General features: G+C 39.8%; 1 protein-coding gene across 1 annotated transcript; it reads right to left on the bottom strand.

The window, feature by feature from the left end:
* Positions 1 to 13,825: 13,825 nt before the first annotated feature.
* On the bottom strand, positions 13,826 to 46,221 carry PPARA (peroxisome proliferator activated receptor alpha). Its single transcript, XM_034784212.1, is given in 8 exon segments — positions 13,826 to 15,887; positions 21,669 to 22,116; positions 30,650 to 30,852; positions 32,483 to 32,621; positions 39,358 to 39,518; positions 46,027 to 46,118; positions 46,120 to 46,200; positions 46,202 to 46,221. Coding segments are annotated over 8 exon segments (1,392 nt in total). The 3' UTR covers positions 13,826 to 15,639.
* Positions 46,222 to 54,345: the final 8,124 nt, after the last annotated feature.

Raw genomic sequence — 54,345 nt, 5'->3', positions numbered from 1 at the left:
CACTTCTTCGGATGCATATAGAATGGAACATATATTGAGGAGATATATATACACACATACAGAGAGCATAAACAGGTGGGAGTTGTCTTACCAACTCTGAGAGGCCAATTAATTAAGAGGTTTCAAAAGTTTTTTTTCTCTTAATTAATTGGCCTCTCAGAGTTGGTAAGACAACTCCCACCTGTTTATGCTCTCTGTATGTGTGTATATATATCTCCTCAATATATGTTCCATTCTATATGCATCCGAAGAAGTGGGCTGTAGTCCACGAAAGCTTATGCTCTAATAAATTTGTTAGTCTCTAAGGTGCCACAAGTACTCCTGTTCTTTTTGCGGATACAGACTAACACGGCTGCTACTCTGAAATCTTAAATTAGGCTGTGCGGGTTTAAACAATTATTATTGAAATGATGGCCTTTATTGATTTTGCTTTACTTGCATGGGCTATTTTATAGAAAAATTAAAGTCAATGTGAATTTTAACCTGATTTATTTTTTTTAACAAGTAAATGGTTTATTTGCCAAAATAATCCATTACTGACTGGAGTTAGCTGTACCAAGCGATTTCTTTGAGATCAGTGTTGAATGAAGAGTTAGAGAGAGGGACACTGACTGCAATATTTTAGTCTACTAGGGCTGCAGATTAATACTACATTGACTAACGTGGTCAGATACTAGTATGTTGACAGCAGTCTGAGTGCTGAAGTACCCACTGATTCACACAGTGTCAATTAAACAGATGATAACTTTCACTCAGGGCTGACTCAGTCCTGATTTGAGCTAGTGGCCTCGATCAGGGGTTCTCAATCTTTTTCTTACAGAGACCCCCTCCACAAAATGCTATAAAAATTCCACGGACCACCTGTGCCACAACAACTGTTTTACTGCATATCCAGTAGATTAAAAGCCAGGGCCGGCATTCGGGGTAGCAAGCAGGGCAATTGCATGCCACAGGGGGCCCCGCAGAGCTAAGTTGCTCAGGCTTCGTCTTCAGCCCGGGGTGGCGGGCCTCAGGCTTCGGCTTTCTGCCCTGGGCCCCAGTGAGTCTAACACCGGCCCTGCTCTCGGGTTTATTTTGGCAGACCCCCTGAAACTTGCTTGCAGCCCCCCAGAGGGCCCCAAACTCCTGGTTGAGAACCACTGGCCTAGAGGTCAAACTCCAGAGCTCATTACTATTCCTCTGAGTCATCTAGTCCTACAGAAACCAGAGCTTTGCTATCTTAACTAAAAGTGTACTAGTCAATTCCACATTGCTTGTGGGAACAGTAGTGTCCAGTCATTCTAAAGAAATGCAATTTAAACAGCAGGGCCTCTTTGATCAGTACAGTACCTGTTTATTATAACAATATGAGGGTGGCTTCTGCTGTGATATCATCACTGGTGAATAAATTGCAAGTTTGAAGTCAGGTGGTTACAACAAACACACACAGAGTCCAAGGGCTACTCAGTGCAAATACTCACAAGAATAAGGCTTGTAGGATTGGACTCTTAGGCCTCCCACAGTCCTGGAACTGGTTCTGTGTGGACACCTTTGGAGCTACATGGAGTTCCATGGAATGCAGCAGGGCTCCAGTTAGACAAAGATGTTTGCTGACCAGTTGCAGGAGCAGGACCTTTATTTACAACTTAGCTTCAAACTTCTGAGTTATCAGCTGTTTATGGGAAAAAAATTGCTTTTGCATAGCATCCCACATTTCTACAGCATCACCCAAACAAGATCAAAGAATGTACATGCTTTTGCATTATCTACACTTGTGTGTAAGCCAGAACTTAACCTTTTGGATTTCCTTCTTAGTCAAATTTTCATGGGAAAAATTGCATTAACAGAAGGTTTTCCCATCCAGAAAAAATAGATCTGGAATGTTAAACTTACCAGAGTGTAAAACAGACCATTTTACATTTCAAATTTATGTTAAATGTCTACAGCCAGAAAAAAAGCTTTGAAAATTGTAGCCAATCTTGGGCGGGTAACTAAGGCTCACCTAACACTAAAACTAAGGTTGAAAAAAGCAGAGAGAGATACATGATGGGAAGGTAATAATGTACTTTTCTTGTTTAAAAAAAATGTAGTAATTATGTATTGGTGTCTGTCAGCTTATGTGAAAGTGGGTGGTAATTTTGTACCAGGAGGGGTCCTTCTAAAAGACCCTGAAACAAAGGGATTTTAACACAAATTAGACAGCATTTAAAACAGAAGGGGTGGATGGGGGAAAAGAAAGGCTGCTGTCTTGAATGTAGGTTTCAAAAGGACACATCACTATGTTGAAAGAACAGTTTTAAACCATCATGTTTACAGTCAACCCAACCTTTTTTTAAGCAATTGTCAATAGTATCTGGGATAAAAGAGTAATATGAAAATCCTAAAGTTTTTAAACAAACTAGTTCATCTTCTGGTACAGCACATCAATAACATTTCATCATTGGCCCTGCACACACAGCTGCAGTGTTTTGCACACAGAGCATAGGATTGTAGAGTCATTCATGTTTGACCCATCTGCCCCGCCTCAAATGGAGGCCTGGCTAGAACAACCCTAAGTGATCTGTGATCCTGTGCTCCAGGTTGCAATGGTTGGAGCTGGGCCCAGTCCCACAGGACAGAGGCCACCACTGCAGGGTGAGTGTGAAGTGGACTCGCTCTCCAAACTCTCCCCCATCCTGCACTTTTAGGGACTTGCTTTCCCCCCACATCTTTGCTGTGAAATTTACTAAAAATTTCCAAGCCAAAATCATAGACAATTACACCTGGAGCGTACCTGTCCTTACTGCCATATACAGGCTCTAACAGTGGCAGTCTTGTTCTCCCTACTGAATTAGTTTTAAAGTCCCTGTGTCATTTTGCATATGGTTTCATAAAACCGCCGACACCATGTCTGTGATTTCTCAGCCACATGACCAGATTTTCAGAAGCTGCTGCGCAACTACAGCTCTCGTTGGTTTCAGTGAGGTCACTGGATGTTCAGCACTGCTGAAAGTCAGGCCACCAACCACCACTCATCACTACGTGGTTGGAGCAGCAGCATGCTTCTCCAGCCTCTGCGACGATTTCTCTTCAACATTCTTCTTTCCTAGCTAATAAATGCTCCAACTTTGCCAGGAGTGACCTGATGATCAGGGATCCTAGTTTTCAGTGATAAAAACAAAAATTCTTCAATAAATCCCCCCCATAAAAATCCATGTTTTCCACAATTAAAGTGAAACACTAAACTTTAGTTTCCCTAGTCACTATATATAGAGATATCAGTTTAACACAATGTTTTACTGATATATTTACTGTTGTAAAACACTGGAATGAGCCCATCACATTGTTTCTTTACTGTTGTCAATGGTCCTACTGTTTCAGCCTCTTGTTTTTGTTTCTTTTTATGTTTAGTGCTTTCCATGTGTTCAACAATTGTCTGCCTTCGAACGTAATCTACAGCCTACAGTACGGAACAGCACATTACCAGCAATGTGAAATTTGTCCTTTGCAAGCTCAGTGACAGTCTTTAGGGGTGATTTTTAAAGTTTTTGGCATCTTTTCATAACTTTAATCAGTCATAGCTGGAGGCTGCAGTGAAATCTGAGATGCATTAAAACATGCGCCTATACACCATTGAGTAAGCTTTGCATGCTGGAAGCGGTTTATTGGAGTATGTTTAGCTATGTAAATTTAAAGCACATTCAACAATCTACCACAAGAGGGGGGAGGTTGCACACATTGAACAAGACGTAACACTGGTACTTTCAGTAAAACTTAGTTAATAGTTAATGTTTTTGTTTTTTTCACAAAATATTAAATGCCCCATTTTTCCAGGGCAAACTGGTTTCTAGCATCTGTGCTGATGATGTAACAGGATATTTAGCACTGAACAAGTGAGCTAGAGCAAAGGTCCAGGCAGATGCGATAATACAGTAACTTATAGATTCTAGGACTGGAAGGGACCTCGGGAGGTCATCGAGTCCAGTCCCCTGCCCGCATGGCAGGACCAAATACTGTCTAGACCATCCCTGATAGACATTTATCTAACCTACTCTTACATCTCTCCAGAGATGGGGATTCCACAACCTCCCTAGGCAATTTATTCCGGTGTTTAACCACCCTGACAGTTACTTGTGATGATATAAACTAGATCTGGGAGAATAATGACTTGATTAAAGTTTTTTCTAGTTACAAAATGCAAATGAATTCAAGCAACTGTTCTGGCTATTGGTAATTCCTCTCTGGGATATTTCAGGGGCTCTCTTCACTGTTATTCCAAAATCGGGGCCTGACCCTGCGAACACTACCCAGCATAAGGCTGGATTCAAACAGTCATCCCTATTCAACAAAAGGCTTAAGAACATACTTCACTTTAAGGATGTGCTTAAAGGGTAGCTGAACAGGGATGACTAGTATGTCATTAAATGCTTTGCTGAATTGGGGCCATGCTGCTTACTAAACATAAGTAGTCTCATTCATTGCGGAAGCAGCCTATCACACAAGCGCCAAGGTTTTAGATAGGATGCATTTTTCTAAATACACTCTTGATATTGTTCTTTTAAAAACTGCTCTCACGGTGCATAAGTCGTATTATGTAATAAGCATACTCAGCATGTTTCTTTACTAGTACATCATGTTACCATGAAAGATTTGGGCTCCAATCCTGAAAACACTTGTTTATATGCTCAGCTCCACATGAGTGGCATCACTGAAATCAGTGGGATTACTCACTAAGCATTTAAGTGATTTCTGCACTGGGGCTTGCATATCAAAAGCTTGAAGGAAAAACCACTAAGATAAAGCTCTATTACAAATTAAACCAGTTCTATTGTAGTGGTACGGGATGTTGCAAAGGAACACGTTTTTTCCAGTGATACCTATCAATCTTTATCTGACAAAGCTTCATGAGATACTGACCTAAGCAAGCCCTGACTCCTGCAAACACTGATTCACGTGAACAGCTAAGTGAGTAGTTCCACTGAGTTTAAAACAGAGCTAGTCACATGTGTAAAAGTTATTCATGTGTATATAAACATGTATTTCCAATTTGGACTTTCAGCTCTTTCTGATTAAGTGCTGGATGCAGTCAGCAGAGGGTGGCAAAGCTGTTTGCTTTAAAAATACAGGACACTTTGTGATCACTGTGGATGTGTGTCTTATCACCAAGAAAATCAAACACCATTCACGATGCACCACTCATTAAAACTTGTGATCCAATTTTAAAAAATATTTTATTTTTAAACCATTAAGGCAAAACCATAGCTTTAAATTAACCATCTTTACATTCATCAGTCTTACAGTATGACTGTTTAAGCGCATATGGTTCTTACAAGTCATGACACAATCACTAATCAGCTCAATCCCTTATTCTTAAGGAGAGAAAAATCAGAATGTAAAATAAAAATTAGAAAAAAATAACTCAATTTACAGGCCTGTTTCCAGTCTGTTGATTCTAGAACAAACATTCAGAATCCATTATATTTAGTAATTAAAAAACTTGTTTTTGTTGCTTGTAGAAGTGCAAAAGACCTCTTAACTTTGTCTTTCCTACAAGTCCCTATGCTACCAGGGCTTTCCATTCCCTCTTAAAACAGCACCTGCACCGTTGTGACTAAAAAGTACTAGGGGATTTAACCTGAGTTACTGGTACTTTACAGGAAGACAATCACTCCATGATAATTATTTTTGACTCCTCACCACTAAGCAATATCTGCTTCTGATGAGTTTGATACATTTTTCACTACACTTTTGTACATTTAATACAAGTAAAAGGCACCCAAGAAAAGTTCCAGACAACTGGAAACCCTGACATAAAATGTTTTTTTACATCTATATTTGGGCTGAGTTAACCACTTATGACCCCCCACAGGTTAGGATTTTAATTAACGGCAGCATTGACAAAAAATGATATTTTTTTTGTGCCGCGTTGGATACTATAAGGTCATTCTAAAAAAATTAAAATGACCACCACTATGCAAGTACATTGGTGTGTTACATTAATAAAAAAATAATTCAACAGCTGTTTCTACTCCAGTTTCACTACTTTTAATCTGCAATGTAGATCCTTTGAGAAGTCAATAAAATTGATCTTTAGTGTTTGACGACATTTCTTTTGTGAAATCAGTAATATTACAACTTTGACTATTTCTCTGTAATTACCAGGGCTGCCCGGGGGGGGGGTGGGGGCAAGTGGGGCAATTTGCCCTGGGCCCTGCAGGGGCTCCGCGAGCCCTGGCCCGGCAGTGGTCCGGGTCTTCGGCGGCATTTCGGCAGCGGGGGGCCCTTCAGTGCTGCCGAAGACGCGGAGCGACTGAAGGGCCCCCCGCCGCCAAAGACCCGGACCACCACCCGGTGAGTACAAGCGCCGCAGCTCCCCCGCTTTGCCCAAGGCCCCCTGAATCCTCTGGGTGGCCCTGGTAATTACCAAGGAAATAAATCAAGGCTTAAATGTTCTCTTCCACTTCTGCAAGCTAAGGGGAATACTTAGTAGCTGTCTGTGGATCAAGGACATAGAGATGGAATCCTGGCTCATCAGCAATGCTTCCCTCACACACTCACCCTGTGGGAATCAACTCCAGGAGTGGGAATGCATGAAAGCCTCTTTCCATGGCATCATTCCCCCCTTAACCCATTAATGCTGGCTGGTTGAGCATTAGCCACCCTGATTAGTAAAAGCTTCCCGAGTAGAAATGCTGGGGAATTTTGGCAGTGTGTGTGTGTGTGTGTGGTGGGGGGTGGACATGGCAGCAAGACTAGTTAATAACCATTCTGCTTTACTGTGGAAAGCAGGAGGCAGTACAAAGAGGTGGGGCCTCCATAAAGGCTTCAATGTGGCAAAATATACCTATGCTAGGTAAATATATCAGCAGTAAAAGTACAGCTATGATGTATTTGAAGTTGACTTGTATACAAATCCAGCAATTTTGTTTCAGAAATCTTACAAAGTCAAGTTAGGGGGAAAAGAATAAACAACAGAGAGTGGATACTTTTACTGAACTCATATGCAGTCAATTAGGATGCCCCATTTGCTTACTGTCAGTGTTTCAGCTGGTTAACATTGTTCCAAACCCAAGTACTGTAGCCTCCGGGAGGTAAACGATAACATTCCGAGTCACCACATAATCTTTTACAGTAATCATAAATCAGGATTTGTCAAATGTGTGTAACAATTTGAGCCAACATGCATATCAAGAGCAGCATATACTCCAAAATGCTTAAATGACATTAAATAAATTGGGCCAAATCTTGCAATCCTTACTTAGGGCAAGTCCTGCAACTAATATTCCTGTGAGTAGTCATTACTTAGGCAAGTAGTCCTAATGGGTACAAGCTTCTCACATTGTTGAGGATTGGGACCTTGGTGTTTACCTTGGCAAATCAGCAAGACTGAAGGATCTGGCCCTGTGTCTTCAGCATTAGCTATTCTGTTGCTCCATTACATCTTTCCCTGCAATTGTGATCTCACAGGCAGACAAACTTAAGAAAGGTAAAAGAGGCCAGGATTGAAATAGATTAAGAAACTGAAAGAAGCCTTAATAAAACTATTAAACACATTGATATTGCTTAGAAAAGCACCTTGCCCCTGGGATGGTTTTAGTTAACAGGAAAACACATCTATTATACAGTTGCAGTGTAACATGACATAGCTAATGTAGGTTTTACTTTACTGCTGCCACAGACTGTTAATCCAGTGCAGAAAAAATAGATTACCAAAAGAAAACATAGTATATCTTTTACAAATAAGTTCTTAATAGAAATTTGACACATCGATGAACACAGAGAACTTGGATGATAATATATCATCTACAATTTTAAAGTTGCATCAACATTATAAGATGTGATATTATGTACTGCAAACAAAACAGCAACAAATATAAATCATGGCGAGAACAATTAGAACATACTGTGCTTATCCTGGGTGTCATTTTTGAATTCTTCAGAATAAAATTTAACCATTACAAATAATTAACTTAGTGTCTATGGCCTGATCCTGCATCAGGATTTGCTAGAAGAGATCCATGCAAACATGGAATTGTACCTTAGTCACAGGATGCAGAATCAGGGCCTATATATAGATTGTCTTAGTCTATATCAAAAGCAGTGGTTTTCAGCCTCCCTGGGGTCTGCAGACTATGTCTAAGGGGTCAGTGAAAGGTTGTCTTTACCACAGAACATGGTTTTCAACTTGTGGTCAGTGGACCACTGGGGGTTCGTAGACTATGGCTAAGATTTCCAAAGAGGTCCATACCTCCATTTGAAATTTTTTAGGGGTCCGCAAATTAAAAAAAGGTTGAAAACCACCGATCAAAAGTCATAGGAAAAAAGGAATGTTCCTACAGAAAAATTAACAAACAAGTTATTGCATATTTTAATTAATTACTTAGTTTTCATTGTATAGTCAAACAGTTACATATTTTGAAATGTCTAAGAAATCATAGTTCAACCTCAGTGTGGGTGGCACCAAAGTTATTTTTATATAAACAAATAATAGGAGAGCTTTATTCCTGTAAAGCCAAAAATCAACTTCTCACAAAATTTAAGTATAAATTATGAGAGAAACGTAGGTCTACAGGAATTGTATAGAAACGACCTCTCTTTAGTTTTCCTACTAGGCTTGTAATTAAACAAAGTACTGCAGGCAATGGAAAGATGAAAGTGGTTCTGAAATCCACCCTACACCTTGGCGAGTTTGACCCCCAAACCTTAATTATGTTAATGAAATATTTTACAGCTACAGTTTATCCTGTGCCAGACTTACTTGTATCAAAAGAGAAATAAAAGGAAGTCTACATTCTACATACAAATATTTTCAAACCTTGTTTACAACTGCAAATGCTCATGCACTGATGTATCCCAAAGTTTTGCACAACACTTGCCCTCCACCATCCTGTGAACTACACTTTGGAGCAATGAGGTGCTCCAAGTGATGCCTCATCAGCCAAATTAGTAACGGAGCAGCTGAACTCTATAAGGAGACTGTCTGAATAGTATAAGAAGGAAGCTACCCATGAGTGTTCTCTCTTTAGGGAAGGCTTGAGATCTCCACAGATTAGAAAAGATCCTACATGAGGAAGAGCAGGGGGGAACACTGATCTGGGGCTTGGAAGTAGTAGGGAGAAGCCTGAGTGAAACTATCAGGGAAGAGGGACCATAGGAGAAATCCTATTAGCTCTGCAAAAAGAGCTGGTGGGTGCCTCTGGACAGGAAAGGCCTGCAGCTTCTGGGGTGGGAGTAGGAAGGCAGAAAGTCCTTTGAAAAGGAGTTAGTTTGTGGGGAGGGAACAGCTGACGCAGGCAATTTGGAACAAGAAACCGATAACCCCAGTGTGGATGGGGAACAGCAGGCAATGCTGAGGTGGCAGGGTGGCTCATGACTGTTTCTCGGTGAGAGAAGAACAAGAGTCCAGAGAGACAAACTATTGGCTGAGACTGTGTTAGTTTCTGTTTAATTATTGGAACCCTCTGGATGAGGGCTCTAAAATGGTAAAAGTCTGGCTCAGGACTGATTTATACAGATGGAGTGGAAACTGAGGCAGAGTCCAGGGCAAGGGAGCATGACACAGTCCTTTATATAGTTTGTGGCAATTAAGTCCACAAACAAATTAATAGCATCTTTAACTTGAGACCATGCGGCCTTTACTCATACAAGTTTTCACTTTGTGACTAAGGGTTTGCAAATCAGGTCCATAGTGGTTCACTTAAATAATTGACATTTTCTTTAAAGCTTTTGTGGTATAATTTACTAAAAGTTTGTCTTGCAATTATATTTGTATATTTTACATATGGAAGTTTAAAGAAACACTCTCACATTCAGTTTAAAAACAAAAGACAAAACTGAACAATACCAGTAATCTTAGTTCAAACTCCATATTGTAAATTTAACCATTCAGTACCTGATGGTTAACAAACCTGATTAAGCACAGATACTCAAATTTGAATGTGGTTATTAAAATAGCACTGAGGTAAGTTACAGGCAAGTCTCAGACTGTGCCTTTCAATTCAACAAGCCTTAATAAAGGATTATGGCTTTGAATGAAGTACCAATTTTATGACATATTCAACAATTCATTAATTTTATTATAAAAATAGTACAATGGCTATAAATGCATTTAAATAACTGATTTTTTTCGTTTTTAAAAACTTTGAGATAGAAGCTTTGTGACTGAAAATTAAGGGACAAACTGAGCTGAAACGGAAGAGGACCAGAAATAATGTAGGTAGCTGCAATGCAATCTTCTCCAACTGCTTTGTCTAAGACTTCTTACCGTAAAGCTGACCACTAGAAATGAAAGACAACACAGAAATGCTAGTTCAGTGTGCGACCTAATTCTAGCAATGAGTAAACCTTCACAGATTTAGTATTTAAGATAAACACACATTTAGATGCTTATCTTAACCCCTTGAGTTTACAAACTTGTGTTAGAAATCTCATGAGAATGGACTCTGGTACAATTGCTGGTATTTCCTAAATCTGTCTGGGCCAGAAATAGTGCAAACACAAGCTCTTTGGCAGGATTTCAACATTTTAGCAGCTGGTTGGCACCAGAAACCCAAAGGCACAGGAAAATGAAAATTAAGGCATTTTTAAATGCCAAAAAAGTTCAGTTTGAGTAAATGGAAAACATTCTGATTGGTCGTCATTTTAATTTTAGTGCATTTAAAATAGAGATGGGCTCCTGAAATTAAGGGATATGTTGATATCCACAAGTAACTTCATTTGTATTAATGAGGGTTGCATGCACTCACTTTGAAATTAGAATAAAGCTTTAAACAGAATAACAAAATGAATTAAAATTAAGGTTATACAATTTCCCCTAGAACCTGCTGCTAGTCAGAGTAATGATGTATCAAACAGGCCAGCAAGTCTGTAATAGTGTTCTCTTTTAAATAAGACCACTCTTTCTTGTATAGAATTGATTTTTTAAAAAAACCCTAAAGCTTGGATGTTTTGACTCCTTTGTGCATGATGAGAGTTGCTCAGGAATCTGTTAGCACTTAGTCCAAACTGTAAACTTTCACAAAAGCCATCTTGAAAATCTAATTTGTTAGTGTCTACTGTGATAATCTGTTGAGGTAGCTGAGCTAAATCTGTGAAAAATGTAATGCTAAAATAAAGTTCTGTATATCAATACTAAATTTACAGTTGAGATTATTGTTCTGTGCCTTGTATTCTTTGAAGGCAGTATAGGTATCTCTGTAGTGCACTTAGTGGAATCTCCCAGAATTTTAGGATCTGTTAACATCTTGTTCAAGTTTCTGTAACCCCCTAGACAAATACTTTTTGTACATATATTTTAAATGTTAATTTTAATTGTAGCTCTTTAAAACACTCATCAAAATTCAAATGGTTATGGAAACTATCCAAAACATTAGCCGGTCTTGAAATGCAACTGCTGTCTTTTCCTACTTAAAAACTTTTAGATGTTTGATGAATGAATTTCTAGATCAGGAACTTTGCTGACAAACAAAGATCCTAGCTGAAATGCAAAGAGGCTCTGGATATGTGCCATTGCTACTCTTGTCATCAGGTTCACACCAAGTGTGCTGTTCACTGTTACACACATGAGGGTGCTGCATACATCAAGAATACTGAAAGAGATGCCGACCACAGCTGTAGAAACCACCTATAGGGGTAGCACTATTGGTGTTAAGTGGGAAAGTTCATAGGCATGGGCGCTGACGTACTCAGATGCTCGTAGTCATAGCATATACAAGTGGAGGTGGGACAGTGTACTGCCTCACCTGGGGAGATGTGGGGTGTGTACAGCTGCTATTTAACTAAACAAGAGCATTAGGGAGGTTAATAGGTTTTGCTCCACCTTTGTATTTAGTATCAGACAGAGAGGCACCAGGAAGACCAGGGTTTATGAAAGGAAGGAAGGAAAATGAGATGGTTTCACTCAGCAGATGAGGTGAGAGTGGACAAAACAAAAAAGTCTCAACTATCAGGCAGCAAGGAATTAACTGTTAGGGCTCCCAACAGAGCAGGTATTGGCTGATGGTCAAAGACTTAATTATGGTGACTACTATTAGTCAAACACAAGGCATACACCTAAAACTGAGTTAGCTGCATCACACCCCCTTACAGGATAAGTATTCTGAGGGTTTGAGTTTTGAGGAACAAATACTTTCATCTAAGCTTTATAAACAATAGTAACTCCATATGCACATCATCTACCTGCTGAGGCAATTCTAGCATTGCATTGAAGTCTCTCTCTCTCTAGAAAGTGCTGTCCTTGCTCAACCATCCAGGCAACAAAACATCACATTTTATCCCAAATGGAAAAACCAAAAATTCATCATTCACGGGAATAGTTATTCATTCTGGGCCAAACCCTACCTCCCTTTCAATGGAAGCACAGCAACTTAAAGTCAGTGGAATCACTGTGATCCTTCTGCACTGCACGCATTCTGGACAGCACTGAACTTTACTCCACACTGGCTTCCTCCAAAGCAGTGCAGAATAGTGGCTGGTGGTAGGAATGGTGGGGGATGGGCAAGGGTATAGCCAGTGTGACAATGGTTATGTTGCTCCTCCAGTCTAATCACCTGCATGGAGAAAAGTGGGTGTAATAGGTGCTGCTCAATAGAGTAAGAATGCTGCCTTTCCTGACTCCCATGGACATTTACCTGAGCAAGGTTTGTTTATTTTAGGCCTGTGCGAAGGTCCAGAATTTGGACCTATATGAAAGCTGGAAACAAACAGAGACAGTGTACTGGAAATGCAATGAACCCCAAACAAGTCAAATTTCCAGAAGGGCAAATAACAATAGGAAGTTGAAGGATTTTAAAAGATCCAGAGCATTTAGGTCCATATTTAACTTGAGAAGTCAAATGTTGGCAACTCTTATGATTTCATTACGAGTCTTGCAATATTTGATATTTTATTTAAAGCCCCATCTTCTGGAAAGAAGGGATTATGTGAGAATCTCTGCCTTCATTTAAGTTTCTAGCCCTCAATCTTGGGAGTAAAGTTTGAAAATGTGACCTAAAAGCCCCTAAAACACACACCCCCCCAAATCCAAGATATTAGTGATATATCTTATAGTTTTTAAGCCAACCTCATCATTTTTTGGCATCTGATTCATGATTTTTAAACATTTGCAGTTGGCAATAAGAAACATTTTTAGTAGCAGAAAGTACCATTGCTGAAATCCTCTCATTTTTCTGAAGTCACAGTGTACTGCAATAATACAAAAAGCAGATCATTTCTCAATCCACTATTTTCTGATAAAACTTGAAAATCTATTCTCTAATTCAATAGATAAGGTAGGTGTCCTATATCCATACTTTTCACTGCTGCTGGTTGTGAAAAAAGAAAAAATGGCGGATGGGAAAGGTAGCATGTATGTCATCATTTTGCATATATGCATTCTTTACTTTTTCCCTCCCCCAAACACATACACCACTTTGAGCTGTGTGTGCCTGAGAAGTTACATAAGCAAAGAAACTGGAATAGATTCTAAACACACTGATGGAAGTATAGATATTTTGTTTTTAACACTTGCAATGTCTAAGTTGAAAAAAATCACTCTAATCATCTTACAATATGCAAGGCTCAAATGACCAAAAGCCTAACTGTACCAACAAGGCTCTAGCAGAAACAAGTTCTATGATGAAAACAGAGATCACTGTTCTGTGTTCTGGGATTTATCAAGCCTTACTCCCAAGTTGATTCTGTTAGTGAAGGTTTATGATTCTGAAGCCTTGAAACCATGCTGCAATAAAGCAGGCATGAAAACTGACCCTTTTTCAGCCACAGAAAGTATTACTATGAAAGTATTGTCAAAATTGGCTGTCAAGATCATTGTTTTAACACCCCATAAAAAAAGATCAATAAACTCTCAGGGTAAAAAGGAAAAGATAGATAAGAGAGCAGGAGACTGTCTTTAATATATTAAACGTTACTCCCAAAAGAAACTCATGGCTAGCAGTTGTTTTCATTCTTTATACAGTAGTCTCTGAAAAGTGGCATGATGGAGTTCCATGTCTATTATGTTTCAATGATTTTCAGATTAGATGGGCTCAGTTTACTGTAACATGATTGTTCTAACTGCCAGTCAAGCTGTGTTAGTTTGGCTTTAATTTCACCAGTAAGAAGTACACTGTGGCTCAGATTCTGCCCTCAATTACATGAAACGATTTTCTCCAAGCTGTGCCCTCTTCCTTTACAACTGTGCAATCAGTGTCTACAAATTCTGCTTTCTGTACCTGTTGCCTCCAGTGTAGTAGAGTAAAAGGAGGGCACAATATAGTGCATTTGGAATTTAGTTAATAGTTCTGTTGACAATGTATGAAGAGGAACAGAAGGCAGTTCACCCAGCTGGATCGGCTCCGAGGGGGTAATATAAGCAGAGAATGTAAAATAATATTTTTTATCAGGACAGTAAATACAGTATGTATGACTTTGAATACATATTGGGTGCAGACCTGTTAAGAATAAAGGTGTCATGTTTATACAATCACTTTTCAGAGTAGACCACCACCTGAAGCTATTGTATTCTGACAATCTGGAATTCAGCTTCCTTGGGGCAAGAATCAGACTTCTGGGTGACTCCCCAAGTCCTGCTAATTCAAAATGGCATTTTAAAATAAAAATTTCATCTTCAGCAATTAAGACTTCTCCAAGATGCACACAATATACTACATCTCCACCCAAAAGGGACTTTTGCCTAGTTTCATTAGAACACTTTTGAAAAAGCATTCCCCGGTTATAAAGTACAATTCACTAACAAGCATCTTGCTAAAATATCTTTGACATATTTTATAGAGTCTTACACTTTATGGCCAGAAAGGACCACTAGATCAACTAGTCTGACCTCCTGTATATCAGAACACCAGCACCACCCAGGACCCACACACTGATACTTTGGTTGGTCTAATTTTGGTCATTGGGTATTATATCCCATGGGAGACTACACTATTATGTGCCATAGGCAGAGAATAGAAGGGACCAAGGGGCACCAGTGCCCAAGGCTCCCACAGTGGCAGGGAAGTGATTATGTGAGTTACACCATGGTAATCCTTTAATTAATTTTTTTAAAGACTCTTTTTAAAAGGTTAATCCTAAAGTTACTTAAGTAGTACTATTCCTCTCATAATTCAGACAGCAACAAAGTAAATATCTTTCAAATAAATATACCTGTGCACGTATAGTTATACCCAGCCACTTGATACATCTAGCCTGACTCTTGTTTGAGAAAAAAAATTGAAAGTGCTAGTTGGTTCTCAATAATGAACATGAGAGTATTTAAACCAAGAGTACATAATCTATAGAAGATAGTGCATGTATCTTGAACAAATTTTGCCCTATTTGGTAAATTAATGCTCAATGACTAGCCCAATACAGAATATAATTTTGATCAATCAAAGTCTATTTGTTAGTCAACAGATTCAGATTTGTTAAACATCTACTTGTTCAGTACATATACATTCTCGCTAACCCTCAAATTTCAAATTAACCAAAGCTTCTTATGAGCAAATTAATGAGCACTACGTAATTTCTCTAAAGTACTTAAAGAACCCACGACAAAAGAAGTGTGACATTCCAGTTATCTACAATTTAGATTTTTCATGTTCTGGAATTCAGCACAGCAGATAACTGTACAAAGTAATTTTTCTCCCATCTATTATTAATATTGCTCTTGGCTTTAAATACTGTGGAAAAAATTACAAAAAACTCTTAATACATATCGCTGTAGATTTCTTGTAATAAAGGATGCAAGAGTGCATCAGATTCAGTCTTTTTGATTATCTGAACAAGTTGAGCATGCTCTGTGACAAGCTGTCGGAGGTCAGCCATTTTCTGGAGGAGTTTTGGGAAGAGGAAGATGTCATCGGGATGGTTGTTTTGCAAGTGAAGTTTTAGTACATGCACAATGCCCTCCTGCATCTTTTCAATGTATTCTACATTTACAAGACCAGGACGATCTGTTCTCAAAACAAACAAAAGAATACACGTCATATAATCTTACCATTGTTCACATTTTATCTGCATGTAAGGCCTGCTCCAGGCATCCACTGAAGACAATGAGATTATTTCAATCAACACCAATGATTTTGGATCAGGGACAAAGTAAAATCTTGTCATTAGTAAATTTTTGAAACAACTGAATAGCTATGGAATACTCTCTCAGGAGTACTGGTACAGACTAACTTTATTACATAAATAAATAGATCCTCATGACTTTTGCCAATGTTATTTCAAGATGGGCTGAAGAGAGAATTCTCCATGTGACTCAAAAACCTTCTGCTATAGTACAGTGGACATGTCTAGCCTGGATATCTGATTTTATGTTCTCTATATGAAGGTTGTGGCGTCTCCAACCCAAGTCAGAAAGATGAATAAGATTAAGCATTTGTGTGTTTTTAACAAGCTCTTTGGAACAGGGAAGATATTTTACTGTGTTACTACAGTGCCAAACACATTGAGTCACCAATCTGGATTGGTACTTGATAGGTATTACCATAGTGCAATCAGTCATACAGGAGGCTGGCAACACCACTTATTATTAAGATTATGAGAGACTTCCCATTATCTGAACATGTTTTCAGTTGCTCATAACTTTGACAAATATGTGGGCTGAAATTTTCCATGCCAGATGCGTGCCTCAGGCTGGAACTTCAGCTGTTTCCAAGTATGAGGCTGGGAAAAACATATATGTTGTCCATGTTAAAAAAAAAAAATCTTTTCTTTGGAAAGATATAGCACACCTGTTCTTTGGAACAGGGATTTCAAATTTGGCAAACGAAAGGGAGGCCTTTGTGTTAGGATGTTGGAGAAGGGGAGATGGATCTGATGAGGAGCCTTGGTACACGGGGACAACTGGGACTGTCTGGGCAAACAGACTTGGACAAGGCACCTCGGAGAGGGAAGGTGACAATGAAATTGGACACGGAGCCTGGATGGGGAAATTTGAACTAGGAGCATCAACTGGAGGCTGTGGTGGGGGAAAGAGACTGATTAGATGAAGAGCTGGTAGAAGTGAGGCGGGGGGGGGAGGAGGAACGGGGACTGGGTATGGATGCTGAAGGTGACTGGGACGGTGAGTCCAGAAGGGCAAGACTATCATTTGCTGGGCAAGGATACGCCTCAGGAGTGAAGATAGACTGGCTAGGAGAGGACAGGAATGGGACAAGGAGCCAGGGATGGGTGTAAGCATTATGATTAGGCTTGGAAAGATCAGACTTTTATCAGGAAATTTGGATTTCACCATACACACATGAAACAAAAATGTTTCCATTGATAATAATCCAAATTTTCAGGCAGGCAGAGCAAGAAAAATGCTGTCCAAGAGCTTAAGAGTTTGATTTAAGGATATTTATTTTGTATATTTTGACATGAGATGTTGACAATTTGTATTTTAACTAAGGCTGTCGATTAATAGCAGTTAACTCACGCGATTAACTAAAAAAATTAACTGCGATTTAAAAAATTCATCGCAATTAATTGCACTGTTAAACAATAGAATACCAATTGAAATTTATTACATATTTTTGGATGGTTTTCTACATTTTCAAATATATTGATTTCTATTACAACACAGAATACAAAGTGTACAGTGCTCACTTTATATTATTTTTGATCATATTTACAGTGCAAATATTTGTAAACAAAATAAATAGTATTTTTCAATTCACTTCATACAAATACTGTAGTGCAATCTCTTCATTGTGAAAGTGTAACTTACAAATGTAGATTTTTTTTGTTACATAACTGCACTCAAAAATAAAACAATGTAAAATTGTAGAGCCTACAAGGCCACTCAGTTCTACTTCTTGTTCAGTCAATTACTAAGACAAACAATTTTGTTTACATTCACGGGAGATACTGCTGACTGCTTCTTATTTACAATGTCACCAGAAAGTGAGACTACACGTTCACCTGGCACTTTTGTAGCCGGCGTTGCAAGATATTTACATGCCGGATATGCTAAACATTCATATGTTCCTTCATGCTTAGGCCACCATTCCAGAGGACGTTTCCATGCTGATGATGCTCGTTAAAAAATAATGCATTAATTAAATTTGAGACTGAACTCCTTGGGGGAGAATTGTATGTCTCCTGTTCTGTTTTACCCTCATTCTGCCATATATTTCATGTTATAGAAGTCTCGGATGATGACCCAGCACATGTTCGTTTTAAGAACACTTTCACAGCAGATTTGACAAAACGCAAAGAAGGTACCAATGTGAAATTTCTAAAGATAGATAGAGCACTCGACCCAAGATTTAAGAATCTGAAGTGCCTTCTAAAAATCTGAGAGGGATGAGGTGTAGAGAATGCTTTCAGATGTCTTAAAAGAGCAACACTGATGCAGAAACTACAGAACCCGAACCACCAAAAAAGAAGATCAACCTTCTGCTGGTGGAATCCGACTCAGATGATAAAAATGAACACGACGGTCCGCTCTGCTTTGGATTTTATTGAGCAGAACCGCTCATCAGCATGGACGCAGGTCCCCTGGAATGCTGGTTGAAGCATGAAGGGACATATGAATCTTTAACGCATCTGGCACGTAAATATCTTGCAATACCGGCTACAATAGTGCCATGCAAATGCCTGTTCTCACTTTCAAATGACATTGTAAACAAGATGCGGGCAGCATTATCTCCTGCAAATTGTAACCAAATTTGTTTGTCTGAGCGATTGGCTGAAGTAGGACTGAATGGACTTGTCGGTTCTAAAGTTTTACGTTGTTTTATTTTTTGAATGCAGTTATTTTTTGTACATAATTCTACATTTGTAAGTTCAACTTTCATTATAAAGAGATTACACTACAGTACTTGTATTAGGTGAATTGAAATATACTATTCCTTTTGTTTTTTTACAATGCAAACATTTGTAATAAAAAATAAAGATAAAGTGAGCACTGTACACTTTGTATTCTGTGTTGTAATTGAAATTAATATATTTGAAAATGTAGAAAACATCCAAAATATTTAAATGCTATTTATTATTGTTTAACAGTGCGATTAATTGTGATTAAATTGTTTAATCGCACGATTAATCGCAAATAATATTTTTAATCGCTTGACAGCCCTAGTTTTAATGGTTATAAAGCTTTAACTTTGACTCTAAGTCTACTGTCATTAAATAATTATTGCCTGCCCCTGCAGTCTCCCACAACTATGAAAATTGAAAGTGATAAAATAAAAATACTTATACATCAATATTATCCACTGAAATTATATATAAAAATAAGCATCTGCCAAGCCTAATTATGATACCGTCTTTACTTACATGATCACATCTCCCTCCCCTCACTCTCCTCCCCCCAGGACTCCCTCATTCAGTGCATTGGGTGGCTGGTGCTCACTTAATGAACAGCTATTTAATATTTTGTTTTCTCCTTGTTGTTGGGTGTGTGGCCCCGGCCCTTATTTGCTGCCCACTATGCATACCCTGCCCTGAAGACAGAATTATTAATTTCTTCATTAACTTTTCTGTAGTACTGATAGTATCTGAGTATCTCACAATTATTAGTGAATTTATTTTAACAACACCCCTGTGAGATATGGGGATATTATTATCCACATTTTACAGCTGAGGACTGAGGCACACAGAGATTACAGTCAAAATATCCACTAATTTTGGGTGCCCAAATTTGAGACCCCAGGCCTTGATTGTTCAGTGTAGCTAGAATTATAGAGCATTTATTATGTTCAAAGCATAGCTTCCTTTTACTTCAATTGTAGCTGTAAGTGCTCAGTTCTTCTGCAGATCAGACCCAAAGGTCTCAAGTCAGGCACCCAGAACATGAGGCGCGCACACACAACTAGTGACTACCTGGGAAAAGACTGGTTTGAGTGACTTGCCAAGCATCACATCAGAACTCTTTGGCAAAGGCAGGAATAGAATCCAGTTCTTGAGGTTAACAATCAACTGCCCTAACCATGATACCATCCTCTCTCTTCCTTGACCGTCTGTCTCATTCACTACACACTTTCAAACTTCTGTAACAAATAAAGCAGGGCTCCTGCTCTCCTTCGCTACACAGCCCTGCTGCATCTCCAAAGCACTACCTTGTGCACTGAATGAGGCAGGGGTCCTGTGAAAAAAAAAATGCCCATGTGATCATGTATTAAAAACTGGATCATATTAATATGCACAAGAAGGTTGAATTAGAGTTGCACAGGCATGGACAATTCCAGCATTTTCTAACTTTTGAGTGCTTGAGTTTACAACCTTAATGTTTTTTAACAGTTTGTGTACAGTAAAAAAATAATGTTCACAGGGTATATTGGGACTTTTGTCTTATAGTAAATAATGATGGGGGGACGTTTGTGGATTGTACTTAGAGGGTATCAGGTCATAAGCTGTGGTACATTGATGACAGTAAGAAGTTGGAATGTTGGGGCAGAGGTTTTTGGTCTGCACATTAAATAAAAGATGGAAGATGCAGGTTGGGCATGTGGCTTATATGTAGTGAAGGAATTGGTGCAGTATGTTAAGTATGGGTCAGTACAGTGCGATATATGGCTCATTTTGTGAATATTGGGAGAACAGGTGAAAGGCTGTCCTGTTAATATGGGTGGATGAGGATCCAGAGATGGGAGGGTAAAGTTCGTTGTTTGGAGCACCTTGACTGTGCATTTTCAAATGTTTGTGAGGAGTTTTAAAGTGAAACCTTAACTCTGATTTTTTCCATTCTGTTTATTTTAAATTACATTCTTTTATGCTCCCCAAGTTATTAAATTTAGCGTGTAAACAATGTTGGGCAGTGGTTTGTTTGAGGTCGTCTGTGAATCATCTAGAACAGTGGTTCTCAACCTTTCTAGACTACTGTACCCCTTTCAGGAGTCTGATGTGTCTTACATACCCCAAGTTTCTCCTCACTTAAAAACTACTTACAAAATCAGTCATAAAAATACAAAAAAGTGTCGCAGCACACTATTACTTTAAATATTGTTCTTACATTTCAGTGTACTGAAGGTAGAGCAGCATCAACAAGTAATTGTTTCTGTATAAAATTTTAGTTTGTATTGACTTCACTAGTGCTTTTTATGTAGCCTGTTGTAAAACTAAGCAAATATCTAGATGAGTCGATGTACCCCCTGGAAGACCTCTGCGTACCCCTGGTTGAGAACCACTGATCTAGCACAACTTTAATAGAAAGTATTTATAATCTTAACTCAAATTTAAGAACGCTATTTTCTGGAAATAAAACATTAAAATTAAGGTCACAATCCTGCAATATGAAATGCCTGGGCAGAATGCTATGGCTGCGCAGAACCCTTTGATTTCAATGGGGGGTCCACTCACATGTACCAGACAGCAACGTCAAAGCCATAATTTTATTGGCCTCTAAGGATGAGATTAGAAGAAACAGGAATATCTAACTCCACTATCAGTCCCGTATTGTTGTATTTCTCTGCCTGTTTCAGAGTTTAGAAATATTTCTTCATGCCCAACCCTATTCTTCAAGGAATGGATACTCTTCACATCCCACTTTTAAAAGCCCCAAGGCACCAATCCAACGAAATGTTGTAAATGGGCAGACTCCTGTGCAATACATTGCAGGATTAAGGCCTTAATGAGTATGTGTCTTGTACCAAACATAATTTAACATGAGACAAACATTTAGTGGCAGAACTGAATTGTCAAAATTCCATAAACTGCAACAAAATATACTTTTCCATTTTTAAATTACTAAATGATGGGAGTGAAATCATAAATATTACTTCAAAGAACAGATATTTATCTCTTACCTCCACAGCAAATGATAGCAGCTACAAAAAGCGATATGTCACTATCATCCAGCTCCAGTGCATTGAATTTCATTGCAAAATCAAACTTCGGCTCCATAATATCACAAAATGGCTTTCTTAGGCTTTTCAGGAACTCTCGAGTTATAAAGCCGTTTCCATAGGCTACCAGCATCCCATCTTTGTTCATTACAGAAGCTAGCATGGCAAAAATGGCTTCATAAACTCCATATTTTAACAGAGTCACCTGATCATTCAAATCAAGATTTGAGAAGCCAGGGATAGATTTGGCAAATTCAGTAAGTTCTGTTACAGTCTCTACAGATGTACACTGGCAACAATGGAAGATTCGAACTTCTGCTTCCTTGTTCTGGATTCCATTGGCTACCAGTTTTGCCACCAGAGTCTTCTCTGCCATACACAGTGTTTCCATGTCATGTATAACAAATGGCTACAGAGAAAGGTACCAATTAATCCATTTACAAAATAAATATTTGAGGACTATTTCATTCCCCACACTGATCAGTCTTTAGCCATTAATAAACCCTGAATTAAAAGGATAAGGACCAAATTGGTAGTACTAATTTGGCATTTATGCAGATGACATCCTGTGATGATTTGAGAAATCTGTCTCTACAGCTTATGAATTCTGGTTGCAATGGTCAAGTTGTTCTTATGAAAAACACTATCATGGAATGTCTCTATGTCAATGTGTATCCGCCATTGCTGATGAACCTATCACAACTCTCCCAGGCCTGGTCTAAATTTAAAACTTAGGTTAACATAGCTATGGCATGCAGGGGTGTGTAAACTCCACACTGTTGAGCGCCATAGTTATACCAACCTAAACTTTGGTGTAGATGCAGCTAGGTTGAAGGAATGCCTCTGTTGCTCTAGCTACCATTCTCTGGGAATGGAATTCCTACAGTGATGGAAAAACACCTTCTGTCACTGTAGCCTGCCAAACCATAGCTATGCCACTATAGCACAGTCATGGCCCCAGGCTAGAAACAGTGGAGAGTAGAACAGTTAACATTAATGACTGTGCTCTGACTGGTCAATACGTATACTAAGGAGGTTGGCTGGAATGGGGACAAGTTACTTCCTCCAGCTCATCTGTAAGGAGTAAAGGGCTTGGAGAATGTAAAATTACCAGAAGCAGGTCACAAGAACCAGCGACTGGTGGTGGGACATATGAACTTGAGGGACTTACAGAGCCATCTAGGAAGTTTTGGGCTGGAGACAGGGGAAAAGTCTGGCATGCTTTCATAGTGGGAGCAAGGGGGTTTAGCTATGCGACCAACCAAGAATAGAGAAACCAAGCTGACCTACGGAGGGAGAGGCTCTATAAATCAGAAATCAAGCCATGAGCTGCAGAAGGAGGATCTTTGACATCCCTAGAGTATCCAGACCCCAGTCCAAAGAATTCTCTGGAGTGACAAGAAAACATGTTGCAGGGAAATGTGTGGAGGATGTATTATTTTAATATAGCTCTGTGTATTTTTTATGAGGTTAAGTAAAGAGCAGTGGTGGTTTAGAATTCTTCATGAAGTCTGTCCGCATGTTTGTTATGTGTTGCACCTCTCATGCGCTGTTAAAAAGTTAGCCTCTGAACCCAAAACACCCACATAGCTACAGTTCTGGGAGAGGGTGTGTTAAAGTTATGCAAAGTTTAAAGGGTAAGCAGTGGTCCCCCAAGGGCTGGGCAGTTGGACTACAAGGTCTGTTCTCAGGAGGAGGTGCTAGACAAAGGGTCTGTACACCAAGAGTGCCTGGGACCCACAGCTAGGGGCAGCACATGGTCTCTGTTCAGGCTCTGATGGCTTAAAGCACATGGAACCCAGTTGCTGGAACCCTCACAGCAGTCTGGTGAGCAGTCAAGACGGGGCATTTGACAAGATCTGTGACACATCCCATTCACCTCAGTGGGATATTAGCTACGTAAACGCTAAGGACTGCGGGATTTGACTAAGAGGAACTAATTTAGTCATTTAAACATAGGTTGGCACTTTACATATTTACACAGTCCTCTTACAACTATCAGTAGAATTGGACTTTTGTATTGTTCTTGTACTTCACTACTGGATTATTTATTTAAAGTTATATCTGTGCAACTGATCTTCTGCAGGAGCTCTAGCCATTACTCCTATTTAAGGTTAGTGCTGGATTGTTATTACAGATAATGATTTTCAGGACACTAGAACAGTGTCTCACAACGTAATAAAAATATTCAGCACTGAGCAAGAACTTTCTCCTCTCCATGAATGAGGATGCTCTAAATAAAGAAATCTGTGTACTGCAAACTGAGGAGATGATTCCTTCAAAAATTAATTAAAAGCCACAATTTCTTAAACAGAGTGATCAGAGCTCAGGAAAATGATAATCAGACTATAAGGCCTCAAAATATTTTTGACAAGCAAGAATTACAAAAAAGGGCTATCCATTAAGAAAAACTAGGTCTATAGAAGTGGACACCAGTTATAAATCTGGTTCCTTGAGTTAATCAAAGTATTTCCCATCTAAGGTAAGTAAACCATGTGAAGTCCTTAAATCCTTATTCAATTCTCCTACAGGTAAAACTCTCCTTGTAGTCAGTGAATTTTGCTTGAGTAAGGACTTCAAGATTTAACTGAGAGTGAAAAGGTTAATCTCTATTTAGATAACTGTAATATATACATTTTTCTTAGGAGTCAGTGACATCTCATTGGTACTTGTCCATCTTTGATCTGCTTATGGTAGCTACACTCTACACTATTTCATTACTTCTAAATATTATGAACATAAAAAACTTCATGGGGGGGGAATAAAACACCCACGTTTCTAAACCATTTAAAAGGTTTAACCTATTTTTTTAAATACTGTGGGTCATTAGAATTTAACACCTTTTCAGTACGAAATGCTGTTCTTTGAGGGTGGTGTGTGTGTCTGTGTGTGTAAGTAAAATTCTATTGCCAAATCCATCTTGGGACCCAATGTTAATACTGCTACCTTGTCTCTAGGTAAAAGAGCTTGAAATTTCTGAAAATGAACTACAGTTGTGCCAAGAAGAAATGGTTACTCACCCCGTGCAGTAACTCTGGTTCTTTGAACTTATGTGTACTACACTCCAAGTTTGCTAGTGTCCCCTGCGCTTTGGACTGGAGATTTCTCATAGCTGTGTTCATTTGGCCTGCACATCTGTGTTAGTCAGTCTCGTGCGCAGTGCAGTTGTTACACAGGACTGTGTGGGAAAACTGCCCTCAGTTCCTCCTATATTGCGGAGCCCCATGGCCAAGAACTCTGAAGCAGAGGGGATGGAGGGCAGGTAGTGGAGCACCCATCAGGGAAACATATCTTGAAGAACCACAATTACTGCACAGGGGGAGTATCCATTTCTTCTTCTTCAAGTAGTGTTCCCATGGGTGCTCTAGGTGACTATGGAGCAGTGCGCTCTAAGGTGGAAGGGGCTTCGGAGTTGAGTCCAGTACGGTGGAAAGTACAGTCGAGCTGAACGCAGTATCGGGGGTGGAGTCATGAGTTATTGCATAGTGTTTGGCGAATGTATGGATGGATGCCCTAATAGTGGCTCTATAGATGTTGGTGACGGATAGGTTTTTGAGGAAGGCCGTGGAAGTGGCAATGGACCTTGTAGAATGAGTGTATAAGCAAAGGTGGTTGAATGTTACAAGACTGGTAATGAGTTACTGCAGTCTGATATCCACTTGGAAAGCCTCGGGTTAGAGACTGCTGATCCTTTTGATCTGTCTGCTATCGAGACAAATAACTTGTCTATCTTTCTGAAGGGCTTTGTTCTGTCTAGACAAAAGGCCAGAGCTCTCCAGGGTATGCAGCACTGTGTCCTGGGAATTCAGATGTGGTTTGGGGTAGAAGACAGGCAAACAAATGGGCTGATAGAGATGGAACACAAAAGAGATCTTAGGTAAGAATGCGAAGTGGGGCTGCACTGTGACCTTGTCCTTAAAACACTGTGAAGGGGGGATATGCCATTAGGGCCTCTATTTCTCCAACCCACTGCACCATCAGGGATGCCATCTTCATTGCAAATGGAGCAGTGAGAAGGTAGCCAGAGGTTTAAAGGTCAGTCTTGTGAGGCATTTCAGGACCAGATTGAGGTCCCATACTGGGGTAGGGAGTTGGACCAGTGGATAAAAGGTTTCCTATCCCTCCAAGGAATCTTGCTGTGGTCAGGTGGGTAAAGATGGAATAGCCCTATATTGGGGGGTGAAAAGCCAGGATGGCTGCCAGGGAGACTCTTATGGAGCTCATCAAGGTTTTCAGAGCTAGGATGTAGTATATCCGGAAATGATGATGTCACTGGTGAAAGCTGCCTGCGGTCACACCAATTGGCAAACCGCATCCATTTTTCAGAATACATGTAGTGAGTAGCTTGTTTCCCGCTGTGTAATATCACTCTTTTTACGTCCTCTGAGCAGGCTGTCTCTAATCGCATGAGCCATCAACAACCATGCTTTGAGACCAAGCATCGTGAGATTGGGATGAAAAAAATCTTCCTGCACTCTTAGAAGAGGAGATGGGGAGTGATGCGGAGAGTGATCGGAGGGCAAACAGATAGCTGTATCAGATAAGAAAACCTTGTTTGCCTGGGCCAAGTCGGAACTATTAGAATTACTCTGGCTCCGGCACTCTTTATTTTGAGCATAACTTTGGCTATTAGGAGAGTTGGCAGGAGTGCATACTGTAGGGTTGACCACCACTGAAGGTGAAAAGCATTCCCTATGGATTGGTGTCCCAATCTGCTCCTTGAGCAGACGTGGCAAACAAGTATATCTGGGGGGTACCGTACTGACAGAATCTGTGATGTAATATGTTGGGGTTTATTTCCCACTTGTCATCTTGGAAGAAGTGTCTGCTGAGACACATTCTGAATGTCCAGGAGATAGGCTGCTGTGATAGTGATCTGGTTTCATATGCACCAGTTCCAGAGTCTGGGGTAGTCCTCTCTGCCACAGCCCTGAAGCAGCCTGCACCTCAAACCCCGCATCCCCAGCCCCACCCCAGAGCCCGTGCCACCCCACACCCCAACCCTCTGCCCCAGCCCTGAACCCCCTCCCACACTCCAAACCCCACCACCACAAATCACCTCCATACTGGTGCACATAACAAAATTAATTCCACACATGGACGTAAAAAATTAGAGAGAACACTGGTTCAAACCCTCAATCACCACATCAAAATTGCTGCTTGGTGTGTGAGGCAAGAGGCTGAGAAGTGGATGGTTTCCTTCCCTGAAACCTATGCCTTCTCTGGTGTGGCGCATACATCCTCTAGGAGGGAAGGAATTGGACGGGGCATGATCTGAGGGCCATCTGAGACTTGCTGAGTTTTGTAGTGTATGTAGGAGTATAAATGCCAAGAGAATGCAAAGTCACTCTAGAATCCCTCAGTGGTTGCAGAGACTTGTCTGTACTATCTGAAAACAAATTAGAGCCATCAAAAGGAAGGTCCTCAACTGTATTCTGAATCTCCTTTGGGAAACTGGACAGCTAGAGCCAGGAGGCTATTCTCATCACCACCACTGTAGTGAGTGAATGGGAAGCAGTATCAGCAACATCGAGGTTATCCCAGCAAGTAGTACACCATCCACAACAATTGCCTGGAATTGTTCCCTGTGTTCTGCCAGTAGATCGACAAATGATGTTAGCTTGGTAGAACTGACATGGTTGTACTTTGCTATCAAAGCTTGATAACTGGCAATTCTAAATTGAAAGGAAGCTGAAGAGTAAGACTTTCTCCCTAGTAGGTCCAAGCGCTTATGGTCTTTGTCATGAGGCATGGATTTAGCGTGGTGCTGCCCACCACATTCATTCACCGCATCCACCACCAAGGAGTTAGGTGAGGGATGGGAAATAAAATCTGAGTCCTTTGCTGGGACACAATACTTCTTGACCGTTCTTTGCAGGTAGGCAGAATAGAAGCTGGAGTGTGCCAGATTATCTTTGCTGGTTCTAAAAGAGCCTCATTTACAGGTAAAGCTATGCATGCCAATGAGGGTGAGTGAAGGATATATCAAGCATCTTCTGATGAGGCTCTGTAACCTCCTTGAGGGGAACCTGCCAGGAGTCTGCAACTCTCTTGATCAGATCCTGAACATGTTTTAAATCACCCACCAGTGATTACCAGAGCTGAATCACTGATAACCAGGTCTAGAAGCTATGCCTTAGACCTGGTGTAGGCACAGTGGTGAAAGGAAAGAAAATGCAGAGGCTGTACTGACAGCGAGGTTCCCTGCTACTCATTGAAATCACTGAAGACCCTGGGTGGAACCTAGAACAGAGCACTGCAGAAATAACAGCCTGTGATCAGCAGCAGCAGCAGCAAACAGCCAGTTGCAGAGGCAAACAGCAACCACAGAGACATTGCTTGATTACGCCTCCCCCCTTTGTTCACAGGGGTTCACCTCCCACCCCAACATACCTCTGAACTATTGAGTCTTTGCTAACCAAGGACAGCCAACTGTGAGTAGGGTGCAGTGGAAGGGTGTGAGAGATTCGTTAAACAGACATTTGTTTGTTGGACTTTTCCACCACAAGGTGGAAAACTTAGGCAAAGGAAACTGTTCAACACATCATGGAGTCAGGTTTTGCTTATGGTTGCATGCTTTTGAATGCAGTTGTGGTGTTTTCCCAAACTTATACTTGGTTCTCTTTCCCTTTTATTAAAAGTTCTCTTTTGTTATACACAGACTTAGTGCTTCCAAATGGGGAAATATTGCCTCTCAGAGGCACCCACGGGCTTATTGGGTGGAAGCTTGAGCTGGTTCTGTTTTGAATGGTTAAGAAGAACCCCTCAATACTGAAGCTGACTCTTGTTGCTGCTGACTCCACTTCACAGAAGGGTTACACAAAGAAAGACTTTGTTAAATAATTTAAATCCTCCTCTTTCGCATGTACTGGGGGAAATATATTTTATTTATGAATATAAAAGCTCTGATTCTCCACTGTCTTGTTCATGTACATCTACCCCAAGTAAGTGCAAAATGCTATCATTGGTATGAACAGAAATTTCTAATTTGGCAATTTGTACATCTATTTTGCACAGATATAAATGAATACACAAAATGCAAGGTCTAGAAATTCAGGTCTACTGCACCTACAGTAGATATGTAACCAGATGTCTTGATTATAACTTATAAAAAGTTTGTGAAGTACTGTGTGAAGGTCCATACTATGTGTTTTAGATTTATGTAGGCCCCTAACCTGCAATGAAATTAAGCACATGCTTAATTTAAGGCATGTGAATAGTTCCATGGAAGTCAATGGGACAATTTATGTGCTTAAGTGCTTTACTGACTGGGTACACACAATGGGATGGCAGAGAGCTAATGTATCAAGGATCCCACAAGAGAAACAAATATTACACAATTTCCTACAAAAAAGTAATAATTTTGGTATTCCTGAGTAAGAATCAGATAGCGTTCACCACTTAATATAAGAGACTGGCTAGGTTATATTTTAAGAAAAATAAACTCCATAATAAAAATCAAATTCCTTTTCAACCTTGTTCACTTGTTCAAAGGAAACCATACAATTAGAGTAGGGAAGATGTGTGTACCAGTGGCTAGAGCTGGAAAATAAGACTCTGGAGACCTGCATTCTGTTGCCAACTCTGTCACTAAGTCACTCTTTGTGACCCTGGATCAAGGCACAATCTTTCTATGCTATGGTTTCCCCATTTGTATAAATGCTGATACCAATACTTACCTCTGAAAAGAACTTTGATATCTGTGGATGAAAAGTGTTCTAGAAATTCTAAATTTTATTACCATTATTATAGTCTTAATAGGAAATAAGTACATTTCCCCCCCCCAATACTAAACCAGGTCAGAAGTCAGATATCACATTTCATTTTCTGATAACTAATTTACTTCCCCCACCATTTAGCCCCTTGTCACACAGTGACACTGACCCTTTAAGAGGGAGCAGCACACTCCAATTTGGCCGATTAATTGGATTTAAAAGAGGGCTCTTGGGCCCTAGGGAAACAGAGATCTGGTGAGTCAGGGCTGCCTGAGAGGAGAAGCTTGAGTATGAGATAAAAGCTGGCACAGACTATATGTGATCCCTGGGAGAAGGCAGGAGAGCAGCAGGAGGGGTTTGTTGGCTGGCATCCCCGAGCCAGCGAGCCAGGGCAGTAGCACTGAAGGCCAGGGAGCAGCAGAGGGAGTTGCCTGCTGGCCCTAAGCTGAAGAGTCAGAGCTAAAGGCCAAAAGCAGAAGAGGAGCTTACCTGCCAACATCTCCAGGGTTGGAGAGCTGAACCCAGAGGAACAGAGAGAGGGCCAAGGAGAGTGAGGGATGCTCCCCTGGCAAGAGAGGCTGTGGCTGTTTCTGCAGGGAAGAGTGGGGTTGCACGCTAGCTGAAAGGGCTGGGGTGGCTGTCCAGGGCCAGAGGAAGAGCAGAAGACTGACAGGGTCTGAGTGTGGTCAAAGTGGCTGGTGTGTTGTATAGGGCATATTGAGGGACTAGATGTTGGGGATCTTAATCACTATTTAAACTGAGTGTGATAAATTAATTTTATGTTGGGACTATTGTTATGGACTATTTTGCATAAATTTTTAATAATAAACCAGTCCAACGGAGGGGTTTTATTGCGAGAGCAGAGTGTCCATGGAGTTAGTAGGTTATGAGAGGGGGAAACCTGTGTTATATGAAGCAGGGTGCCACAGCCACGAGGGAGTGCTCAGGAGGTGGCCAACCCTATTATGCTGCTCTACATCATTTAGTAGTTTACTGTGATCTTTCATTTACAAGTTAACCACAACTTTATTTTCTAAAGCTTCCCATTATACTGATCTTACATATCAAAGACCAGATTTACGACAGGTACTACTTTTTCGTATTTCATGTCTATCCCGTAGTAGTACACCACTTAGTCCTAAATGATTTGCTTAAGAATTCTACAGTTCATTGCATTAGCATCAATATATTTTAGCTCTACAATAAAATTAAAACAAAAACACCTACTGGATTGTTATTGGTTTTCCCTGCAAGGATGACTCTAGCTTTGACCTTGTTCATATTGAAGTTTTTCAGATAGGCCTCATAGATTCTCTTAGCAAGAGATTTAAGATCTGCCATTTCTGAATCTTCCACATCTTGTTCACCTGTTAGAATTTCTGCTTTCAACTTTGCCTTCTCAGACCTTGGCATTCGTCCAAAACGAATTGCTGGTAAAAAGACAATTATGAAACAAATACATAAATTCTATACAAGTCCATACTATTTTTTCCTCCCTGAATACAGCAGTCAAATTTCTATCTAGAAGGAGTAATGACTAGAGGTAGGACATGCTGACTCTGATAAAGCCATGAATTAAATAAGACAGCCCTTCCCCGCATAATTACTCCCTAATTATTAAATCACCAATCTCCAATGAGGATAATCAAATGTCATGCTTCAGAGCATAAGCTGATAGCTGCAGTGATCCAGAATTAGTGCACTCCGCTGTATGCAGAGGGGAAAGGGCAATGTACTACTAACTGTTTGCCTTCAGTTGAAGCATCCTATTCTAGCCATAGCTGTTGGCAGGAGACTAAACCGGACTAGATATTTATTTAATGATTATACACTTGCTGTGAAAGATTGGAAAGCAGCCAGTAGACATACGTCCCATAAATAAAATTTGGAACATTCAGATCTAGTACGATCCCAAATTACGAAATACACTATGTTTTTAAATCCTCAGAAGATATGGGTGCTTGAATACAAATAGATTAATCCACATATAAAACAAGCTCCAAAATGCAAACAATGTCTTCCACATAAAGAAATAATAGAATAAAAAGTTAAGAAAAGTTTTTTAAAATAATATTAATGACAGTTGCAGTCAAGATCCCTACATTTCAGACACACACTAAGTATTTAACTGTAGATTTATTCTGCTTGATGACTAACAAAATTGAAATGATTTTAAAATATTTAGAGGACCAGACAAACAAATGGCAACTATAAAATTAGGATATATTTTCTGGAAATGAAAGGCGATTTTCTGATGACCCTAATAGTAAAAGTGAACTAATACATACTTTTAGTGACCTTTCATTTTGTTGATCAAACTGAATTATACATCAGAGGAGAAATCTCACAAACATGCATTCTTAAGCTTGCCTTCAATATTTTTTTCCTCATTCCCAGTTAACCATGCTCACATGCCTCTTCCGCACTTAATTTTTGAAAGCGAGTCTTTTGGTTTTTTGGGGAGGAAAATGACCTTTAAACTAGTCCATACACCGTGCACCTAAAACATGCTTACTCCAGAACAGAGGAAAAGGAGGAAAGCAAAACACAAAACAAACGAACCCCACTAATTAGGCCTTGATCCTGTACTGAGAACAAAATCCTGCACACAAGCGTTCTCAATGCAGGATCGGGGCCTCATTTTAATACACTGTAAACACCTGAGACTGAGGGCCTGGCTACACTCGAAACTCCAAAGCGCTGCCGCGGGAGCACTCCCGTGGCAGCGCTTTGAAGTGCGAGTGTGGTCGCGCACCAGCACTGGGAGAGAGCTCTCCCAGCACTGCAGGTACTCCACCTCCCCAAGGGGATTAGCTTACAGCTGGGGCACTGTTCACACTGGCACTTTAAAGCGCTGTAACTTGCTGCGCTCAGGGGGGTGTTTTTTCACACCCCTGAACGAGAAAGTTGCAGAGCTGTAAAGCGCCAGTGTAGCCATAAGTCTTAATTCTGTAACCCTTGCTCACACAAGTAACTGTGTGGAACCACTCATGTGAGTAAAGTTATTCACATGCCTGCTTGCGGAATTGGGAACAAATTATTAAGGGCACTCTTACCTACCATTATGTGACATTCCAACTGAAAGGCACTTTTGAAAACGACAGTATTGGCACTTATTACGATTTTTTTTCTGAATTTTGCAGGTACGATCACATTTATCATAGATGAGTTTAAGTCGAATTGTTCTCCTAAAAAATCCCTGTAAAAAGTTTGAGAGAACATTATATACTGTCAAAAATGTGAGCTAATAGTCTTCCAATAAATCTTAATCATACTGCTTCATTTTCTCTTTTCTTTCGGTCTTATTTTTCTACAGTTGACACTTACAGAAACTAAAGGTAAATGTTAATAAATTAAGAGTAACTTAATAAAATAAATAACATTTAGTATTAATTAATATTAATTTATTAATATATTTAGTATTATAAATATAATACAAGATAAAAATCTTATTTATAAAGATAAAAATAATTAAAGAAATTATTTAAGATAAAATAATCTTATTAATTTTAAGATAATATAAATATGTTCTTATAATAAGATAAAAATAATTAAAGTAAGTACGATCTGTCAAAAGGTAATAGCTTCCTACTTCACTGAATACAGCATTACATGGAGGCCAGATTCTCACCTGCACTGAGTTTATACTTGGCCCAGATAGAATGTGGGGGGGTGGGGAAGGTAGCGTTAAGCCTCCTTTCTGCACTCCTGATCCTTTGCAGGCTGGGGGGGCCAAGATGACTCTTAATGTACTATCACAGCAGCCTTTAAGGATCAAGCAGAACAACCATGCACTGTGCCCTGCACCTTCTGCCCTAGCATACCCTTTGCCAGCCCCCTCTTCCTGTCAGAAAGAATCCTCATCTGCCACACATGTGTCCACACACCTGCAATAGATGGTTATGTGCAGGAAGAGCACATGTTAACAGCACAAAGGGTTGGGGATTCACAGCAAAGCGCAAGGGTGTAGAGGAAGAACTAAGGATAGACACCTGGGCACCAGAGAAAAGCCTATAAACAGGGGCAGCCCGTCCATATAGGTGAACCAGGCAGTCGCCTAGGGTGCCAAGTTAAATGAGGTGCCAAATTCGAGGGAAAAAAATCAAATGAAATTAAAAAAATTGAAAAATATGGAAAAAATACAAATAAAATCATGAAGATGTCATTTTAATTCCCGTGCATGTATGGAGAGAATATGAATTATAATTCATTTCTCTACATTTCTGAGAATTTATTAATAGGTCAAATCTTTTATTTACTGCAAAAATAAATAATATTTTAGCGATTTTTTTTTGTTTCAATTTGTGACGTGGGGTCAAGATGATCCACTCCGCAATTTTGATAAGCAATAATTTAGCCACAGTGAAACACATCCGACAACGGCAAGAGCTGCAATGCTAGTGACCCCTAACTTGAATATACATCAAGGTCGCATAGCCAGAAATTCATGTAGAGAGGAGATATTGCAAGATGATACATGTCAGACGGTCATTTTAACATGTCACAGGTAGATGGTTAAGAATCGAGCGAATACTGTGGAAAATTGTGTTTCTTGGTGCCAAAGAATAAAGGATAATGTCTTTCAGCATTATAAAGCCAAAATGTGAGTATCTTTAAGCGTTATTAAACCTTAGCATTATTATCGGGCTGTATAATTATAAACTTTTCTTTGTTATAACTGGTTCACATATAATAAATAAGGTCCATAAAAGAAAAGTAACAGTGTTAACCAGTGGTGAGCTGGAGCCAGTTCGCACCAACCGGTTGTTAAATTTAGAAGCCGGTTTAGAACTGGTTGTTAAAGGGGTGGGCAAACTCCGGCCCACGGGCCACGTCCGACCCATGGGACTGTCCTGTCCGGCCCACCTGAGCTCCCGGCTGGGGAGGCTCCCCCAGCTCCTCCCCCCACCCCCGCAGAGCCTCAGCGTGCCACGCCGCTGGTGCCAGTGATCTGGACCGCTCCTGGGCAGCTCTGCAGCTCCTGCTGCTTTGAGCAGCATGATAAAGGGGTGGGGTTGCGAGCTCCAGTAGGCCTCGCAGCATCCATACACGCTGCCCTGAGCAGCATGGTAAGGGGGCTGGGTCAGGGCTAGGAGGTTGGGTTGGAGGGGGCGGAGGTTTGGAGGTTCTGGGGGGCGGGGCGTAGTCGGGGGGGCTGGGTAGGCATGGGAGTTCTGGGGGGTCTGTCGGGGTGGATGGGGTTGGAGCAGTCAGGGGACAGGGAGCGGGGCGAGTTGGGTAAGGGGTGGGGTCCTGGGGGGGGGGTCTCAGGAAGGGGTGGTCAGGGGACAAGGAGTGGGGGGAGTTGATGGGTTGCGGGTTCTGATGGGGGCAGTCGGGGGCAGGACCTGGGTGGGGGTCAGATACGGGGGAGGGGGAAGACAGGCTGTTTTGGGAGGCACGTGGGGCTTGTACTCACCAGGCAGTTCCCTACCGGGTCTTCAGCGGCACATCCTTCACTCGCTCTGGGTCTTCGAAGACCCGGAGTGAGTGAAGGACTCGCTGTTGAAGTGCCACCAAAGAACCGGTAGGGAACCTGTTCTTAAGATTTTGGCAGCTCATCACTGGCGTTAACGCTTAATAGACTACGAAAGTGATGACATCACACTCCAAGCAGGTAACCGTGAGGAAGAGGATTACTTTCCAAACAACCAGTGTCGGGTTATAAAGTCAAAAAAGGTCATTTTGTTTCTGTGTAAATGCTATAACTAACTGTTTTAATAGGTAAGTGAGTGTATGTTACTAATCATTGAACCTTTAAGCAGTGAAAAGACGTGTTGCGATGGCTGCAATGTGGTTTAAATCACCAACCATGTGGTGCATCAGCCATCATTAATGCTATAATACTTGCAGTTGGGAGCACAGTACACAATATTCAAATGCCCCATGGCAGAAAGAGGAAAAAGAAAACCCTCATGAACCGAGTATTGTAAACGAAAGGCTGAGAAGGAAAAGGACCAAGCAAAACAGCAGGGATCCTTCCTGAAGTATCTTCTCTTTAATCCAAATAAAGATGGAAGCAGTTCATAGCATCCAGATGAAGGAATTTAACTTGGAGAGGAAGTTAACTCATATCCGCATGGAAGCAGTTTAGAACATCAAGATGAAGGTATATTACTTCAAGATGAGAGTAGCTCACATCCACAAAAAAGCAGTTTGGAAACTCAAGATAATGGAAACTTACTTCTAGATGAAGGCAGCTCACAGCATCAGACTGATATGGAAGTTGAGAAAATTTATTCACCTTCAGAGACACATGCAGAAATTGAAGTAAAGTAGAAGGAAGAAAGGATGAGGAAGTCACAAACAAGTTACAGTATGGGGACCCAGCTTCATGGCCCAGATGTGATGACAGTGTGCGGCAAATATTCGTGGAACATGGATCTGAACAAGTTCATGAATTTCCCTTCCCTAAGGAGGGAAATAAAAGAAAATTCTCTGCTCAGCATTACAAGAGGAAACTCTTTAATGGGGAAGAAATTCATCGAAACTAGTTACAATATTCAGAGTCGAAGAACTTTGTGTTTTGCTTTTGCTGCAAGTTGTTTAGAAATCAAGCAATTGGTACATCATACTGAAAATGGTTCAAAGGCCCAAAAACATATCTTAAATTCTCTCTTCACATGAAAGAAGTATTTGGAATGTTTTCAAAATTGGAAAGAACTTGAATTATGATTGAAAAAAGAAAAACTATCGAAGAAAATTTACGTGTGATCAAGGAAAAAAGAATATTGGCAACAAATATTAGAGCATCTGATTGCTTTAGTGAGAGTTCTCAGTGGGCAAAATTTAGCATTCCTCAGCCATGGTAGAAATGAAAAATTTTACACTCCGGGTAATGGAAACTTTTTAAAATGTGTTGAATACGTACCTTTTTTTGATCCAGTCATGAAGGAGCATCTATGCAAAATAACTGATCATGAAACACAGGTTCATTACTTAGGAAAAATATGCAGAATGAAATTATTCAAATCCTAGCAAATGCCATTAAAAAGAAAATTGTAGAAGCTGCCCATTCTGCAAAATATTTTTCAATAATACTGGACTGTACACCAGATGTGAATCATGTTGAACAAATGACCATCATTCATTTTGTGGATATGGAAAAGTCTGCAGAGGAAGATAATGTTGAAGTGCTCATAAAGGAACCTTTTTTGCATTTCGTATCACTGAAGGAGACCACTGGAGCATTCATGTCTGAAACTATTCTACAAGAGCTTGAAACAATGTCATTATCTGTTGAAAACTTCCATGGCCAAGGCTATGATAATGGGAGTAATATGAAGGGTAAAGACAATGGTTTGCATAGGAAAATGATGGAAATCAATCCTAGGGCCTTTTTCGTTCCTTGCCGTACACATTCTCTGAATTTGTCTGTCAATGATGCTGCTAGATGCTGTTTGGAGGCAAGTAGTTTCTTTGACCTGGTGCAACATGTTTGTGTGTTTTTCTCAGTTCAACATGCCATTGGGAGATTCTGACTCACCATGTGAATTATCTAACTGTGAAACCACTTAGTCAGACAAGATGGGAGAGTCGCATTGATGCTTTGAAGCCTCTTCGCTACGAACTTGGAAACATTTATGATGCCCTAACTGAAATTTCTGATACTATCTTTACTGGATCATCTGGCAATACGGCATGTTCAGATGCAGAAGCTCTTGCAAATGGCCTTTCCAAGTTCAAATTTGTGACTTCACTCATTTTGTGGTATAAGATCCTTTTCGAGATTAACCTCACTAGTAAGCAGCTTCAGGAAAAGAACTTGAACATACATGCTGCTATTCAAAAACTGAAGCAAACTAAAAATATTCTGGAGGAATTCAGAAGTGATGAAGGATTCGAAAGAACACTGGTATATTCTCTTGAGCTTGCTGAAGGAACAGACTTTCCAACAGAATTTGAATCAGAGCCAGTTCGCATTTGGCAAAATAAACAGCAGTTTTCGTATGAAGGACAAGACACACCCATTCAGAACCCAAAACAAAGGTTCAAAGTGAATTTCTACTTTGCAGTCCTTGATACTGCTATTCACTCGGTTGACGAAAGATTTCAACAGATGCAGCAGCTAGAGTCGGTATTTGGCTTTCTATATGATATCCACAGCTTGCAAAAGAAAACAGCAAAACAGATAAGAGAATTTCGTATAAAACTGGAGTCGGCATTGACTCATGAAAATTCAAAAGACATTGATGCTACAGATTTGTGTAGTGAGCTTCAGGTTTTTTTAAGATGACTTAAGAAACATTCCACTCCTGAAGAAGTACTGAGTTTATTTGTGAAAATAAACTCAGTTTTTCAAACATTTTTATAGCTCTACACATTCTTTTAACTTTGCCAGTTTCTGTAGCTAGTGGGGAAAGTAGCTTCTCAAAGTTAAAATTGATAAAAATATATCTGCATTCAACAATGGTGCAAGAGAGACTTGTCGGACTTGCCACAATGTCAATAGAGCATGAAATAGCTGGAAAACCGGATCTAAAAGAACTAGTAACTGAATTTTCAAAACTTAAAGCAAGAAAAATCATGTTTTAAGAGCACAGCATGTTTTTTATTCGGAGTGTTTTGTAACTACAGGTTAAAGTTCATTGAAGAGTTTTTTTTATTTCTTTCTATGTTGGATGTGGTGGTAATGGCAGTTAAAGCAGGATAGCATAATGGATGATTTTGGATTTGTAATAATAAAAATTATAATTAACATGTTTAATGCATTTTTATTTGAAATTGGACTGAAATATCATCTAGCTGCCAGGTACAAATCTATTCTGAAAATTTTGTGTCTCTATGTTATCTGATCTCAGAAACATTGGTTGGACAGACGGCCAAACCGAATAATTAAGCCTCTGTTTAAAAAACAAAAACAAAAAACATTAAAAGGAAAAATGGGCCAAAATTTTTCTAAGTTTACCAAAGACCTCAGCCTAGATCTGCCCTTGGGGTTTGGGGCACCGACTGCATGGGTCGCCTAGGGCGCCAATTGCTGGCAGCTAATCTAGGGCTGCCCCTGCCTATAAATGATCTTACCATGATGTTCTGAGTGACACTGCAATGAAATACTAGTCTCTACAAACATTGCTACACAGCGCTGTGTCATGATAAGACATTGTGATGTGTGAAGCAAGATGTTGCCAGCATGTCATGAAGTGCCACATTTGATCATGACCTAGTTCTCTATCTCTAGAAGAATGAGTACAAATCTTCAGATTCCAGAACATTAATCCAAAAAAAACTCTACATTTGAACCTTATTATTAACCTAGAGTTAAGGCTGAGTGATTGTAAAATTTTTTGAATGTTTTAAAATTGCTTCACTTTCTCAAGTCCTGTTATGTGATGCAGAAAAAAATAAAATAAAACTAGACATACATTAGAAAATAATCAAAACATAAAACCTTTATATGTTTTTGGTCATCTATCCTATACTTCAAAGATTGATGGCAAGCATGTTTGGCTTCATGACCATGTACTGGCTCCAAATTTATAATAAGTAAAACACTGTACTAAAAGCGATTCAGGTAGGATATGGTGGTGATAAGGCATTCAGGGTTTGTTCATTGGAAAGATAATGGAAATGTATCAAATTCACATGGTTCCCATAGCATATTCCCAACACAAATAAAACATTAATGGAACATTTTTTTTTTATTCATTTTAAATTATTTTAATCTCTAATGATAACTAGTTCTTTTCACAAAAACACTACTTATAATCATCATCAACTGCCTTTCTTGAAGAAGTTCTAGTGTCAAATTATGGTACCAGACAAAAATACTTCTTGAGAAGATCACAAGTGACTATTATTTAAATTATGTTTTCTTTTTACAGCTAGACTCATTTTAATTAGCCATTTACAAAGCAACTATGTTTTTTCTTCATATAACCCTGTAAATAAAGCAATATGGTTTAGGCTATTAAAAAAAAAAATATCAACTGTACCTTACAACCTTCACAAGCATGTACTCCATAATGGAAGCCAGAAGCTTTGTCCCCACAAATTCTACATTCAATGTTTAATGCTCCACTGGGTGATTCATCTATGCTACCTGGAATTGTGGCAAAATTAATGGATGAAGGACTTGATGCTGGTGAAAGTGTGTCTAAAAGAAAAAGGAACATTTCATAAATTCTGTACTACCAAAATCAGTAGCAGTTCTGTGATAAACTCTTTCCTATGTGGATGAAATTTATTTTAAAAGTCTGCAATAAAAAATCATTACATGCACTATTAATTTAAACAGTAACAAATCTGTTTGAAAACTAACTCATACTTCTATTAATAGTGCAGCAAACAAATACAGGGTCTGTACTAGAATTAATAGAAACTAATGTCGATGATACACACAATGCACACACAAAAGGATATGAGAGCGAAGAGCCAGAACCAAAGAAGTTGTAGTGGTATTTCAACAACAGTTCAGTAAGTATACAGAGAAACTCTAAAATAATTTAAATTGTGATCCAAAAGTATCTAACTAAAGTTTTGAAATCACTTGTTAAATGAATGACAATTTAATGTTTGCAAGGGAATTTATTCATTATAATTCTCTGCAATTATCTATTTTTCAGATGTTTTACTGGTTATAAAATAATGTAAGTTGGAAATGGAAGAGTGGCATTGGCTGAACAGACTGATCCATATTGCTGGGGCAAACCCCATGGACCAGATCCTCAAAATAGTACCATAATGCCCAGGCAGCCAATGGACCACCCTTTCTCTATGGTTATAATCAGCACAGATGGACATTACATCTTCTGCCCAGGATACCTCCTGACATGTGCTTTAGTTTAGCCTACTCAAGTCAGAAGCAGACTTGTTGTTATGAAAAGACAGCGAACACACCTTCCTGGTTAAAGCCCCCAAGTCAGCAGAACATTTAAGCACAAGCTTATCTTTAAGCATGTGTTTAAAGTCCCATTTTAGTTCAGTCGGACTACTTGTGAACTGGGGCCTAAGATAGGAGATATTGAGCTTCTAGTGCCATTCTGAAGAGTTTGCCTTTACCAGAGGAGTGAAAACAGGCCATATGATTGAACTGCAGTGAGGTTAAAGAGAAGCTTCAAAAGGAAGACAAACTAGGGACTACAATGTAGTAATTCTGGCAATCAAAACCTTCTTTGAATGACTATGCTGCCTCACCTCTCTAAATGTGAGGAAAACAATGCTCAATAACTCCGAAATCGTGAAATAACCAAGCAGAAACTGTCCAATGCTCATCTGTAAAGTTTAAACATCTTGCAAAATTAAAATGCTTCACTTTGAACCACCTCCAACAAAACCAAAAAAAAAAAAACCCCATAAGAACAGAAGAGTTGCCATACTGGGTCAGACCATGGTCTATCTTGCTCAGAACCCTGTCTCCAACAGTGGCCCGAACCAGAGCTTCAAGGAGAGCATACAGAACAGGGCAATTATGGAGTGATTCTGGTAGTCAGAGGTTTAGGGTTGCATCCCTGACCATCTTGGCTAATAGCCATTGATGGACCAATCCTCTATAAACTTAACTTGTTCTTGTTTTAACCAGTTATACTGCTGGCCATCACAACATCCTATGCAATGAGTTTCACAGGTTAGTTGTGTGTTGTATGAAAGAGTACTACTTTTTGTTTCTATTAAACCTGTTGCCTATTAATTTCATCAGGTGACAAATGGTTGTTGCACTGGGTGAAGGGATAAATAACATTTGTCTATTCACTTTTTCCACATCATTCATGATTTTATAGACCTCTACCATATCCTCACTTTGTCGTCTTTTTAGTCTCTCCTCATATGGAAACTGTTTCATAACCTTGATTACCTTTGTTGTCTTTCTCTGAACTTTTTCCAGTTGCACACTATCCTTTTTTGAAATGGGATGATCAGAACTGGACACAATATTCAAGGTGTGGGCATAGCATGGATTTATATAGGCTCATTATGATATTTTTTCATCTGATTTTCCATCCCTTTCCTAACAGTTCCTAATATACTGTTAGCCTTTTTGTCCGCTGCTGTGCATTGAGCAGAAGTTTTCAGAGAACTATCCACAATGACTCTCTTTCTTAGGCAGTAACAGCTAATTTAGACCATTGTGTATGTATAGTTGGGATTATTTTTTCAAATGTTCATTACTTTGCACTTTCCAACATTTAATTTCATCTGCCATTTTGTTGCCCAGTGACCTGGTTTTATGAGATCCTAGGAGATAAGAGCTCCCCCTTTCACAAACTCATCCCTAAGGGATGTCTCCACCCCACCATGTGCTTCTCCGCATCAATCCTCTGCAACAGTGATACTCAATAGGCAGCCCGTGGGCCAAATGTTGCCTGCCAACACTTCCTGCGTGGTCCATCAGCTCACCTTTAAAAAATGTTTATCATTAAATTCACAAACAGAGATGTGCTGTCTATCATTTGCCTACGACTTCTTTAGTAACTTACTTACCCCAGCAAAAATTAAGCACTGCTTACTGGATCTTAAGTTCTTGCGATAGCATCGGCTATGATTGAACTAGGATGCCATCCATTTTTTCATTACTGATGGAAATAGAGTAAAAAGTGAGTGAGAGTGGGAGTAAATGTTGCGAAGTTGACAGTGAAAACCAAACTTTTAACCCAAACTGGACAGCAGATTTTCTTTTTATTATCCCACCTCATTTAAATGCAAAACCTTTGGTGTTTAATATGCCAAACCACTGTATCCATCTGTAAAGTCACCAACGTGAGGTGCCACTTTGAATCAAAGCACAGTAATTTTAACACGTCCTATTTTCCTGGCAGTGTTGCAAAACATGACAAAATTGAAAATCTGAAGTCTTTGTATCACACTTCAAATGTCATTTTCACATCAGTTACAGTACAGGAAAAAGCAACAGCTGCTTCTCTTCAGATAATGTTGGTACTAGCTAAAAAGAAAAAGCCTTTCCTGGCTGCCGAGCTTGTGAAGGAGTGCACGTTGGAAATGCTGGAGGAGCTTTTTGCCAGAGATAAAAACAAAGATGACATTGTGAACTGTGTGAAGCAAGCTCCCGTGTTTGATTCCATAGCAGTGTGAATATTGGAGGTAATTTACAAGAATTGTTTATCATCACTGCTTTCTGATTTAAAAAACACCAAATACATGCCTCTTGCAAGCGATTTAAGTGACATGGCCCAGATATTGCTGTTTGTTAGATTTTTATGATGGTGAAATTTTCAAGGAAGAATTTTTGTGCTTAGTACCATTAGAAACCAAACCACAGGCAAGATCATTTTTGAAAAGGTAAAAGGCTTTTTGAAAAAAAATGGTTTAAATCTGCAGAAAGTAAACCTGCTTGTTACAGATGGAGGTCCCTCTATGATAGGGGAAGAGAAGGGATTTGCTTCACATATGGCAGCGATACACCCTTCATTAAAAACACGTCACTGAATCATTCACCAGACTGTCCTCTGCGGTAAGTTGTCTGGGAACTTGGGAAAAAAACAACAATGGGTATTGTGATGAGATTAGTGAACTACATATGCTTAACTGCTAGCTTGCAACATCGTCTTTTTTAAAAGTCTTTTACAAGACGTTTCAGCTGAATAGTGACCTGTTGCTGCACAATGACGTTCGCTGTTAAGTAGAAAGCATGTGTTAGAGAGGTTTTGTGCTCTTCAAAAAGAAATAACCACAAGACCAACAAGGTGTGAGAGTTTTTTGAATTTATGAATGATGTCCCCTCTATGTCACAGATAGCTTTTTTGGTGCAATATACTGGTCACTTGAATTGCCTCAACTTGCAGCTCCAAGGCCATACAAACAGCGTTGGAGATCTGAAAAAGTGTGTGCTTTCAGAAGAATCTTAAAACCTTTCAGACAAACTTAATAGGAAAGATGTTGCATTTTCCCACATTGTATGTTGTTGCTACAGATGAAACTTCAATGAAAATGATGCAAGAATTCCTAAACAATCTGATCACAAATTTTTAAATGTGATTTGAGAATTTTAAAATGTCAAAAGATTTGCTTTTGTTTGTTCATGATCCATTAGTTGTCACTGCCGGTGGACCTAGCAAAGAACTGAAGAAAAGAGCATTCTTGATAAAAGCAAAGAACATTCTTGATTAAACGGATGAAAGTACTTTTCAATTAGAAATTGTAAAACTCCAGAGCTCAGATGTCTTGAAGGAAAAATTCAGAGAAGTGAGACTTTGTGATTTCTGGATTCAATATGCTGACCAGTTTCAGAATAGCCGGAATCTAGCCATCTATCTTTTAACAAAGTTCAGATCAACGTACTTCTGTGAATCTGGGTTTTCTACCATGACTACTAAAAAACAACACTGCAATCATCCGGCAGATAAGCATCTTCACCAGTGCATGCACCTTGCCCTGACCTCCTACAAACCTTGCCAGCGATCTGTTACCTCTCCCATTAGAGTTTGCCACAAACACAGGTAATAATGTTGATTTATAAACTTTGTTAAAAGATAGAAACACTAATACTTATGTTGCAATCAAGGTCTTTATTTATTGGCAGCTGAAGTTTTTTTTTTTTTTTTTTTTTTTTAATTTTGTCAGCCTTCTGCGCAAATGGCCTGCCTCATCATAAAATTCTCAAATCAGCCCGCGGGTAGATCTAATTGAGTATCACTGTTCTAGAACTATGCTCCACCAAACTTGAAATTTTCTAAAGCTAGAAGACTTCCTTATATCTTGCAGTACACTAAGATTTTACCAAATTCACAGGTGTTTTATTTGAACAAATACATTAAAACAATTATATGAATGTAGGTCAAGGGATATGACCTTAGAAACAGGTTAACTCAGAACTTGTATTGCCAACCCCAACAACCTCAAAAATCTTGACTCAGACCACCCAAAATTATTATTATTTTTAAAGCTGGGTTCCTTTTATTTGCCTTCCAGATTTTGAGCCTTTGGGTTCATGTTTTCCATCTTTTCTTTGCGACCAGGAAGGCAGTAAAATCGTGAGAGTTGGTAACACCACGTCACAAACTCAGATGTGTTATGTCTTCTGTTTTGGCCAGAAGGATCCTATTTTCAATCAGCTTTCTGAACTGTTCCTGCACAGAAGTTTGAGAGCTAAGGAGATATTCTAGGCTGCATCTTTATGATTAGGGCCACTTTTGGCAGGATTTCTATTGTAAATGACACTTGCTCTAGGCTACATCTCTGATCGGTCTCCCAAGCCATCCCTGAGTGACACTGGGCAATGCTCTAGCTATTTCTCCCTTGTCACAAGGACAAGCATACAGCAGCCACAGCTTCTACCCTCCTGTCAGGGAACAGTAGGTGAGGTCAACCAAAGAGAAAGGAGAAGCCAGACCTAAACACCCAGGTATAGCAGCTCAGACAGAGCACTTCCCAGTTGATGGCAAGAAGCAACCAGATCTCCTTGATAGCGGAGGGCAAGAAGCAATCAGCAACAGGGGCTAACAACCCAGCCACAGCCTCATATGCATCCACTCCAGGCCGAGGGGAAACAAGGCACAGCTTCCAGAGTTAGTTGGACACTGGTCTAGGGAAATACCCCAGTCAGCCAGGAGCATAAAAATCCCTATGTTCCTGAAGCTCATTCCATGCTGTAGCCTTGGCAGTCTTATGTTCTGGTAATCAGGACATTTGCTCTCATTTATGTAAATAAGTCATGTATATTTACTCAATAAGAAAGCTAGGACATTAATTAATTTACATAAACATGCCACATTTATGCACCTTCAGCATTAAGATCTGTGATTTCAAACACTATTCTAAAGTAACTTTAATCTTCTTCTCCTTGTCCTCCAAAAGTGGTGGGGGAAAAAAAAAATCTCCTATTGTCACTACTGGATAAGCAAAAATGGTACACAATAACCTTAATGGCAGCACTACAGTCCTCATTTATGCCTTGTATATAACAAAAACCTCACATAGTCAAAGATCTGAAGATTAATGGCTCTCTGCCTTAATAACTCTCTCAGATGTGTTACTGATATCAACAGAGAAACCAACATTTAAATAAGGGCATTTTGGAGAGATGAAAAGTTACAGACAAACCTTTTCACTTAAGTTAACACTAGCTTAACTTTTTAGCAGTCAGAATGACGAATCTACTTTTGGCATAGATTTTACTATACATATCATGTATGTTATAAGAGTCACATAGATTGTAGTTCATGGGACTGATTCAAAGACCACAAAATCAGGGGAAATTTTTTTGAGGTATTATAAATATTATACAATATCTGCTAAGTTAGGGGGGAAATGCAACTACTTTTGTAGTAACAGCTGTTGTGACTATTTTGAAAGATACTGGTAAAAAATGGTGTACACTAAAGGTAGTCAGCAAAATTTCATTTTAAAGGGCGCACAAATTTATACAAACCAAGCCAACATGCTTTTATCTCCACCTCATCAGTGAAACCAAAAAAACAATTTTAAATTTTTGTTTGAAAAATAATCACTTTTTCTATGGAGTAACATTTATCTCACAAATTTCAGGCTGGAGTTAATTTATTGACATTATAAACAGCTGAAAGGTTTTTGTTTCCAGTGTGATCTATACATCTGAAACAGCTGTTGTAATTTAAAGGAAGGATTTGCTTAGCTCAATTAAATACATCTTATCTCAACTGATGAAGATTTACTGTATTCTAAGCTCTTACCTGTAATGACTGATCCATCAGATCCTGGACCATTTCCCAAAGACTGGAGCTCTGTTACGCTTAATGCTCCAGGGCTATCATCACCAATAGACAGAGATGTCCTGTATGTTTTCCATGTCTTGTAGGAACTCTCTAGATAAGGGGCTTCCGAGATCATCCTCTAAGGGGGAAAAATTGGTTTTCTGTGTCCACCATTTAATCCTCATATTAGACTGTTGAAAAAAAGATATATATGTATAACACATTTAAACGCTCTACAAACTGAAACAATTACATACAGTGTACAAAATAAGGGAGTCCATAATTTTTAGTAAAATATTTTGTACTAAAATGTTTTTTCAGAAACATTGTGTAAAATGAAATACTGACACGATGGCAAAAATCCCCATAGATTGACTACACAAAGAAGATTATGGCTAAGTAAGTGTCTATGTTGCCTTTTCCCTCTCTTCTGCTGTTGAAAGTGGCAAATTATGTTTCTGTAGCAGACAATAAGTATTTCAGCCTGAACTGTGCTAGGTAAATGGCAAAGTTATTCATAATTTGTAGATTTATTTATTCAATAAATAAATCTACAAATTATGAATAACCATACATCAAAATACTTTACTTAGGGAATAGTTAATCCACAACTGTAGTCTGACAAGGGTCAGAAGATGTGTATCAGGTGCTCTCTTCATCCCTCCCAAATTTGTTCAGTATATCCTGTGATACGGCAGAGATCACAACTTTACCCTATGGTATAAACCTTTGGGAAATGAGCCAAACTCATTCTGGGTGCAAACCTGCTGAAGTCAGTAAAGTTATACTGGAATAACCTCACGCCTGATTTCACATTTTTAAATTTTCTTTAGTTGAATCTGCCAGAAAAGGAAACAATGGCACATACTGTATAATGTTGCTACTCACACCAAGAAATACTGCTACTAAAAGAAGCTGGCCTTTGAGGCTGAAACTAACCTACACTTAGAGCTTCATTTTCTTCAACTAGTGTAAGAACACATACTAATTCAGTATGCCCATGCACTGAATGTTCACTGCTGGTTACAGAAAAGCTCTGACTGTTTCTTCATGATGACAAAAGTGTTGACATTTACCAACATACCACGTTCTTACCAATTTTTACATCTTCTCAGTTAACGAGAAAACTGGTATATGCTAGCAAATGAAGTTTTAAATACATACACACAACCCCAAAGTCAATTTCTTATTTGACATTGTTAAAAGTTGTGAATATCTTTAATAACAAGCAATTTATGCTTGTTTTGAGTCACTCAATTTCCAACTAGAACCACAGAACAATACATTCAGCTCTTTGAGTTTTGAGCATTTATCTTGGGAGAAATTTTTTTATTGTTTTCTTTAGCATGTAACTCAAACAAAGGCAGAGTTATGATTGACATGCTGTGCTGATTGCTGGGGATATATCTTTTACAATGCGAAGGACATTAAAAGTCTAACAAATATCAGAAACACTCAGGGAGGACTAGTCACGTAGGAGTCTGGCCCATCAAAGTTGTTCCAGAGGTGTAATTGAGGGTAGATAGTGATTCAGTATGGGTAACATGAGTCTCTGCGAGACTAAACAAGTTGTTTGCAACAATGCACACTGCACACAGTTTTTACTAGTGATCTGTAATTATCAAAGAGCTTTTATAGTACTGCAGTCTCGCAGATATTCATTATACTTTCCAGAAGTTCACTAGCATATAGAAAAAAAGTCTATAGTGTTTTCCAGTGTGTGCTTATTATACCAAATTACATTGTAAGGTAAAAAATGTAGAATAGGAAACAGCAATTGAAAAGTATATATAAAAGTAATTTGTATGCTGTAGCTTGCAACCTTAACACAGGACTATCTGAGCAATTAATGTCATTTACAATGTTTGCACTGGCTTTCTGTCAAATTCCACATTAATATTAAAATCCCCCAATTCTCAAGGAGATCCCTGAATAACTGTGGTTCATCTTACTTATCCACACTCACGCATTCTGATCATAATGGATGACTAGGAATACAGATTCTAATCCTTAAAGTAAGGGAGTATGCTTCGAGTTGGAGTATGTGTCCATAAATTAGCGTATTTGTTTTCCTCTAATTATGATCTGTATGACTTTGGGCAAGTTATTAAGCTTTTCTCTGCTTCTATCCCCACCCGTGAAATGGAGAAAACACTGTCCAACTTTGTAAAGCATTTTCAGATCCACTGACAAAAGACATTATACATAAAGGCGAAATATTTTTTAAATTGGGATTTGTTTCCCTGATCAGCTTGCCAGGAGAGTTTGGCTACTACTGTGGGGTTCTCTCCTTTTCAACCCACATAGTAATGTATAGCACTGGGTTATTTTAAAAATGCAGGGTCCTCCATAATCAGTGGCCTAACTCAACATGTATGTATCTGGAGGAAAAGAACTAGTACAGACACATAGATATAGGGCCTTCACTCAGTTTTCATTTGGTCCACATCACACCAATTAGGTATTTTACCTGAGTAAAAAACTGGTTAAGGAATTCAGTATTTGGCCCAGAGACTTTACAATACAAGCTTTTCCAAGAAGCACATTGTTCAAACCAGGCCAGGGAAACATTCTGTGTACCAGAAAACTGAAAAGAAACTGCAGGTAGCAAATTGTAAGAAGCATGTCTCCAAATGGCTGGTGGTACGAAGAGGGGAACAGCATTCAAGATTTATTTATTTAGGCGACAAAAAAAAAAAAAAAAAAAAAAAAAAAAGACAGCGGCTGAACTGCCAACTCAAAATATGGAGACAACTATTATTAAAAAGTTGCTCTACCTTACATGGGTAGGTGGTTTGGTTGGGAGTAGGAAGTACTGCTTTTCCCTGTCTAGTTGCCAGACATTTCCGAAAAATGAACACTTATTTTGTTTGTAGTGCTAGATTTCTTGGCAAGATTTGCTCCCTAAAGCTAGGCACAACCCATTTAATACAACAGTATTACAAATAGCAACAGAGAGTCCTGTGGCACCTTTAAGACTAACAGATGTATTGGAGCATAAGCTTTCGTGGGTGCTTATGCTCCGATACATCTGTTAGTCTTAAAGGTGCCACAGGAGACTCTGTTGCTTTTTACAGATCCAGACTAACATGGCTACCCCTCTGATTGATTTATATTTGTAATACTATTTGACAAAAAGAAAGGACAGATCTTGAAATAGTAGCAACTCATCTCTAAGTGCATCTGTCTTACAATTTATAACATTTAAGAACATTTATGCTACAGAATGAGACTGGGCAAAGAAGTGATGACAAATTAAAACACCTACAGTCCTCAGCTTAAACCTCTCCAACGCATCATCAGTGATCTACAACCCATCCTGGACAATGATCCCTCACTTTCACAGACCTTGGGAGGCAGGCCAGTCCTCGCCCACAGACAACCCACCAACCTGAAGCATATTCTCACCAGCAACCACGCACCGCACCATAACAACTCTAATTCAGGAACCAACCCTTGCAACAAACCTCGATGCCAGCTCTGCCCACATATCTACACCAGCAACACCATCACAGGACCTAACCAGATCAGCTACATCATCACTGGCTCATTCACCTGCACGTCCACCAATGTTATATATGCTATCATATGCCAGCAGTGCCCCTCTGCTATGTACATTGGCCAAACTGGACAGTCACTACGCAAGAGGATAAATGGACACAAGTCAGATATCAGGAATGGCAATATACAAAAACCTGTAGGAGAACACTTCAACCTCCCTGGTCACACAATAGCAGATGTAAAGGTAGCCATCTTACAGCAAAAAAACTTCAGGACCAGACTCCAAAGAGAAACTGCTGAGCTCCAGTTCATTTGCAAATTTGACACCATCAGATCAGGATTAAACAAAGACTGTGAATGGCTATCTAACTACAGAAGCAGTTTCTCCTCCCTTGGTGTTCACACCTGAGCTGCTAGCAGAGCACCTCACCCTCCCTGATTGAACTAACCTCATTATCTCCATACTGATTTATACCTGCCTCTGGAGATTTCCATTACTTGCATCTGAAGAAGTGAGGTTCTTACCCACGAAAGCTTATGCTCCCAATACTTCTGTTAGTCTTAAAGGTGCCACAGGACCCTCTGTTGCTTTTTACAGATTTAGACTAACACGGCTACTGTAGTTAGAGTTGTTATGGTGCGGTGCGTGGTTGCTGGTGAGAATATGCTTCAGGTTGGCGGGTTGTCTGTGGGCGAGGACTGGCCTGCCTCCCAAGGTCTGTGAAAGTGAGGGATCATTGTCCAGGATGGGTTGTAGATCACTGATGATGCGTTGGAGAGGTTTAAGCTGAGGACTGTAAGTGATGGCCAGTGGAATTCTGTTGGTTTCTTTTTTGGGCCTGTCTTGTAGCAGGAGGCTTCTGGGTACACGTCTGGCTCTGTTGATTTGTTTCTTTATTTCCTTGTGTGGGTATCGTAGTTTTGAGAATACTTGAAGATCTTGTAGGTGTTGGTCTCTGTCTGAGGGGTTGGAGCAGATGCGATTGTACCTCAGTGCTTGGCTGTAGTCAATGGATCGTGTGGTGTGACCATGGTGGAAGCTGGAGGCATGAAGGTAGGCATAGCGGTCGGTGGGTTTTCGGTATAGGGTGGTGTTAATGTGGCCATCGCTTATTTGTACGGTGGTGTCTAGGAAGTGGACCTCCTGTGTAGATTGGTCCAGGCTGAGGTTGATGGTGGGGTGGAAGCTGTTGAAATCATGGTGGAATTCTTCCAGGGTCTCCTTCCCATGGGTCCAGATGATGAAGATGTCATCAATGTAGCGTAGGTAGAGAAGGGGCATGAGTGGACGAGAGCTGAGGAAGCGTTGTTCCAGGTCAGCCATAAAAATGTTGGCATATTGTGGGGCCATGCGGGTGCCCATGGCGGTGCCACTGGTCTGGAGGTATATATGGTCATCAAATTTGAAATAGTTGTGTGTGAGGATAAAGTCACAGAGCTCAGCAATAAGTTGTGCTGTGTCATCATCAGGAATACTGTTCCTGACAGCTTGTATTCCATCTGTGTGTGGGATGGTTTGTGTAGAGAGCCTCTACATCCATGGTGGCTAGAATGGTGTTTTCTGGGAGGTCACCAATGCATTGTAGTTTTCTCAGGAAATCTGTGGTGTCACGGAGATAGCTGGGAGTACTGGTGGCGTAGGGAGTCCACATATCCAGACAGTCCTTCAGTGAGAGTGCCAATGCCTAAGATGATGGGGCATCCAGGATTTCCAGGTTTGTGGATCTTAGGTAGAAGATAGAATAACCCCGGTCGGGGCTCTAAGGGTATGTTGATTTGTTCCTGTGTTAGTGTAGGGAGTGTCCTGAGTAGATGGTGCAGTTTTAGTATATTCCTCAGTGGGATCTAAGGAAAGTGGCCTGTAGAATTTGGTATTGGGGAGTTGTCTGGCAGCCTCCTTCTGGTAGTCAGACCTGTTCATGATGACAACAGGACCTCCTTTATCAGCCTCTTAGATGATAATGTCAGGGTGGTATCCGAGGCTGTGGATGGCATTGCGTTCTGCCCGACTTAGGTTATGAGGCAAGCGATGTTTTTCCACAATTTCTGCCTGTGTACGTCGGCGGAAGCATTCTATGTATAGGTCCAGACTGTCATTTCGACCCTCAGGAGGAGTCCATGTGGAGTTCTTCCTGTGTTGTTGGTGGGAGGGTGTGTATCAGTGTGCAGTTCAGTGTTATCTTGAAAGTATTCTTTGAGTCGGAGGCGGCGAAAGTAGGCTTCCAGATCACCGCAGAACTGTATCATGTTCGTGGGGGTGCTGGGGCAAAAAGAGAGTCCCCGAAATAGGACAGACTCTTCTGCTGGGTTGAGTGTGTAGCTGGATAAATTGACGATATTGCTGGGTGAGTTTAAAATTAAAACAGATGTACTAGACCAGGTGTTGTGGTAGATGAATGATACTGAGACTAACAATAAGAATTATTCAATCAATCATCATAAAACTATCCATCAATTGGATGCTACCACAGGCGATGGTCATGTTCTGACTAACGTTAGTCTGATTTGCTGCGGTTCCACTCAATTTATTTCTATACATTACATTGTGATTTTAAAAAAGATCAACTCAAGTGCCAGCTGCCCATTTTGATATGTTATATGATGGTGAGGACATTTTAATTTCCTTTAAATGTAATTGTATACAAACATTTTTTAAGTGGATACCAAATATAAATAAGCGATCAGTGATCTCTTGGAGTTTAAGGATATTGTCTTCCATAAAATCATAGCCAGTTATCACTGGTGGATACACAGGTGGCTAATCTGGGATCCACAATTGATGCAGACATTTCCCAATGGAAAGAGTGAATCTGGATTGTTGAGTTGGGCTGTGGCGCATTCTTTCCTCCTTTCCATTTCCTGTTATCTCAAAATACTAGACTCCTTGCCACAAGGTCTTTTTCCATTTTAGTCAGCCAAGGGCTTGGGTCTCCCATGAGTTTATGTCAATATTGCACTTCTTTATGTTGGCTTCAAGGGTGTCTTTGAAGCACTTTTTTTTTTTTTTTTTTTTTTGCTTCCCCCCATCCCATTGGCCATGGCTCAGTTATGAAAACATGACCTGCTTCAGGAGTTGATTTTCTGGCATTTGAAGAACATGACCAGCCCAATGGAGTTGGTGGTGGATGATCACACTTTAATGCTGAAGGCTTTGGCCTAGGGCAGAACACTGATGTTGGTGCATCGGTCATTCCACTTGACTCAGAAGATTTTTCAGAGGCACCGTTGATGGTATCATTCAAGAATCTTGAGGTGTCTACTGTACTTGACCAGGTTTCAGCACCGTACAAGAGAGAAGGGATAACATCAGCCTGATACACGTGAAGCTCTGTTTGATTCTCGATGTAACAATCTTTGAAGATTGTTTCCTCAAGAGTCCGAAAGCTGCACTGGCACATTGAAGGCAGTGTTGAATTTCATCATCAGTGTCAGCTTTCTGCAACAGACAGCTGCCGAGGTAAAGGAAGTGCTCAACATTCTCCAGGGTCTCTTTATTGATCTGAATTATGGGAGCAGGATCTTGGTGATTTGCAGCCTGTTGGTGGAGTACTTCATTTTTCTTGGTGTTAGGTATGAGCCTGAGTTGGTGGTAGGTCACAGAGAAAGTGTCGACTATTTTTTTGAAGGTGCCCTAAACACAGTCTGCCTTGCCTCCCCCCAACTGGATAACCGTGTCCAGAGGTATCACCTAACTGTGGTCAAAACTAAACAATGAAATTTGGAACCTGGAACGTTCAAAACCTGATCGACAACCTGAAAAGTAACCGTCCAGAGCAAAGAACAGCAATTGTGGCCAGAGAACTCAGGAGGCATGACATCAACACTGCTGCACTGAGTGAGATCTGACATACAGGAGGACAGCTCAAGGAAAAAGGTGGTGGTATAACTTTTTTCTGGAAGGGAGCAGTGACAATGAACGACGAATCTACGGTGTTGGTTTTGCTATCAAAAACAAAATCATCAACCAACTCTCGAAATTACTTGTTAGCATCAATGAATGACTCAGGACCCTCGGTCTTAAACTTGGCAAAAATCAGCATGCAACACTCATCAGTGCATATGATCCAACCCTTGATGCCGATGATGAAATCAAAAGAAAGATTTTATGCCAACCTTGACCGAATTCTCTCTGCCATCACCAAAGAGGACAAGTTCATATTCCCTGGCAATTTTAATGCAAGAGTTGGACATGACTTGCAGCTTTGAAATGGCATAATCAGAAAGGAATTGGTCTTGCCCACTCCTTCCAACAGAATTCTTCTCCTGACCAAATGCACGGAACACATATAAATAAGTATTACTCCCAGGAAAGGTGCCAGACAACTGACCACTATATCTGAGCTCTCAATGTCAATTCAGGCTGTCCCACATGAGTCAACCTCATTGAAGAGGGATGAACTTAAAGGATAGCTCAGCTGTTCTATTAAGAGTGTCCAAACAATATCCATTGTGATTAATTGTAAATATTTATATAATATTAGAACCCTAATACAGAATATTAGAGATAATTACGTTATTTTAAACATGGCCCTGAGGGGTAATGATTATTGAATAGATGGTCCCTGTTGATCTAATGTAATTTGAAGCAGTTATATAAAAGTGAAAATCTCTTTACACACACACACACACACACACACACACACACACACCTTCTTTGAAAATCATATTGTTGTCAGTTGTATAACAATTTTCTGTGCTCCTGCAGGAGGGTCTTATCTTTCCCTCAACATACAGCTCCCTTATGACACAAATGGTCATCAGTCTCCATAGAAGGATCTTTATTTCACTTACAAAACC

The sequence above is a fragment of the Trachemys scripta genome, chromosome 1 (genome assembly GCF_013100865.1).
Source record: "Trachemys scripta elegans isolate TJP31775 chromosome 1, CAS_Tse_1.0, whole genome shotgun sequence".
Lineage (NCBI taxonomy): Eukaryota > Metazoa > Chordata > Testudines > Emydidae > Trachemys > Trachemys scripta.
Note: the sequence above shows the minus strand (reverse complement) of the source record. Positions and strands in the feature narration are given on the sequence as shown.